The sequence below is a fragment of the Pinus tabuliformis genome, chromosome 6 (genome assembly GCF_031772625.1).
Source record: "Pinus tabuliformis cultivar Carrire ecotype Pingquan chromosome 6, CPIR1, whole genome shotgun sequence".
NCBI classification, from domain to species: domain Eukaryota; kingdom Viridiplantae; phylum Streptophyta; class Pinopsida; order Pinales; family Pinaceae; genus Pinus; species Pinus tabuliformis.
This window is the reverse complement of record NC_142292.1, coordinates 226,650,821-226,722,909: the sequence shown is the minus strand read 5'-3', so window position 1 is coordinate 226,722,909 and position 72,089 is coordinate 226,650,821.

Genomic DNA, 72,089 nt, shown 5'->3' with positions numbered 1-72,089 from the left:
TCAGGACTCGAACCTAATAAATTTAGGTCTAGAAAATAGTACACTGCATTTGCCTCATCAAATGGCTTTCCAGATTCCAGTGATAGTAAAAAACAGGCCTATTCATAGGACTGTAATTGATGAGGGAGCCTCAACGTGTATTATGTCGATATAGTGTTGGAGATCGCTTGGTTCTCCTTCACTAAATCAATCCCTGACGATTCTAAAGGCCTTTGATGGCCGTGGGTTTCATCCTTTTGGCATTCTACAGGATTTGCCTATAGGGGTTGAAGGAAAAACCGTTAATCTAGATGTGGAGGTGGTTGATGCCCCTCTAGATTACAACCTTCTCTTGGGTCGAAGTTGGTATTACGCCATGACAGCGGTCGTTTCATCGGTCTTTCGGGTTTTAAAGTTTCCACATAATGGAAAGATCATAACAATAGACCAGTTGGCTTACTTTTCATCCGACCCAGCCTCTTCTTAAAGTATTCAGCATGTCGGTAAAACGACTATCCCGTATAAGGATGTTGGAGTAGGACTAGTTAAAGATGTCGGTTTACTAGGAACTTTTCCTTTTCCTCTGATCAACGCATCGTCTTCATTTGCAACCATTCATATGATTACATCAGACACCATTGTTTATGATGATCCTTGGATCATTCCTTCTGAATCTGAGATAGACTCATTTGGTGATGTCATGCCTTTGAGTCCATATGAAATTGCGTATGAGGCTGTGCAATCGTTTACCGACCCATCTTCAACCGAAATTGACTTCATGAATGTGGTCTGTGAGGAATCACTTTTCACATCAAGCTCGGATTTAATCACGTTTTCTGAACTTGTTCACTCTGATGAGCAAATTCGTGAAATCCTATATGTAGATGATTTACCATGGGAAGATCTCCATCACAGATCTTTGTTTTTACCCGAGAATGATCGTTTTGAAAATGATTTTTCATCAATTTTTACGACTGAATATGTCAAGGAACCTCATAATCCAATGAAACATCCCGATTCAGAGTTAAATTTGGGAAACATCTCTCGAAATATTCCTATTGACATTTCGGTTAAGCCTGGAATTGCTGAGAACATTCATATAGGTGCCTCGTGTACAGATGACGAAATTCAAATATATAAGGCCCTATTTCAAGAATTCCGCAATGTGTTTGCCTGGTCCTATGAGGAAATGCCAGGAATTGATCCCGTGATTTTTGTTCATGAGATCAAGACTTACCCGGACACTAAACCTGTCCGGCAACGTTTGCGTCAGATTCACCCAAGAAAAGCTGCTGCAATTAAAGCAGAAGTTGAAAAATTACTCAAAGCAGGTTTCATTTATCCGATCCCATTAACGGATTGGGTATCGAATATTGTTCTGGTTAACAAAAAGCAAGGAACAATAAGAATATGCATCGATTATAGGGACATTAATCGAGCCTCTCTAAAACACAATTACCCAACTCCCTATATCGATCAAATCATTGATGATTGTGCCGGCAGCGAAATATTCTACTTCATGGATGGTTTTTCCGGATACAATCAAATCAATATTCTACCTGCCGATCAACCAAAAACGACTTTCATTTGTCCATGGGGGACATTTGCTTATTGCAAGTTACCTTTTGGGCTCAAGAATGCCAAAGAAACTTTTCAAAGGGCCATGTATTATGCGTTTCATGACATCAAGCACATTGTACAACCCTATCTCGATGACTTGCCTGCTCATTCATTAATCGAGCTGATCACCTTGTCCCTTTACGAGCAATCTTTATGAGGTGTAGGCATTATCGGATTCGGTTGAACCCACACAAATGTGTCTTCTGTATAGAAATGGGTCGATTGCTGGGGTTTGTAGTTTCGAAAGGCAGCATTCGCGTCGATCCCTCGAAGGTCGAAGCTATTGTCAAATTGCTTCCTCCTTCGAGTCTTCGCCAACTCCAAAGTTTGCAAGGGAAAGCAAAATTTTTACGACGATTCATTCTTAACTACGCCGAGGTTACAAAGGGTTTTACCCAGTTGTTGAAACAAAATACTCCATTCTATTGGGATGAGATAGCTCATAAATCTTTTGATGCACTCAAATACGCGTTGACCCATGCACCGTTATTGCATCCTCCCAACTACAACCAGAATTACTTCTCGTATCTCGCCGCCTCTCATTCCACCATTGGAATGGTCTTAGTTCAGGAATATGAATTCAGAACTGATCATGTGATATATTACCTTAGTCGAACTTTAAATCCAACTGAGCTAAAATACTCACATGTGGAGAAATTGGCATTGGAAGCTGTTCAAGCTGTCCAACATTTTCGTCACTACATTTTACTACGTAAAACTACAGTAATTTCAGATTGCAACACTATGATCTACATTTTGACCAAGCAATTTCTAGGGGGCAAGTACTCTAAATGGATCGTCATCCTGCAGGAGTTCGACTTGGAATTTGAAAAATCTAAGTCTAAGAAATATTTAGTTTTTGCGGAGTTAATGTGTGACTTCCCACATGCTGACACAGAAACTATGGCGGAGGAGCCCATTGCGGAGGAATCCTTGTTTCTAATCAGCACTTTAGATCTGTGGTATGGGGATATCATCGTTCATCTCCAGACCCAATCCTTTCGGCCAGAAATTTCAAGGTCAGAACGTCAGAAAATACGATTCCAGTCCCAACAATTCAGGATTATTGGAGATACTCTTTATCGCAGTGGGGCAGACTCTGTTTTTTGACGTTGCTTAACTCACGAGGAAGCTGAAAGGGTTCTAAATGACTGTCACTCTAGAGCGTGTGGTGGTCATATGTCTGGGTATGCCACAGCCCAAAATATATTGCGCACTGGCTACTTCTAGCCGTTTTTGTTTAAAGATTGTATTGCTGCGGTCCGAAAATGCCACAACTGCCAAATTTTTGATCAAAAGATGCACACTCCACCTGCTCCTCTCCACCCTATAATTGCCATTGGTCCTTTTGCCAAATGGGGTATCGATTTTATTACATGTAACCCTCACTCGGCCAGGGGGCATGCGTATATCATCCTTGTGGTAGATTATTTTACCAAGTGGGCCGAGGCGATGCCTACATTTGAGGCAGATGGCAAGACAGCTGCAATTTTCATGTTCAATCATATAATTGCTAGGTTTGGTGTCCCACAAGTGATAATCACTGATCATGGGCGTCATTTTCGAAACGTTATGATGACCGAACTTATAGGCCAGCTTGGTTTGTGTCATGATAGTTCAACTCCTTATTATCCACAAGCTAATGGTCTGGTTGAATCCATCAACAAAGTTTTAGTCATCATGATCCGACAAATCATTGGGATTCATCGGTCAAATTGGCATAACATGCTATTTTCAGCGCTTTGGGCATATCGAAATTCAGTAAAAACATCAATAGGGTTCACTCCTTTCCAACTAGTCTATGGTCTGGAAGCTGTGTTACCCATTGAATGCAAAATCCCGTCACTGCAAATCACCATCGAGTTACTTCCAGCCACTTCCGAAGAGGAAAAGTGTTTGTTATACTTGGCTCAATTAGATGAGAATCGACGTGATGCTGCATTGGCAATCGAGACTCATGAAAAATGTATGAAAGCTCAGTATGATCGAAATGTGACCCCTCGAAATTTTTCGGAAGGAGATCTAGTCTTAGTTTACAATCAAGCTAATGATAAATTAGGCGCTGGAAAATTCGTTCCTATGTGGCATGTTCCCTATGTTCTCAAGCGAAAGCTAGCAAAAGGGGCCTATGAATTGGTAGACTTTGACGGGGACTCTTTAGGTAAACCCAGAAATGGTTTTTACTTGAAGAGGTATTATGCTTAAAGAATGGGTATGGAGATTTTTTAGTTATGATAACTTTTCTTTCTAGTTGGTGTGTTTTAGTTTTAAAAGTGTGCTTAGCTTAGAGAGTGTTTTTTGTCATTATTCCTGCTTATCTTGGTTTTACTCTTGATATTGCAGATGTCGATGCCTCTCCAAACATACATTGGTTTCGCTGATGGTGCTTGTCGTAATACACGGAACATTTCTTCCGTAGCTTGGGTTATCTATTCGCCCTTTGACGAGTTAGTATCTATGCATGAGTAAGCCTCGGTCAAACAACGAACAACATTGCCGAGTATAGTGCAGTGATTGAGTTATTATTTGAATCTATTTCATTTGGGATTCGGAATTTGATAGTGAGGTTAGATTCTGAACTTGTTGTATTACAGCTTAATAGAGTGTATGCCATTAGAAATCCAGTGTTATTAAGATTATTTTTGAGAGTGCGTCTCTTGGAACGTGAATTTGATTATATTGAATATCAGCATATTCCAAGATCTTTAAATACATTAGCAGATGCAATTGCTTCTCGAATGTTAAGTAGACATTTGCAATAATCATACATGTAAATTTAAAACCATTCCATAACATGATTTACAAGATAAGCCGGTATATATATATATATATATATATATATATATATATATATATATATATATATATATATATATATGAGTGTGTCAAAAAATACATCGTCCTCGATCATAGGTTGAAAAACACCTTATGATCAGCAAAAATGATAAGTACAAAAAACAAAAATGTCATATGTGCCCACAATAGGTGATCATCCTATCACTGGTGATGATCTCGATAAGAAACCACTGCACGGGCCACCTTGCAAAGGAACCTCCTAAAAGGTCCTGGGACCCCAATCACATAGCGTTGAAGTCGACGAGGAATGTCATCTATAGTGGTCTCCGGAATATCTCATGTCAAGCGCTCGAGATGACCCTCCAACTCGGCCAAAACCTCTGTTGATTCGTCCTGTGGGGCTAGCGCAGCTGCAACTGGTTGTTTCCTCTCATAAGGCCGGAGAGCGGCTGGTCGCTATGGACCCACATCTACATTTGAAACTTTTGCTATCAGTTTTGGACGATAGAAAAATAAAAAAATTAAAATAAGGAAAATGTTGAAAATGATTTTACCTTAGTCATTCCATTGCTCTCCTGGTGGAAGAGCCATGTTTGGGTCACCACGAAAACCTACCCCAGCATAAGGGAAGTCCTGAATAGAAAAAACCTGGTTTTCCAACCATTGGAAATACTCAGGTTTGAATCGAGCAACCTCTGTCCTCTCGTCTGGGTGGCGGGCCATGACTGCGACCCATCGCATCAGTTTGGGCTCTTGAGGAAGCCCAGCTCCAACAGTAAGGTGCTGCGGGATCAACATGGGAACCCTCTCTAGACCAAAACTCACAACCAAAGCCCCATAACCAAAGGTTTTTAGTTGTCCGTTTTTGGCCCTGGTCAATTGGCCTTTCACATTGGCCAACACAGCATCGCACCAGTTGAAGATGGTGCCTCGAAAGCAATGAACTGCCATATGCATCTGGGATCCAGTGGCAATATGTAATGCGGCACTCCCGCAAAGTCTGGTGACAGTAAATGCGATCACCATGAGTTCAGGACGGGATATGGTTTTTATGTCTATCGCTTTGTCTCTAGCCTGGCTGTTGCAGAACTCTAGCCGGAGGCTATCGACAGACTGGCCACCTGGCCTAGCCCCGAATAGAGTCAAGTCTTCGCCTCTCTTAGGCAAACCAGTCAAGAAATATATGTCTGCCGGCTCGATTTTGAGCTGGTGGCCACCAATGAAAAAACACTGATCCTGTATGCTCCATCTGTCAACCAGCCACTATAAGAAATCCACCTGAGCCCTCATGCCAGGAACGGCCCAGAATTTGTACAAGCCGCATGCCTTCAAAGCATCAAGTGAAGGCTAATGATTCCATGCGACAGCATCCACATCCTCATGCTCTCGTTCACGCCAATCTAGCATGATGTACTCTCTGCATAGAGTAAAAGGATAAATTAGAATGCTAGAAATTGTTTTGTTTGGGCCGATTTTGAGAAATTTTGGGTTAAAAACTCTTGCGGCCGAGACCGCACCCTCCGAGTTAGACACAGTGCGTGGGACCGCACCTTGTCTACATGGAAGGTGCGGACCCCTGACTTTTTCCCCATTGAGAAAAAGTCGAGGTCCGCGGGCTGGCAGTGGTACATCTGCAAGCCCCCACGCGCGGGTTTTAAGCCTAAAAACCCTCCCAAAAATAAAATGAAAGCCTAAAACAAGAAATGAAACGGTCAAAAATGAAGAGTAGGATGATGTGGATTACCTGGAGGAGACGGCATTTGATTCCGACGGTTGGATTTTCCGCAATCTTCACGAGAAGTTTTTTGGACAAAAGCACTATTTTCTCACCCAAAACTCAAACGATAAAAATGAATTGACAAAGGCCCTTTTATAAGTTTTTTGAGTAAATAAATTGAAAATTTGTTTATGTTTCACTTTGGAAAGGTATTTTTGCAACATTTTTATCCATTTCAAACAAGTATGAGTAATGTTTGCATTTTTGTTCAGGATAACGGATTATTCAGGCGAAATCTATCATTTTCGATGGAAAAACATTTAGAGTCACCTTTAAGCTCTTTTCTGACTCCTAAAACATGAAAAGATTTCCGAGCTTTTCTTTTAAACTCGTTAAAATGGAACTAAAAGACGGTCCACTTACAGCTCTTTTCTGACCGTAAAAACATGAAAAGATTGCCGAATTTTTGTCGTTTCAAATTCGATATTGGTTATAAAACGACGTGTCGTTGATCGCTTTTTTACTTTTTCGGATCAGGGACACTAATTATGAAAAGTACTCCTTGGTCGTAAAAGATCAAGCGGTTCTCTCAAGTATTATTTTATACCTTTTCGGGCTTGGGAGACACAAATTTATGAAAAAGGTCAACCCTGGAGTCTTCTTAAGTTTTTCCAGACTCTCTAAAATTGAAAAACGCCGAGTTTCTCCTATACTAGACTCGTTAAAATTTCACAGTAAAGGACCTGTTCAATTACAAATAGGAACGAACCACTCCTTCTTAGGGTTCGAATTTAAACTAAGTTGGACTCATCCGAAGGATGAGCTTATAATCAAGCAAATGTTATCCTCCTCAAGCTTGTCAAAAATAAAGAGGTACTTGCCAGAAATGGTGGGGAAAAGAGAGAAAAATGAGCTTGTTTGTCATACTTTGTAACCACTCTTGAACATGACACTTTTATTCACCTGGGTTGGGAAATCCTTTTCCTAACAGTTGATCAAACCACATTGAAAGTCTTCAGCCGGTTTTTGGGTATTAACTTTGGGTCAATTGTCACCAAGCCATCTGTTGTGTCGTTATGTGTTCAAGAGGTCACTGCCAATAAGCCATTCATCTGCAAAATATCTGTCATCCATCTTGACCATCCCTGAGTCAGTCCTTGCAACTAAATTTCTTCAACTTGATCTATGATTTCGTGTTGTGGGCTTGCCTACGACGGATCGCTTTCTATCGACTTCAGCTCATTATCTAGAAAGATGATCTTGAAATCATTAGTACCTTGGGATCTGCATGCCTCAATGGCAGGTTTCTCGCCTTTGATGACAGGTTGCATCATTGACCTTCGATCAGAGGATTCCGTGACATGTTCGACATCAACACATTTATTCACATCTCATGGATTGTACTGGGTACTTTGAGAGCCATTGACATCACTGGTGGTTTCTCTCACACTTGTTAACAGTTTACATCATTCGCATGGATAGAATCGTACTGTTTCGGGAAGTAGAAATGAAGACCCTGGATCTAGTTTCCATAATCCAGGCTGTGAGGAATTTTGTATTCATTATATAATGGACTATTCATAAACAGATGGCTGCGTCCATACTGTGTCCACATGAGTCTATACTTGTGATGTTTGGCAAGATCATTCCTGTATCAGAGCAGTAGTTAGTTTCCTAAGTCAGTTTTGATCTGAGTATGGGAATGCCTACCTCAGCGATGATATGATCTCATATATATATCTTGCATTGAATGTTTTTACAGATTCCAACCGAGCTCTCCACAAGATGATCCTCGAAATGATAAAGTACTTCACTCTTCCTAAACAATAAATGAAATCCTCATCTACTACAGACTTCGCACTTTAGGGTGCAATCTGTTACACAAAAATATCATCACCATGATTATTTGCAGTCAGTATGGGTCTATCATCACTTGTACTATCCTCCTAAGCAAGTCTCAGACCTGAGCTCTTCAATTCAAGCTTTGAAAGTGAGAGAAAGACATTGAAAATCAATAAAACTCTGGTTCCGCACTTTCTCTCATTGTTACCTGCGGTCCCGCACCTTCTGTTTACAAAAACTGCGGACTTGCCTGCTCTGTCCCTAAAGGTGTGGGTGCGGACCCCTGTGAAAGTCAAAACGGTGCAAGTTTATTCCAAAAAACTCACTTTGGGTTAATTCTAGATGATTCTAGAAGGAATTTTGACGTGGATTTGCCACTCTTAGGTGGTTCATGCATCCCAAAAGAGAAGGAGCTAATCCCTTGATGAGAGGAGCTATCCCTTTGGAGGAGGGCTTTATCCCTTTGAAGGAGGACCTAGTAACTTCCCTCCATTGCACTATAAATTCAAGCATTGGGCTGGTTGCTGGGGAGGTTAGAAGCTGAACATTTTGAGGGTAAATGCTGGTGAAATTAATACTTCCTAGTTGAGCTTGAGAGGAGAGATCACATACCTTTTTGGCTTCATTGGGAAGAGAGTGAAACTTGTCAAAGTAGAGGAGACTTCTTGTTGGACCCTGGGAGGAGCTTGTACAACGTCAAGGCACAGGTTGTAAAGTTCTTCTTCTTTTGAATTAATACAATCAAACTCATTTTTCTCAACAAGTATCTCATGTTATTTGTTTCATGAACTCCTTGACTTTCATGTTAAATATGTTTTATGATATTGGCTTTTCAGGTGCTATTTAATTGGTTTGCTTGTTTGTGTTTGCATATTCGCGACAAAGGAGCTCATTTGGATCGAAGGAGTGAGGGCATCCACAAATTTGCGTTGGACCTAAGGTAGGCCCTAAAACACTTGTTTGCCTTTGTTTATAAAAGCATATTGAGAGAAAGATAGTGTCTGGTTTGTTTGCTTGTCATTAGGTCTTCTTTAGATTCTAGGAAGGTCTATTTTGTCCGCAAGATTGAATCATTCCGTGTGACAGGATTCTATCCACTTGGTAAAATAGTCTGTGGCAGTCAAGATCCACCTGTGTTGGCCAGAAGATGAAGGGTGGATTTCACCTATGAAGTCTAAACCGCATTGTTGGAATGGTCTTTCAGTTGAAATAGGTTTGAGGGGTAAAGGTAATAGCTTTCTCTTACCTTCAAAGATCTGGCATTTATGGCAAGACATTACAAATTTTTTTACATCAACAAATATGGAGGGCCAATAAAATCCAGCCCTTAGGATTTTATCAGCTGTTGATTTCCAGTATAAGTGTCCTCCACAGTCACCTGCATGAAATTCTTTGAGGACATTGTCAGTTTCATCCAATGTTAGGCAATTAAGTAAAATCCCTTCATGATTTTTCCAAAACAAAACATTGTCTATAATGCAAAACTTTGATGCCTTCATTTTCAAGAATCTCTTTTTAGTTCTGGACAACCCTGGAGGAGCTTGCAGGTTTAACAATACAAAACATATATCAGCATACCAAGGGGATTGTAAAAAGGCTTGATTGATCTGTGGAGTCGCCATCTCTTGTTCGTTGTCCAGTTCATTGATATCAAGGGCTTGGAAATTGGTTTCAATCATCAATTTGGCTAGCCCTTGTCCTTTTATCAGTTTTGTAGGCTTGATTTCAATGTCATATTCTAAGATGTTGGCTATCCACTTGCCCCTTTTGCCCTCAATTCCTTCTTGTGTTAAAATGTCCTTAACCACAACATTTGGGACATAGGCAATCACATGAGAGTATAAAATGTAAATTCTGAAATCCTTGATGGCCTTTACAAGGGCATAATCTTGCTTTTCCATGACCTGATATTTTAAGGGAGCATCTCTAAGAGCTTTTCTAAAGAAAGCAATGGGCTTCTCACACCCTTGGTCATCTTTTTGCAATAGGACAGTAGCAATTATATGCTCAGATGCAAAGGAAAAAATAATGAAATCTTTATCAAACCTGGAACTTGTGAGGACTGGTGTATTTGTCAAAGCTCTTTTGATATCCTCAAAGGCTTGTTTAGCTTCCATGGTCCACTTGACTTTAGAATCTTTCTTCAGCATATTGTTTAACAGTCTTATGAGCTCGGCCAAATTAGGAATGAATCTTCTCAAGAAGTTAATCTTCCCTAGAAAAGCTTGTAGTTCTTTGATGTTTCTTGGATGAGGCACTTGAAGGATAGCTTGAATTCTGTCCGGGTCAATCCTAATGCCATCTTTTGAAATGATGTGACCTAGGAGCTTGCCTTCCTCTAGGCCAAACAGTGATTTCTTTGGATTCAAGGATATGCCATATTTTCTGCAAATTAGAAACACTTGCCTCAAGTGTTCTAAGTGTTCTTGGTCTGATTTTGAAAAGGCAGTAAGATCATCAAGGTATATGACTAGGAAATCATGGATTTCTTTGGCAAAGGCTATGTCCATTGCTCTTTGAAAAGTGGCCCCTGCATTTTTAAGCCCAAAAGGCATTTTCACATATTTGAAGGTTCCCCAAGGCGTTGTAAAGGCAGTTTTGTCTTGATCATCCGGGTGTACTAAAATCTAATTGAATCCTGAGAATCCATCTAACAATGAGATCCTAGAGGCTCCTACTACCCTTTGTAGGATATGGTCCATTTTTGGTAAGGGGTAATGGTCTTTGAGAGAGACTTTGTTCAAATTTCTTAAGTCAACACACAGTCTTATCTCTCCCATTTTCTTCCTAGTAGGCACTAGATTTGAAATCCACTCTGAGAACCTAATTGGAGCTATGATTCCTGCCTCATACATTCATTTAACTTCCTTTTCAATTAAGGGAAGAAGGACTGGGTTCACCCTTCTAAGCTTTTGTTTAAACGGTTTTTGATTTTCTTTCAAAGGTATAGTATGTTGGATAACTGAAGTATCATAGGACTTGAGGTCCTCATAACTCCAGGCAAACACATCTTGGAATTCCTTAAACAAGTCAATGTATTTCAATTTCTGATCAGCAGGCAAGGCTTTGGAGAGTTTTACCATTTTGGGATTTTGTGTGGTTCCAATGTTACAGTCCTCAATTTCAGCATTCAGTGGTTGTATTTTTGGCTTCCTTGAAATGTCATTTGAATCGAATAAATCCTCCAAAGGGGTTAAACCTGTGGGCAGAAAATTGTCTTTTAGATCAATTACTTCAGCTTCTCCCTCAGCTATTTCATCAAAATCTGTTTGCTTCAGCTGTTGTACATTCTTGTCATTAAAAGTAGTTGGATGCAAAATCAGACTTGCTGTTTTAGCTGATATATTCTGCTCAATTCTGTCTGTCTGTTGTTGATCATCCACAGTGCTTGTATCAATGTTGATGCTGGAGAATTCTTCCTTCAAAGTTAGGAAGTTATTTATCTGTGTGTCATTTTCAAAGATCTGCCAGTTTTTGACATTATCTAGGACTGCAGGCCTATGTTTGATTTCAGCAGTGAAATTGTGGTTGGGTTCAAATGGTAGCTTGCATGTGCTGGCAAAGGTTGCCAAGCTATGTGCATGTAAATTGTGCTTTCTTGAGATTTTGGTGAGCTGAAATTCTAAGAAAGTGTTAAGTACTTCAGTGGCTGCACCTCTGTAAGCCCTCAACCTAGGATCATTTGTGACAAAATTTCCCTTCATCTGCTATATGATTAGATCTGAATCCCCTAAAATTGAGACTTTGGTTGCACCCAGGTTTTTGATGAGCTTGAGTCCTAGCAAAAGGGCTTCATACTCGGCCATATTGTTTGTGCATCTGAAGTTTAATCTATATGCATGACCTTCAGCATGGTCATTTTTCATGTTGTGTATCCAAACCCCTGCCCCTGCTCCTAATTTGTTTACTGAGCCATCAAACTCTAAGTACCATAAGATTTCTTGGTTATGACTCGCATTGAGAGTTTTGGAAATTTGTTTAGTGGGCAAATTGGGTTCCTGTGAATCATATGATGTGTCATTTTTCTTTATTGCATTAGTCATATTGACAATTTTTTGATCTGGATCAGCAGATTGTTCATTCATGCTTTCTGGTTGTGCTGTTATCAGGAGTTTGGCATCAGTTTTGGGGCACATGTCAGCATTATATAAAATGAATGAATCCATGTCGGAATGTATTGAATAGATGGGAAAGTTTTGGGGCTTTTCTTGACTACTCACCACATATTTCATCAGTGTTTCACGGTACAATCTCTTTGGCTGTCCAAAGACTGAGATAGTGGCATAGGACATGTCTAATTGCAAAGATCCTTGGAGTTTTGCACCCCATGATCTTGATAAAAGCATACCGTACTTGGGTGGAATATCAGCTACCACCACATCCATCAGAATTGTTTTGGTTGGGTATTGGACTAAGGATACACAAAGGTCTTTGATTAGTCCTAGACACCTGACCTGGCTGGAATCAAATGAGAATAAATCTTTGTAGGGTCTTGTGATGTCTAGGTCTAGTTTTTCCATCACAGATTTAGGCATTAGGTTATGGGAGGCTCCTGAATCAAACATTGCATTGTGTAACACCTTGTCATGAATGTTTAAACTGACATAAAAAGGTGGAACTCCTCCATTTGCTATCTTTCCATTAACTTCAGGACCAAAAAGTAATTCAGGTTGATCATCTAAAACATTTACAGCATCCCTATTGTCTGGTATTTGGAGGGACCTATTGATTTGCTGTCTGTATATCTCATGTTTGGCCAATTCAGAAAGAGGAATAGCTATTTTCAGCTTGCCAATTTCTGTTTCTAAATTAAAGGGTTTTTCTGTCTGCAGCTTTGTGTTGTGGACAGCAAGCTTTTCTTTTTCAGCTGGATTTTCAATGATCTTCTCTTGATTTTGAATGTTGTTTTGAAATACCTCTTTTCTAGAGATATTTTCAGGAACACTGTTTGGATTTGCTTTTGTGGGAGGACCTGTAAAAGTCTGATTTTTTGTGGGTTGTACATCTGATATATCTTCCACAGTAACTTCTCTTGGGTTAGGATCTGTTTTATCAGAGGATTCTGTGAGCGCAGCTTTATCTTTTACTTTCTTTGGCTGCTTAGTATCCTTGAGCTTGGTAGGTTCAGGCACATCTATGGTTCTACTTCTTAATTTGTATTGTTTATGAACCTCATAGACTGCTGCATCATAGCCTTCTCTAAAATCGAATGACTCTCCTGATTTGGTTTGAAATTGATTGAAATTATGGGCCTCTTGATCTTCTTGTGTTAGAAAGACTTGGTGTTCACTGTCCAAACCCATCAAGTTGATGTGAGGGTCCTCGGTTGGTTCACTAGATGTGAAGGCTTCGGCATAGTTTTCTTGAAAGGGAGGTTTGATGTTCTGGTCAGGACCAGCCCTCCCAACATTTGGATTTTGATTCTTTCTAAAGTTTGGGTTTCTTGCAGTATTTGGTTGCCCTTCCCATGATGACTTTCTTTCGATGGTTTCCACCCTATCCCCAAGTCTGTCCATGCCTTTGATGATTGCATCAAGCTTTTGTTCAAATGCTGAAGGTTCTTCCTTGAAAGTTGTTCTTCTTTCAGCTCTTGCTCGATTTCTTTTAGCAATTAGGTTTGCCTCCACACTAACAGCTATATTCTGCATATCTGCTAAGGTTGGGGGGGCTCTTTCCCTCAGTTGATATGCCATGTCAGAATCAAATCCATCAGGGAATTTGATTAAGGCTAAGTCAGGTGGAGGTCTAAGGTTTTGAGGAATAGCATTGTAAACATTGTTGAATCTTGCACAATAATCTAGGACAGTTTCTTGTGGGCCTCTTTTTATAGTGTCATACTCAGATAAAATATGCAGTGGATCTTTTTTCTTTTCCCATCTGTTGAGAAATGTATGGTAAAGAGCATCCGGATTGGCTATGGAATTTGCAGCAAGTGCTCTAAACCAAGTTCTTACTTCCCCTGTTAGACTTTGGACAAAAATTTTCATTCTCACATCATCATCGTCTATCTCATAATTCTCAAAATAGTCCTGCATTCTCTTAGTGTGTTGTAAGGTAGTATATGTACCTGTACCATCAAAATAAGTGATCTTACTTTGATAATCCTGAGGCATAGCCCCAGGATTTCCAGGTAACTGTAAAGGGGCATATCTATTTGCCATATTTATAGGGACAAATGGGACAACAGGAAGAAATGGGACAGCTGGAACTGCGGGAAATGGAGTTGAAATATGTGTAGTGGATGGAGGGGTAGGGAAAGTGCTTTGAGAGGTGGATGAGGAAGAAGGAGAAGTAGGAGCAATGTGAGGATGGACTGAAGGTTTAGCAGGGGTTGGAATATAACTTTGCTGAACTGCTTCAGGGCTAGAATCAGCAAGATCTTCTTGTTCCTCTTGTTTCCTAAGGATCTTAGGGATTAAATTAGGATTGTCAAAAACAGCTGGAGGATCTGGGTCAGGATTTGACCTGGTATAACGAGTTTTCTTCTTTGGAGCCAGCTTCCAAATTTTTTTTTGGTATTTTTCTGGGAATATTTTAGATTAGAAGGAAAATGGTCAAATTTTGGAACAGCTGTTTACAGCTTAAAACTAGAATGAAGATTGACTGAAGCAGCTTTTATTTAATCCTGTAAATGCAAAGCAAGAACAGTTTCAAAGGCTTTCTGGCTGACATTCAGGCTTCATCTGTAGTTTTAAGGAATAGACAGCAATTGAAAAAATTCGTTCTTCCCCAGTGAGTCGCCAATGATGTTATCACTCAGGTTGTTCCCTGGCTGTTGAAGAGAATACGGCCGAGGTAACCACTAACTAATCTTTTAGCTGCAGGTCCTAGCCTACCTGCAACTAGAGAGGGCTCTCTCTTTGTAATTTTAGCTTTGTTTATGGAGTATTTTAGGCTAGCTATTATGCACAAGTTTTGTTTTGAATTTGTTGGAGGGTAATTTCAGGTGGAACAGGAATGCAAGTAGAAAACAGTTTCTTCCATTGGGTAGATGGAGTCAGAGTGAATGAACTGGTGAAGTGTTGAAGTGTTCATTTGGTAAAAGGAGTTTTCCACAGAGCAGGGTAGTCAATTTAGGAGCAATTTTGATATATGAAATGGTGAAATTAAGTCAGAGAATGAAAGGCACTCAAGAATCTTTCATTATGCTGGCAGGGGGAAAGTGCATGAAGATTACTAAGGAGCAATGAAGAATTCCTAAGCAATATTCAGAATGAAAGAACTAATGCAAATAGGGGCAATTAATAATTCCTATTTATGATTAATTCTGAAGAAAACATATATAGTAACCGAGATTGAACACAGAGTACCCTTAATCAAATTCTGTGCTACTCCGCTTCTCTGCTACCAAGTTTATGGAACATATATGAAATTGCACACATAGAAAACATAAAAACACAGAGAAGAGAGACTTATTGATCCATAAAAGATGCAAGAATTCTGTAGCGCTCCCAGAGCTTCACTTCCACATTCAGATGGTTCAGCACAGTGAAATTCCAGCAACCTTTGTATTATATAGCTTTGATAACTTACAGCGCAGTTCAGAAATGAAATTACCAACCCCAAATACATGTTGTGGGGGGGTATTTATACAAAAGGAAGATACAAAATATCGTGAGGATAAGATTTCAACTCATAACTTTCTTTACCAACTATTTAAGGAGCAGTAAGTGAAGGAATAAATGCTGTAGTAAATATGAATGCTCTAGCTGTCCAATTTGTCAGAGGAGTTTTGACTTTCTGGGCTGAATGAGTCGGCTGCCTGCTGCGCATTTATTCTGTGTGTGTTGTGCTGTCGCTGGTATACTACTTGTTGTTGTCTTTGTCTTCATCATCGGTGCTCGGCTTCTTTGCATTTATTGAGGCTGTAGTGATCACTATGTTTCTACCTTGCACTGCCTTTTCTTCCCTTTTGACAGGTGGAGCACACCGTCTGTATGTGCTGATCTGTAGTATACAAAAAAAATTAATAATCAAAATCACCTGAGCAATGTCTCCATCATTCCTCTCCACCAATCCTCTGTAGGTAGCTAATGCCTTTGTATTTTGATCAACGTCTCATCAGCTTCAGTGTACCTATAAAAGTTCGGCTGGGTTTCAAAGAGATGGTTTATCTCATGTGCAATGTAGAATAGATTTTCTAATTTATCAAAGACACTCTGTCCAGATGGAGGCCCTGTTTCTTCTGATGTGCTTGAGGAAGCTGTGATTTGATTGGAAGCATAATTGTTCACCCTGTTGGCATAATGCTCATGTGACAGCAGTCTTCCAGCACTAGTTACTAGGCTAGGTAGCCCTCTGCTCTGTAATGTCGTGATCTTTATTCTGAACTCATCTACTTCTGCTTGCATCTCTTGGCACTTTCTTTCCAAGGTCTGCACAAAATTCCTTAGGGTCAACACCCTTTTTACTAATAAGATAGTATCAGTCCTATTTCTGATTCCTAATGCTACCAACTGCTCCTTGGTGTGAGTGTTCAGAAATTGGATCATCCTATTAGCTTGCTCAGGCATATTACCCAAAGATGCTCTAGCCTTTTGATTTTCAAATTGAGCTATGCCTATCAAATCCATTTGCTCATGCATGGTTTCAATGGATTTCCATTAGTCTGTAATGGATTGGCCAATCTTGGCCCACAGAATTTTCTTGATATCATCTAAAGTTCTATCAAAAGTGAGCTCTTTCTCTAGTTCTTTTATCCTTTTTTCCAGGGCTTTTACTTCCCTTTTCTTCTTAGCTACCTCCTGCTTTGACTTGTCATATTTCTCCTCAATTTTAGCTAGCGTTTCTTTGGTTTCTTTCAATTCCGCCATTTGCAATTCCAAGGCTTCTATTTCTTTCATCATATTGTCCATTCTTAAGCTGGTGCCTTGCTCTGCAGGTGCTGTAGTAGTTGCTGAAATTGGTGCTGAGATTGAAGTACCTGCTTCTGATGCTGGAGTAGGGGGAGGGACCATTGGGGTGGTCGTAGGAGGAGCAGCTGTAAATATCTGAGCTGTTTGAATTGGCTGAGAGGCCAACTCTCCCTGTCTTCCCTGTAACGATACTTCCAAGGCACTCTCTGTCTCTACCAACCTTTTATGCAAGGTCATAAGCAAAGCTACCACATCCTACTCTTCCTTTTGTTGTGCCACCTCTGCAGTTTGAGGATGCAATGTAGATGTCAGCTTGATTTGTCTTCTGAGGGCAGCTATGTCTTCATCCTTCTTTTTTATCAAAGCTTGCACACCCTTGGGATTAGTGGGATCATGTCCCAGCTCTATAATGATCTCCTCCAAGGACTTGATTTTATTGTCCTTGGCCTGTGATGGAGCTTTCTCCAATTCTAGTTGGGTAGAAGTATTGTGCAAAGAGTTTTGCAATCTATGAGCTAATAATGTTTTATCTGCCAGGGTAGAATATACCATTTCCCCAGCCTGCTTGTGCAATTCAATCTAGTTCATCGGATGGATATCTTTGGCGAACACTTCCAGATTGGTTCTAATATAGTCAGTAGTTGATTGGGGTTGTTGCATTGTAGGTCTGAAATGACTAAGAGTCATTTTGCCTTCCTGAATGTCAGAGGCTGACATAAGCCTTTGCTGATTTGTGGGTGCCATCCATAACAATTGATTGTATAGCTGGTACCTCACTGGCTCATTTCTATTCTTGATCTCAGTGAATGCCTTTTTGATGTCGGAGCCCTGTCGACTCTGTTTGCTGGTGGATGTTACCTCCACCCCTTGTTGCCTCTCTTACTCCTGCTGAAACGAGCTGGCTGATGTCTCCATGCTAGGGGGAACTTGCTGTTCTGTTTGCCCTTTTGGCATTTCCTCTTCTGAAAAATGATTCAACCTCTGTCTCCTTTCCCCTTGCTGCTCGGTGGATGTCCCTGGAGGGGTTTCTTCTTGTCTATCCCTTTTCTTTTCCCTTTCCTCATTAAGAGGTGTCTGTAACACTGGGATTTCTGTCACCTTTGCTTGAGTAGAAGGGTCTTGCCCTTGAATTTGTTCATCAGTAGAAGTAGGCTGATCTGCCATCGTTTCTTGCTGTTCCAAATTTTCTACTTGCTCTTCTGAATGCTGCACCCCTTTACCTTTATCTATTGTTGCTGGTGGGGCACTTACTTGGGCAGGTTTCTGGGAGGCTGTGGCAGATGAGGTGCCTTCTCCAAGGTGCCGAGGGGCCGTAAAAAACACTTTTCCAAAAGATTGCAAGTCAACTGCTTTTTCAAGATCTTTGATTGCTTTTTCTACGATCTCTTCCTCAGAAAATTCTTCAACTAGAGTGCCCTCTACCCATTCTTGTTGATTAGCATGTTGTTCAGTTTGAGGGATATTGAAGTGTTCATATGTTGCAAGCCTATACTTGATCCTTCTAAGGCTTATAAAGTGATTTGGGTCATATGGTGCCCAATAAAAGCTTGTTTTTAGTAATAGAAAATTTTTCAACATTTTGTCTGCCTCCACCCAGGCTTCTTCTCTCTTATTGAAAATAAATGGGCCCAATTGATGCCTAATCTTGAGCTGTGCCTTTTTGCTTCTGCCATAGAAATGAATCATATCTGCATTACCAAATTGCCAGAAGTATTCCAAGGAAAAGAGTCTCATGGGGACATATTTGGGCAGTCTGTAAGGGGCCAATTCATAGCCATAAATTCTGATTACTGTGTGGTTTTGGTAAAAATACCAGTCACCAATGTTGTAGCTTTTGGAAAGTTGCAGGCTCTTTTACATCTCATCAGTGAGTCTAGGAGGAGGAGTGCTCATCAGTAAGGAGGAAGCTGGGTGTATAAATAGGTCAATAAACTCACAGTAGGTATATGAAGAATAATAAACATGGTGGCAGACTAATGACAAAAATATTACAGACCTTGTTGTAGGGAAAAGTATCCGACTCGGATGACCCTATCCCACTCTAAGGGTGACAGTTCCTTAGCAACAACTGTAAGACAAACTACTTAAGGTTTACTTCTTTATGAAAGCAAAAGAGAATGGAGAAAGCACTAACCGTTGCCTTGCGCTTAATGTCGAATCCAAACTCTTCTCTTTGGCCGCTTGCTCCTAGCTCTTTGTTCTTCTACTCGCCCAGCTACGATGAGATCCTGCAAAATAACAAAGAAGGAAACTACAAGAGGCATGCAATCATAACTGGTTCATGGATTAGTGTAAACCAAACATGCAATCATCACAATATATAATTGAAACAAGAGCACATAGAAGAACCTCAATAGCTTTTATTAATGAAGAAATAAAGGTTCTGAGAGTATTACAACCATTGAAGGCTCCAACCCAGCAACACCTCCCAGCAGAAAGAATTGCTCTTCTTCACCTCTCTCAAACAATCACCCAATAACTCAGTAGTGAAACCAATAGCATATCATTACTTTGCACAAAATTCCAGCCTCCTGAGCTCATAGGAGAGAGCTCAATATATAGATGAATTGAGAAAGGATGAGTCAGCTTGCAACTGATGTGTAGCTGCCTTGTGTCCTCTCTCTCTTCAGTTAATCTTTAGTTGATCTTCAGTTCTTGAGTCCACTTGGAGAACTTTTCTTCCACTTGGAGAAACAGAGTCTCTGACTCATCACAAGGTGAAATACCTGATCCAAGTGTCATTTTTGGAAGATTCCAAAGCAATGACTCACTGTGCCACTTGTCCCTTCTCACTCAGCGCAGGTGGCCTTTGTCCCACTTGCTTTGCAACGCAGGTACACCATGGAGCAACTGAGTTTCAGCGCAGAAACCTAGTGGAGCACTTGCTTTGATTTCAGGATTGCTTGTTTTTGAGTGTTTTCAGGTGGAGAACTGATCTGAGAGCTGTTGGTTTGCTGACCTTGTTCCTCTAGGGGTAGGAACATCATGTTTAGGGAACTTTGGATCCCTTGGATTATTGACAATTCATGCTTGTTGCTGTAAGGCACAAAATTGTCTATAACAGATGCCCCCTAAAGTATGAGGTCGTTTATCGGGTGAAATGCTTTATTAAGAGGATCTGAAGTTCATTCAATCTGTTGAGAAGTGTCCTGTAATAAGATACAATACAATACATTATTTTTCATACATTTTTCATGATCTAGATGAGGCGGGCATTCCCATGCTCAGCTTTATAAATACGTTTTGGTACATAGAACAGACAATCGTCTGATTGTAGACTGATAATTCTCTGCTGAAATTATCATCCTTTGAGAAGGACGATCATCTGCTGTAATGGTGTACATATCAAATGTCTTTATGTCCTGAATATATATCGCAGCCCAGATGGATGAAACTAGATCCGGGGTCTTCAATCTCTTCCGATCTTCACTCGATGTACAAGTCGATCCATGTGAGAATTTTTTGAAGTCGAACATGGAAAGACATCGCTTGATTACCGGTCAATGATGTAAACCGTTAACAAGCGTAAGAGGAGTCACCGATAAGGATGATGACCCTCAAGGTACGGCAGTACAATCCACATGGTGGGAATAAAGGACTTGGCGTCGACCACCATGCAAAATCTTCTGGTCGAAGGTCATTGATGTATACCTGTCGCCGAAAGTGAGAAACTTGCCATTGAGGCATGCAAGCTTCAAAGTACTGAGGGGGGTGTTCCTAGATCAACTCCTTGGATAATGAGCTGAGGTCGACAAGGAGCGATCCGTCAAAGGAGGGCCTTAATGAATCCCACATCAGTGACATGGAATGGAGCTAGTGATTGTGATGAGGTGAAAACAAACTGTGATGTATGATTCAGGGTGGCGGTCATGAAGTGGATGAAGGATAATGTATGGCAGTGGGTGGAACATGGTTGACTCTTTACAGAACCACATCTCTTGAACATATAACAACACTGATGTGATGGATTGGTAGCATTACCCCAATTGTGGATGGTGTGGCGAAGACCATGGTTATGAGACTGGTGAATGAAACAACCCAACCCGATGTGATACGGAGGACAAAGTGTCATGTTCAAGAGCGACTTGCTACCATTAATGCTGTGAGGTTCTCCCAATTTTTCCCCAGTCATTGCTGACCAGTACCTCTTTATTTTTGTCAAGCTTGAGGAGGATAACATATGCTTGTTCTATAACCTGCCCTTCGGGCAAGCCCATCACTATGTTTTAACGAGCCTAGCGATAGGGAAACTCGTTCTCGTCTAAAGACAAGTTTGTCGCTATTTAATCATTTTAACGAGTCTAACGACAAAGAAAACTCGGTCCTTTTCATTTTTAGAGAGTCTGAAAAGGTACGAAAAGTTAACTCCAAAATTCCTTTTTCGTCTTCTAATCCCTTAAGTCCGAAAAAGTATAAAACAATACAAAAGGGATGAATTTTCGATTTCTTTAACGAGCCGAACAAAACAAGCGCTCGATCCTTTTGTGTAATAATCCCTCAGGTCCAAAAAAATTAAAATCTAGAGGAGGGATAGCTCTTCTTGTCCTTTAACGAGCTGGAAGGCCAAAACTCGGCAAACTTTTCATATTTTACGAGTCAGTGAAAAGAGCTCAAAGAAGACTCGTCTTTTGAGGAACGAGTGATGAACAGGGATAGCAGCAGATTCCAGGTACAGGTTGGAATTCTCCAATCACGGCAGTGTCACAAGGATGGCTAAGTGAAATCACTCTTCGCATCTATTCCTCAAAAAGGGTAAACAAACATATGGAGGTGAACGATTGGCCAAATGAACGGATGGAGGTGATGGCATATAAACACGACCAAGGGCTTTTAATATGGCTTTCAAAGGTTACATTTCTCGAGGTTGTTTACCGGTTCATTTTTTCTGGATGAGCTTGAACTGTAGGGAAAGATTGCTCACAACTTGTGTTTATTTTTTAACGAGCATGAACTCTGTACAAAACTGCTCGATTCTTGCGTTTATTTTTTAACGAGCATGAACATTGCTAAAACTGCTCGATTATACCAGTCTTAATACAAGGAATGCTTTAGGTGAGGTAATCTTATTTAAGGAGCGATACCTCACTAATTACTCCAATTTGGCAGGTTTTAACTTTTGCCCTTCATCCTTTCTTTATGCAAGTTGGAAACGGCTAATCCTACGAGTTTAATGGGTTAGACCTACATGTTTAAAGGGAGGACCTAAAAATTTACAAAAAATAAATAGTCGTCCCGTGCTTGCACTCCAAAAGGTTTGCATGCCCCCAGGTATAAAGTATAATTTCAAGGCTCTTCTTCTCCTCTGTCCCACCTTTGTTTTTCTACTTGTCGTCTTGCTATATTTTTAACGATACTTGTCTTCTCGTTATTTTTCGGTGCCGATGGTACTTGTCTTCCCATCAGTTCACTTTTTGATTTTTGCAAGATCGCAACAGATAAAACATTGGTGTTACGGGTGAGAGGTCCTCTTACTTATTATCCGAAAAATGGTTTTGTTTGCTGCCGCAAACTAAACTCTCTTTTCGGCGATGTCTATCATTAGGTTGCTAAGGATGGTGGCTACTTGTTGCGGCAATCTCCTCTCTTTCTTTGAAGACTGCCCCTACTTCTCTTTTAAAACATATTGTTTTAATGGGTGAGGCTTGACATTCAAAGATGGTGCCTTCTTGCTGCCACAAATAGATCCCTCCTTAGGAGAGCCCACTTCTTTAGACAAAGGGAGCGATTCTTCCGCTTCAACATAACTTTGACAAAAGAATTTTATCCTAGAACAACCCTCTCTTCCTTTTTGGACGGGGTACGGACTAGCCCATTCTTCTGCGGAAATTAACTTTATACCTAAGGTTTTCTCTGCCCGAGGCAGGCCAGGGTGCATGCCCCCTGGGTCGCCATTCTTTTCTTCTCGAATTACTAGCATTCATCGGGAAGTAGAACCGGGGGCGGTGGCATTCCTTGAGTGAATAAACCATTAAGGGATGGTATTTGACTATTTGCAATGCGTGATCCTGGAAATGAAAGTTGGTCTACGAGCTTGACCATTCTTCCTTCGTGCGGAAAACACATGACTCTAAAGAGCGAGGACACTATTGCCTCCATGCAATATATATAGTCTCGTCCAAGGAGTAAGTTATATGCCAAGGGTCCCTGGACGACCATGATGTTCATATGAACTGTCTTCCCTTTCAATGTAACTGGAACATTGGGGAGAATCCCTAACGGGTGACTGGTTCCTTTATCAAAACCTGATAGATTTCTCATCTCAGGTAAAAGCGCTGGGCAACCCAGTGCTTTCCAAGCAACAGAGGAAAGGATACTCACAGATGCCCCTTCATCAATGATAGTTCCAGCCATCACCATTCTGTAGATTTGGACTATGATTCTGAATGGGATACTGGCTGGTAACCGGGGTCTGCCTAGTTGATTCCAATCAAAGGATACAACTAGGTTGCTTGGTGGTGGGACCGAATATACGGCCGGATACGACCTTGACGATGTTCCTTCCTGCGATAAAGGAATGGGCGCATTGCCCTGATGCTCATCAGAGTCTGTGTTGATGAAAAGAATATGGACGGTGTCATCCTTATCCTCTTCAGTGAGGGTGTCATTTGAAGATGGGTCTTCAATGACGGGGTCATTGGAGAATGAAACCTCCGAAGGAAGAACGGGGTCGACTGCCGTTTCGACCTTTAGACTTTCGTCTGTTCTAGATTCAGTAGGTTCATTTTCAATGACCGACACTTCAGCTGACCACTTGAGCGGGTCAGCTGGATTTTCAACTACCGAGGGATTAGGCGCGAGTTTTTGGTATCTAGGAGGAAGTCGTAACGGTGAAACCGGACGATCTTCCAAAACTCTCTTTGCCTCATCTAAGAATGGACATTTGTGGATGGCGTGATCGCCTTCACACAATATACAGGGCGATCTTTGTCTCCCTCTTCGTCCTTCACTCTCGCTAGTTGACGGACTGCAATCAACATGACTACCAGAGGTTGATGCTACCGGATTGTGCAACCTTGGGGACCAGTCCCTTAGTATCTGGGGAATACAGGGACAATCACGATGGAAGTGGGCCCCTTTGCAAATGACACATGGCGATTTAGGCCCGGTTGGTGCAGTGTGTGGGTTTTTGTCAGCTGTCTTTTGCTTGCCCCCAGTCGCCTTCGCCATAGGCCCCTTCTGCTTCTTTTCTCTCTTCTTCTTTTCCTTCTTCTCCATGGGAGGCTGGCTTTTGCCGGCTCTTCCTTGTGAAGATGAAGGATCAGAGGAAGAATTGTAAGAAGTGGAAGGCTGGTGGGTAGCTCTAGACTGTTTTGACTGTTGATTCGACTGCTCAGGATTAGTGGCGATCTGGACTACATTAGTTGAAAAGAGCCATACAGGTAGGCGAATTGTCAATCCTGGAAGTGACAATGTTGCCATATGAGGCGCACCAACATCTCCCCAAGAGGAGAAGGGATTTGGACTTCCACCAAGGTTGTTTCCTTGGTTGGTGGGCTCCATACTTTTCAACTGAAAGATCAACGTGGGAATAACAGGTGATTATGTTCCGCTTAAAATAAATTTTATTAACGACACTTTTAGACACAAACTTGCTTTTTCATGTTTTAAGAGTCGAGAAAAAGCTAAAGATGACTCTAGTCGCCTTCGATGTTTTAACGAGCCCAAAGTGACAAATGCTCGGATGGACTTTTTCAGTTATAGAGTTTGAAAAAAACCAAAAGAAACTTCTCTGGAGATCTAGGCAGAGGGTGTGCCAAACTTTTCGCGAAACCACAGAATACGTTTTACGGTACGGGTGGTCGATCTTCGTGAATGCTGTGTTCACTACATCACGATCAGTAGGGCGGCCGACACGGCTTCCTATGGATAAAGGATAATTGACTATAGGGGTCTCCCAATATATACGCGACGGTACGTGGGAGCACAAGTCCGTATTAGTGCCACCGACTCTCAGGAGGAATCACCCACCTTCGTAGAGATCGACAGTCACTATGTTTAACGACGCCGGAACACGTCTCTACCTAGACCTCTATGTGTTTGCGTTATGTTACAAAGCGTTGTTATGTAAATTGGATTTATTTTAATGTTGATCTTGCTTATCAGTTTGCCTTTAAGGATCACCACGAGATGTATATAACAAATTCCTAAATGCAGTCTAAGATGAGAAGCAAACTTTTCAATCTTTCAACTTTGAAAACCTTAACTACTGAGGGAAAAGAAAGGCAAATCTTTTCACACAGATCATAGAGCACACACTAAAATGCAAATCTTTCCTAAATCGTCAAGCACACAGTCAAATGCAAAATGCACAATGCATGTATTTTCTTTTCCCTTTCTTAATGTGGATGGATTACAAAAAGAAAGTGGTTATATAACTTTGATTTCGATTTAAAGCGAAAGTAAACAAGTTTGTCCAAAATCAAAAGACACCTTAAGATTCACTTGCTTAATCACTGGAAATACATGAAATCAAACCATAATGACGAAAGTAAAATGACTAATCAGCTATGGACAGCAAACAAGCTAACTCTTTAGACCAGCAAAATGCCTAACACAGGTTCAGATCTAAGAGGCCAAAAGCAAGACTAGTTTACTCTTCGTTATGGGAAATTGTAAATGAGTAAGAAATACAAAAGAACAAGTACAATTTCGTTATATAACAGAGGCAGAATGATGGCAAGTAATGTTGGTTTCAGAACAGGTGCAAGACTGGTAACTGGCAGCCAAATCTATAGTGAAAACAGGCAAGAGAAAAGGAGGAAACCCCAACAGCACTAGGCAAAATTGGGCCAACGCAGGTGCTGCACAGCCAGTTTGGCTCTCAGTGCAGGTAGCCCCTTCGGGACCTGCGTTGCAAAGCAGGTAGCCTGTGTACTACCTGCTTTGGAAAACGAAAGTTGCGTTTTCACAGTTTCCGGGTCATAATTTTCTCAAAAATGCACAGTTTTTGCTCAAATCAGAAGCAATCAGTCAAGCACACTCAAAGGGATGATTAGGAAGGTGCAAAGCTATCACTAAGAGCTTACAAGGAACCTTGTAGATCAGCTCTTCAAATCATGAATTTGCTCAGAAAATGAGCAAGAGTAGCTGCCCTCTACTTCGCTTTTGATATAGTCAAAAGCTTTTCGATTTGGTACTCTTTTGTTCAGGAAATGAATAGCAAAATACTACAAACACAATCAAACGGATACGGTCCCCAGTGGAGTCGCCAGTTTGTTGTAGGGAAAATTATCCGACTCGGATGACCCTATCCCACTCTAAGGGTGACAGTTCCTTAGCAACAACTGTAAGACAAACTACTTAAGGTTTACTTCTTTATGAAAGCAAAAGAGAATGGAGAAAGCACTAACCGTTGCCTTGCACTTAATGTCGAATCCAAACTCTTCTCTTTGGCCGCTTGCTCCTAGCTCTTTGTTCTTCTGCTCTCCCAGCTATGATGAGATCCTGCAAAATAACAAAGAAGGAAACTACAAGAGGCATGCAATCATAACTGGTTCATGGATTAGTGTAAACCAAACATGCAATCATCACAATATATAATTGAAACAAGAGCACATAGAAGAACCTCAATAGCTTTTATTAATGAAGAAATAAAGGTTCTGAGAGTATTACAACCATTGAAGGCTCCAACCCAGCAACACCTCCCAGCAGAAAGAATTGCTCTTCTTCACCTCTCTCAAACAATCACCCAATAACTCAGTAGTGAAACCAACAACATATCATTACTTTGCACAAAATTCCAGCCTCCTGAGCTCATAGGAGAGAGCTCAATATATAGATGAATTGAGAAAGAATGAGTCAGCTTGCAACTGATGTGTAGCTGCCTTGTGTCCTCTCTCTCTTCAGTTAATCTTTAGTTGATCTTCAGTTCTTGAGTCCACTTGGAGAACTTTGCTTCCACTTGGAGAAACAGAGTCTCTAACTCATCACAAGGCGAAATACCTGATCCAAGTGTCATTTTTGGAAGATTCCAAAGCAATGACTCACTGTGCCACTTGTCCCTTCTCGCTCAGTGTAGGTGGCCTTTGTCCCACTTGCTTTGCAACGCAGGTACACCATGGAGCAACTGAGTTTCAGCGCAGAAACCTAGTGGAGCACCTGCTTTGATTTCAGGATTGCTTGTTTTTGAGTGTTTTCAGGTGGAGAACTGATCTGAGAGCTCTTGGTTTGCTGACCTTGTTCCTCTAGGGGTAGGAACATCATGTTTAGGGAACTTTGGATCCCTTGGATTATTGACAATTCATGCTTGTTGCTGTAAGGCACAAAATTGTCTATAACAGACCTTCGCTCCCCCTTGGCATCTAATTTTCAGAGGAAAACTAGGAAACTATCAGGTTGATAGTACAGCAGCAAATGATATATATAGGAGGTATGTTTGAACACCCTTTCTCTCTCCAGGTTTATGAATTGCTCATGAATCTTATCAGCTATGAAAGTGGCATAATCATACTGGACAACAGGGGGCTGTCGTGGAGCAAACATGGACAACATTACCAAAATTGTCTCATCAACATACTCACTAGTCTTGAATCCTAAGACGCAGGATATAATGTCTACCAGCATTCTCCCTATTTTATTAAACCATACATGCAGATAAGGAGGAGGCTGCCGGGGCTGAAAATCTGGTTGCATGAACAACTGGGCAATTTTTTTGATCTCTGAGCTAGGCAGCTTGGCACCTTGGTCAAGCAGAAGTTTCATGGAGAGAGGAACCAGAGGCTTTGTTGGCTCAAAGTTTAGCATCCTGTTTATGGCTTGAGGGGTGATGTGAAATAAAACAGTCCCAGATGGAGCCAAAACTGCTCTTTGAGTGGGCTCATAATTCTCACAGCATTGATGGATAAGGTCAGGGAATACATTAACTTGTGGGAGGTAATAGATTGGAAAATTGGACTCCCAGATACCAAGGATATCAGCATTGCTTCTGTATCTTTTCCTTATCTCACAAAAGGTTTCAATGTGATATTTGTTAGTCAGTTCCACTGTTTCCTTCATTTGATAATCCCTGTCAGCAAGGGGCAGCATTCCAGGTTCTTATGTGGTGCATTCAAGGGGGCAATATTTAATGCTGTGGGAGTGGCCATTTGAAGCTTTATTTGTGTTTAGCCTTGGAACCAGGATTAATGTAGAAACAAACTAATGGAAGAGCTGTTGAAGATTTGCAAAAGAGATGCAGATTGAGTTTAAATGGGGCAATGGTCTTCACTGTCTGTAATTATGATATAGAGGCAATTCAGAGATTTTAGACAGGCCTTTCTTTTCTTTGATGAATTCACAGGGATTTAAAGACTGTGGGCAAACTGCAGAGGGAAAAGGGGATTATTTTAGCCCAATGAAGTTTTTTGCAGTGGAATGTAGCAAAGGGGACAATGCATGGGTAATACGAAAATTCTGCCGGCAACACTCAGTTAGAAATGATTTTCTGATGGTGAATTTTGCAAATGGTCGTGGGTTTGTAGGATTTCTTTTGAACAGGGGGTTACTCAGTAAATTTTGGGCAGAATTCAGGTGTTGCAGAGTCTTAAATTTGGCAATTTGCAAGTATTCAAACAAGTGAACTGAAGAAAATGGCAAGAACAGGGGTAAACAGGCGAAATTCGGCAAATACCTGGTTTTAATGGCGCCGAGGGCAACTGAGCTGGTGCAATGGAGAACAATGGCGGCGAATTTGCAGGCGTCAACGACTCGTATGATCGAATTTTCTCTTGGGCAGACAAACAACGTAAAATAGCATGCACAAAGCTTCCAAATTGTCCAATGAAAATGACTTAAAACGGTCGAAACACGTGTTTTTATGAAAATTTTGGAATATTTGACGCTTTTGGTGCTTTTCAGCATGACGTCATCGGCGGGTCCCGGGTACGGCCAGGTGACGTGGAAGTTGACTGGGGCGACGACGTAGCACAGGACATGGTGGCAGGATGGGGATGCAAACAGATGAGGTGGTGATGACACGGAGCAACGTCGGGTTGATGCGGAGGTGACGTCACGGGGACGTGGCACCAAGACAGAATGCGGTAAATGGTTTTATCGGACCGCCTTTTGTATGGGGGTGGTATGTGTCAGAGGAGGCCCGACGCAATTGTGGAGTACTAAAAAGGTATGTTTTTGATGATCATTTCAATGGCTTTTTGGTAGGACTTGTGAATCTTTTTACATCATGAACGTGGAAAATAATAAAGAATTATAACAAAACATGTGGAATTAGTATGCAAGACTTAACCGCTGATAGTTGTCATTCTCCTGTGCAGGAAAGGGTAAAAATGAGGAGCTGCTGTTCCAAAGAAAAAGACAAGAACAGGGTAATTGTTGTCCCTTTGACGAAGGACCAAGTGCAAACGAGGCTAAGCAGGTTGAAGCAAACAGGTCCGGAAAAGGAGGAGAAGGCACCAGCTCGGCGGAGGAGAACAGAAGTGATTAAGGATTAATAGTTTGGTGAATCCCTCAGGATCTTCGATCCTGAGGGATCGCTACTTTATTTATCTTATTGCTTAGACATCTCCACCGTCACCCTTATATAAAGGGATGGCACTATTAGCTTTGGGGGGATGATGCTTTTATGTAACTTTCTGTTAAAGACTGAACTTTGATCATCGAGTCTCGTTGAACTTGGCTCATTGTACTTTCTGTTTTATGCATTAATATAAACTTGGTGATTATCTTACCTCTACGTCTGGATTAACTTAAAGGGGTGTACCCTTGAGGCTAAGGGCCCGGCCCCAGGGGACACTTGCTTCTGTATCACTACGATTTGATTTCTGCGTGGTTTGCTTATCGTCATTAGTTGGTAATCTGATATGCTTTATAAGTTACATCATATGCTCTGTTAAGATTCATTCATTAAGGTTTTTACAGAAAATAACTGTTATATTGACTCTGCATTATATCACCAATACCTTCAGAGTTGATTGAATATTATTAGACTTAATTGAACATTGTTATTATTTTGTTACGGAGCTCTTATGCTGTATATTCGTGTTGTGGAATTTATCTGAAAGATGTGTTCTTTATGATTCAGGAGTAATGTTGTTCCATTTTGAAACGCAGTTGTAATTCCTGTTGATGACGATTGGTGCTAAATCAGATTACTTTTCAAGTGTGTTGTGTGTGTATGATTTCCAAATGCTGTTCCATAGCTTATTAGTGCTGTTCCATTAGCGCGTGCTGCTTGATTTGCTTGGAGAATGAAAGATTGATGTTTGATTACAATGAGTGCATTTGAGTTGATAGGATAAAGCTTGATTACTGCTCGCGAGGTTTAGTTATTCAATTGCTGTTCCATTTCAGTTTTGTTGTTCCATTTTAAGCATTGTTGTTCCATTATAGATTTGTTGTTCAATTTCTTATTTGCTGTTCCATTTTTACCTGCTGTTTCATTTACTCACATTTGTTATATTGGTGTGAGAGACGATCTATGGCTGTAGTGAGCCTCGACATTTAGTGCCTCACTCCCAGACCCATGGTCCATGCTCTAATTTCCTTTCCATTAGTTTCCAAAGGGATGGGCTATTACTGTCGAACCCTTGACTGATAAAGTTGCTAGCTTTAAGAGTGTGTGATTTAGTCATTTGAAGTAACTTAGTTATGGACAAGCATCCATTTACTCTTGTATTTTTGCAGAACACTGTACTACTAAGCATTACTCTAACAAATAGCCTCAGATTGAGTCACTCTTTGAAATAACCAAACGCTCCCGGATTGACATATTAATGTGAGGTAATTAGAGGTGAAAGAGACCCTTTTTATAGCTCTACAGCAATGAAAACAGGACACACATCTTTTGTACGATGGCAAAACCACTGTGCTATCAAACGCTAACTCTCGTACATCGGGGGTGCTCCGAAATCAACCTGGACCGTCGGATCTGGGAGGGCGGATCGGAGGGCCGACGGAGCACGAAGCTAGCAGAAGGTTAATGTACGGGGACCCGCTGCATATTATATTGATTTATTTATGTGGCGGGGGTTCAAACCTTTGGAAAGTGGGTTATATGCATTATATGGTTTCATACATGGTTATTAATTTAACCAAAGATTAAATTAATTCCAAAATATAAAAGCGCGGAGGGTAGTGCGGTAAGGTTTATGGAGGGTTTAGGCAAGGTTAAATAATTTAACCAAATGTTAAATTACTCCCAGGTGTTTGGACGTGGAAGGGCTAATACCAAGGCCCCAAATGGACTAGATATTTCCCAAGACTGCATTATATGGCTATAGTGCCATGGGGTGGGATATGTAATATTTTTTGGAATTTTATATAGTTTTTTGTAGCAATAGGGATGGGAAAGTAGTTAGGGAGCTGTATAATAGAATTAGAAGTTAATATGAGTTTGTTAGGTTAAAGAGTAGGGGAGAGGCTAACTTTATGAACTGAAACCTAGACATAGGAAGTGAATGGAATGTAAAGGAGTGATTTTACACAAGAAATATGGCTTCTTTTCATTGAGAGAGCCAAAAATTGACTTGATATTTTACAAGACTGAGGTGAAAGTAGGACTTGTTGGGCAGATCCCAAGGTCCTTGAGGGGATGTTAGTGAGTGATTTATGGGGGGTTGAAAGGGGAATTAGACATGCTTCCAAAGTTCTGCCACCAAACAATTGCTTTGACACTTCTATCATTAATGAGACAAGTTTTGTTTAACCATACAAAAAGAGATCAAAACCCTGCTTCTGCAACCTCAAACTACCTACCCAGCCTAATACACCTAACATTTTTTCTTCCTCTTGGATGGGTGCATTTGAACTAGCAAACCCTGATTGTCCTCTTTTCTTTTGACTGTCCTCCTATCTAAATCTAACCTTATTTCTTCCAAGGGCCCAGATTAAGCAATTGGGCTCCTTCATTTCTCTGCCAAGCTTGAACTGTTTGGACAGATATTCATTCTCTAGTCTAGAACAAGCAATTTAAAACATGGCATGGTCCAGATTGAACTGTTGGGCCATCCATCATGCAAGTAGTGGCATTTTGGCTGGCCACTTTCCTGGTCATTCTTTGGGGTTCATTTCTATCATTTTTCTGACAAATTTACTCTTTTTACCCTTTAATAATTCTTCTAGGGCATACCCTCTTTACATATTTTAATTTTCTTCTAATTCTCTTACAAAATATGGAACCTTTGCAGCATGAAAAGATGAACATATTTGGCACTTCCCAGGTCAATCATGAAAAATGAAACCTATTGGTATAGGAACCTAACACGGGCTACATCATCTTGATCAAAAAGTTCGTTTAGGGGTGTCAAGCCTTTAGGAATGACATTATTCTTCAGCTGCAATATGTCCATTTGATTGATTTGTACTTCTTCTGTACCATTACCTTCGTTCTCATCGTTTTCCACATTGATTAAGGTTTCTTTGAACTTACCTTTGTTAAGCAGAAAATCCTTAATCTCCTCATCATCTTGGAACACTTGCCAATGTCGCTGATTGTCTGGAATGCTTGGATGGTGCTTGACATGGATTTCAAATTTATTGCTGGAGTTCATGGGGATCTTCAAGCTGCTCGTTGCCTTGGAAAGAGCATCAGCAATACTATTTTGTATTCGTGGCACACATGTCAAGGTGTATTCGGAAAATAGCTTCAAGATGTCCAAAACTGCATTACGATAGGCCCACATTCTAGGATGTTTTGCTTGATACTCACCTCTGACCTGTTTTATCACCAACTCAGAGTCTCCATATACTAAAATCCTCTTTGCATTTAGCTTTCTAAGAATCTTTAGGCCTGCAATTAGAGCTTCATATTTAGCTTCATTATTGGAACATTTGAAGGCTAGCTTGTAGGAGCAAACCCTCACGCTACTAGGCACTTTGTTTGTGGCGGAGAAAGGACTGCATACCAAAATACCAATACCAGCTCCATCATTCCCTACTGCTCCATCAAAATCCATGGTCCATAAGCCTTCTTCTTCCTCATGCAAGTGCTGAAATTTTTTTTGCTGTCCATTGTTTGTTTGTTGTCCATCGCTTTCAACTGATTGCCCAATCTTTTGTTGCTTTTCTCGTCTTTCTTTCTTCAAAATCTCTCTAAAATTTTCTGTTATCTTTGGAATGTCGTCTGCTTCTACTATCTGACTATCTATTTCATTTAAACTATCTGAAAACAAAACAAAAGACTCTAAATCTGTATGTACATAGTTTATAGGATGATTTATCAGTTTCTCCTTGCTTGTGATCATATATTTCATATTTTGTTCCCTGTATAACTTCCTCATTTGTCCAAACACAGGGATTGTTGCATAGGAGAAATCCAGCTGTAATGTCCCCTTCAATTTTGCTACCCAAGACCTGGAAAGGAGCATGCCAAACCTTGGAGGAATGTCTGCTACCACTACATCCATCAAAACATTTTTCATAGGAAGCTGATCCAAACTCACAACTAATTCTTTGATGAGCCCTATGCACCTTACTCTGCTGGAGTCGAATGAATAGAGATCATGATATTGGCGGGTGATGTCCAGACCAAGCTTATCCATGATAGACTTGGGCATGAGATTGTGAGAGGCTCCGGAATCGAACATGGCATTGTGTAGCACAAAGTCATGCAACCGTAAACTGATATAAAAGGGTGGCACCTCGCTCTCAGGAGACTCACCATTTTTCGCTGGCCCAAAAATCATTTCAGGCTGATCATCTTCCACATTTACCATGTCAAACATTGGGTCTAAATTCAACATTTTAGAAATCTGTCTTCTATAGCTGTTGTTCTTCATGATTTCAGTCAAAGGGATGGATACCTTTAGCTTAGAAATCTCATTCTGTAGGCTGAAAGCGGGAGTTCTTTCTAACTCTTTGACTAGGATCTCTTTCCTTTCCTTGTCTTTTGAGGTGGCTGGTTGCTGTGATTGTTCTGCTGATTTCAATTTGTTGCTCTCCGGAACAACCGCCTCCTTTCCCTTTCTTTGTGTAGCTGATAGATCTTTCTTTGTTGTTTCATCCTCCTTCTTTTTCTAAATTTTTTTAGCTGGTACATCTTTGTTTCGAAGGGAATATCGCTGTTGTTGTGTGGACAAAGCATTCATATACCCCATTTGATATTCTTCCAACTCTTCTTCCAACATGGTTTCGTTAGCTAGAATAAAATTAGTGTCTTGGTGTGTAGCTGAATTTACTGCACATTCTTCCTCTTCGTTGATGTAAATAGGCAGCTCATCTAGAGTAAAGAGATGGTTTTCTTCGCCTATTACATTCCCTTCCTTACATGATTTCGGTCCATGTACAAAATTCTGCTACAAAGGTGTTTGTACCGGCCGTTGTGCTGTCTGCTCTTGAGTCCACTGATCTCTTTGTCTTATCCTATATTGTGGCTGCTGTTTGCCACGGAAGTTAGGATTCCTAACTTGTGGATCTGGCTTGTCAAGTTTTACCCTTTCAAGCATCTGTTCTACCTTCTTGAGTAGCTGATCCATTGAAGAAGATTCTTCTTTCATCGTAGTTTTCTTCTCTACTTTCGCTCTTGCTCTTTTGGATAGCAGGTTAGCCTCAACGCTGACCACGATTTTTTGCATGTCTTCCATTGTAGCCGGTTCTCTCTCTCTCAATTGGTATGCCATGTCAGCATCAAAACCATCTAGAAACTTCATCATTGCTAGTCCCATAGGTGGCTTTGGATGGTCTGGGATGTCGTTGTAGATTGCATTAAATCTAACACAATAATCTTGGACCGACTCCCCAGCATTCCGTTTGATTTGCTCGTATTCGGCCAAAATTTGAAGGGGATTCTTTTTTACTTCCCACCTATTCAAAACTTGTCTTTGTAGCTCAGCCAAGGTGGTGATGCTTGCAGTCGTCAAACCTCTGAACCATTTCCTCACATCACCTACAAATGTTTGTACAAAGAGCCTCATTGCCACGTTCTCCGCATCGATCTCATGAAGTTCATAGAAATTTGCCATTTTATCCACATGTTGTTGAGCTGTAATACTGTTAGGAGTGCCATCAAAAAATAGGATTTTACTTCGATAGTCATTTGGCATGTCATCTAGGACTTGGGGTAGAACAAGGGGTGCGAAACGGGCAGCCATCATTCTCGGTGGATTTGGCCTTGGAGGTGTTGGAGGAGTGTGCACAGTTTGCAAGGGGCTTGCACTTGGAGTTTGGGGCTGTGTGGCAATGTAGTTATCGATTAATCTATTAGCTCTTTTCGTCTCAAGGTCTACAAGAAATTGCGAATCGGGGACGGTGTAATCAACAGCCTTTTCGGATTTAGATTCAAACAATGATATCTCAAACCGTTCGTCAAACTCAAGCTCCTCAAGATACTCAAAAATGTCGGGACATGAATGGGATTTGAACACGGGGGTTATGGTGATTTCTTGATGAAGGAGTCTTGGGATCAAATTTGGATTTTCGTAAATGTGAGGAGGGTCCGGGTCCGGATTCGCTCTGGTGTATCATCTTGAACCCAACGTGCTATTGAGAGGAATTACGGGACACAACCAGCTTACTCAGCCTTTCCAATCCTAAGCTCATCATCCAGGAGCCTAGAATTCTTATGAAACAAGAGGATTTGATTATCAACTTAGTGTCCCCAGTGGAGTCGCCATTATGTTAGCACCTAAATCTGCCTTAGGCTGAAGGAAGGAAAAAGTTAGGGTAACCACAAACCACGCTCAGTCTGGTAGCTAGCCCTACTAGAGCAGGAGAGGGCTCTCTCCGAGTCACACTCAGCGAATGAATAGGAAAAATGGTCTGAGATGACTTACAATGCGATGTTTACCTTAGGCTAGTAAGTGAAAAGGGATTTTGGAAAATATTTTTTGAAAGTGACTGAGCTTCTGGGATGTATATGGGACTGGCGCTTAGCAAAGAACAGAGAATTGAGAATGAAGGCACAGATTATTCTGTGAGGTAAGGTAGGCGGGAAGCACAACAATTTCAACTTAAGGTGACATGGAACGAAAAGATTACTGAAGATAGTGAAAAGGGCATGGTCGCATGAATCCTTTTCAACAGAAGAATAACACTGCACCTGAAATTTTCCCACAGGAAGAGCAATATAAATTGAATTCTACCTAATCTCACTCAGAAAATTTCACTGAAATGGAACAAGAAATGAATTATGAAACATAGAAAGATACATATGGAACAAAAGAACACATTTTCTACACTCACAACCACAAGAATCTCATGAAACAGAGCTGCTGCCTTTCATTAATTCTTTGTCAAAAAATACATAGTGCAGAAACATAGTTTCTTTCCCACAGTCTCCCAGAAGTTACAAGCCAGCCAACCCTTTGAGAATAACTTGCATACAATATATAGAAAGTGTAGAGAAGAGATGGAATGCCCAGGGGTTGGGAAGTTACTCAAATCATTTCTAAAAGGAGATGGAGAGCCAACCATCCGCTACAGGTGTAGCGCTCTCAAGGATGACATTTGGCTGTGGTGACCCTTTGCATTCTTTTGCCACTTGGATAGATGCCCACCTAGAGAGAAAAGTCTTTAAAAGCCACCCTTGGTGCCAAAAAACCGAAGAGTAGATGACCGGGCCCACTTGGAGAAGTCGCGACCCAAAATTTCGCGAAACGGGAGCAATTTGGCAGTTTTTTCCCCTGTGCGCCGCGCCAAATTCCCTGTGCGTCGTGCCACTTTGGAGCCTGTTTTGGGGTCCTTTCAGGTGTCCAAAGTGTTCCCAAGTGGGCTTGTTGGAAATCCTGTCCTGTCTACTTTCCAACCCAACTAGAATTTCTGAATTTGAAGCTCATTTGCCACTCCAAAAATTCATTCTCCCAAGACTGCTTTCTGTGTGTCCAAAAAGTGGCAGAGAGGCCATTTTTGGGTGTTTTTTGACCTTTAGGAGACCCAAAACTTGTCAAAATTTCTTGCTCGGACACCAGTAGATGTATTTTTTGATTTTGAATCAAAATATGCAAGCCATTCCTCGATTGGAGTGTTAGAATCTTACGTCGCGCCAGTGGCGCGACGCATAGGGAGAAATTTCCTGTTTTGTGCCCAGAAATTTTGCCTGTGACCAAAATTTGCCCAAATTTTTTGAAATTTGGGCTGGAGGTTCCCTATGAAGTGCTTTGTTGTGCCAAGGAAGCTTCAACCAAGATTCGAAGCTGATCTTGCTCCTTTGCCTCCTTTGCCCTTTTTGCCTCTTTTCTCGCTTTGCTCAATTTTGCCTTTAGGCTTCTAATTCTTACCTTGGAACTCATCTTGCGGGCCTAGTAGTGATAAGTCATGCACCTCTGCATTTCTTTCTCCCTGTTTGCTTTTTCCAACAGCCTCTCCAAATGCATGTTGACCCTTTCAAGGTTGGACTCCCGGTCTTCATTGATTTCTTGCTCCAAAGAGGTGAGCGGAACCCTTCTTCTTTGAGCAGCTTGGTGCCGCTCACGGATGTTCTGTAGCTCCATAATTGTCTGTTGGTCTTCAAGCTATTTATTTCTCCGCTCCAGATAGTTCCTGTTCCACTTAGCCCTTTCTAAATCAATGGTCGAGTCTTCAATCTCTGATTGCTGCTCCTTCATGATCTCTATAAGCTCCTCATTGGTGGGTTCTGCATCTGTCTCATCATCCTGGAGGAGAACAAACTTAGTCTCTTGCTCACCTGATGGCCCTTCCTCCTGCACTAAATCCTTGCCCTTACCCTGCTCCTGTGGTGTTGATGGCGGAAACAAGGCCCCTTCCACCCCAGGTGGAGATAACACTCGCTTTGCTGCTGCAAACAACGGTCTGGTGCCTTTCGGATAGCCTCTCTAATATGTGATGAAGACTTGCATGGTGGCAGTCTCATGACTCTCAAACTGATGTGAAGGACTCCCCCTCTCAGGCTCAAACTGATGTGAAGGACCTCCCACCTCATGTTCTGCCTCTGATATCACCGATGGAGCGCTAACGAAATCACGGGAGATGAAGTCCTCCCAAGTAATACCCTGCAATCCCAACTGATGGTCCACTAAAATCCGGATGAGAGCACAATGATAGACACTATTTAGCTGCTATCGTGGGCTCTTGCGCTGCATGAAGTTTTTCATCTTCTCAATGTTGTTGCAGATGAAAAATGGGAGGCTCATCATCTGCACCCTGGTGAAGTGCATGAGCAAGCGGATGTGATAGGCATAAAGGCGAGAAAACCTCCCCTCGCAACTGAAATACTTCATGATCAATCTCATGAGTGGGGCATACTCCTCCCTCAAAAATTTGAATGGAAAAACTCTAGTGAGCTAGCTCAAGCAACTATTCTTGATGTAAGGCTCATAGTGATGCCTCTCCACCTTCTTCTTCTTATGCCACTGCTCCCCAAAATTTGGTATCCCTGTTGCCACTGATATAGCCTCCGGTGTCAAGGTGAATGTGACCCTAGCCAGGACAGATTGGCCTCCCTGTAGTTGAAGTGCCAAAAGGCAGGCCAACCCATGATGGACCTTGACATTTTCCACCCTTTGGAAAAATTCATAACATGCCAAGTGCTGGAAACAAGACATGGCAAGTGGGCATGGCTGTAGCTCTATGAGGGTGTTGGGCTCATCTCTGAGATGTCTACCACTCTGGATGTCTCCTATGGGCCCTCTCTCCTAAAGATGTATCACTGTGTGTATCCCCATCATAATCTGATGAATTTTCTGATGCCATCACTGCTGCTTGTACTCTGAGTTTAATGCTGCCCTTTGAATCCAATGACACTGATGGATGTTCTAAAAATATGTCACCAAGGGGACAATAAAACAGGGGAGTGTTAGGAGGGGAATGATGAAAAGGGGAATAGGGGTTTAAAGGAGAAATTTATCTTGGATTTGGGAGTGTTTGGGGTATGGTTTTGATGGGGTAGGGTTTGGGATTTTTTGGGCTATAGGGATAAAAGGGATGAATGGATATGATTACAATGTAGCTAGGGTAACTATTAGGAAAAATTTCTCCATAAGAATTTAGCTGATAGAGATAGGATAGGAGCATATTTAGCAATCATGTTACTGTAGCAAACCCTAGCTCTTTTCCCTTCTTTGTGTCATTTTTGTGTTTGCTTAATAAAAATTTGCCTTTGATTTCATAGTCACCAAAACATATTTTTCTTTGAGTTTAAGGATCAATGTTGAAAGGATCTATGGCCACCTCTGCAAATTTGAGAGCCATTTATGAAAATTTGGGAGATTCGGTGCTTTTTTAGGCTCACAGGCCTGTGCGTTGCGCGCCGGGTATGCGCCGCGCCAGTGCAGTGTTAACACTGTGGCCAGGCCCCCAGTGCGCTGCGCGCCCTGAGTGTGCCGCGCCACCTTGTGTGTGTGCCACGCGCTTTCAAACGACATTCATTTGTTTGGAAAAATAGGGGAGAGGGTTTTAGGGTGATTTAGGGCGATTTCTTTAGGAGACAAGGTGGAATGGAGGTGACTATGACGAGGAGTGAGGGGACAAGGGGAGGGGAAACAAAACCTTGGTGGTGTCTTCGAATTTACAAACCCCGTTTATCATTTTTTTTTGGTGATTATTTGCATGAATGGCCAATATGCTTTGGATCTTCACTCGACGTCTTAGAAACACTGCTATTGACCAAATTGACAGAGAAGAGGTTTCATTTGGGCCTACCTCTTGTTCTGGACATGTTTTCCAAGGACCACATTGATGATTTCCTAGACCCAACAATAAAAATGACTCTGTCCTGTATTATGGCCAGACCTTGACTATCATGAAATTTCAGTGATTATGTACAAAGGCCTGAACCAGCAGGGGCCAGAGATGAGGGAAAATGAGTAGCATGACTATCTCCGTCAGATCATGGCATGTCCCTAGCGAAATACAGCTGAGTGGATGGAGCGGGACACCTAAATTTGAAATGCACAAAGAGCTTTGATCTCTGACGGAGGGTTGACCAGACCGCCTCTAACACCACCCACACCTTATAAGCGATGCAGTGAAAACCAAAACTGCCTCCCGTATAATGACAAAATGGCCACTATTCATTTTGTGCCATAATTCAAATAGAAGACTATTTTTCCGTTTAAACGCAAAAATCACCATTTTGGTCTATTTTTCCTGTTTTACATAGTGAAGCCTCCATAAGCCATTGCGAGAAATAAAACCATCATTTTTACCTTCCAATATGCTATAGACTCCTTCCAATATCCTTTCAAGCTCAGTAAAGCCATCGTCGACCTTCTCTGTCACCCCTTTTTTTCTTAACAGTTTCTATGTTTTGCAGGTAAAGACTCTTGTTCAAGGCTTACAAAGAAAAATCCTACATAAATTTTGAAGACAAATATGAAGATCATATTAAAACATCTTTACCATGTGACATAAAATCTAAAAGGATTTACTGTTGAAAAACACAGTAAAAACCTGAAATGCACAGTAAAAGTAAAAGAACACAGTGAAGGCTACTAAGTAGGGTCAAAGGATATTCACAGAGTTTAAAGAGTATCAGATGAAAGATCAAATGAAGGAATCAGCCAAGTGTAAAGGATACAAACAATCAAGCAGCTTAAAGGGAAAAATATCAGACAACAAAGCAACCACAACCTGAATAAGAGGGACAACAAGAAGTAGTTCAATAGCTGCCCCTATCTTCTTGAATGAAGATATTTCCATTCCTAGAGTAAATCTTAATCAGTTTTAGGGATTTTCTTAGTTTCATTATTGAATAAATAACTCTCTTATCAAGTTATTATGGGTTCAAATTTTAAGATTTATTGTTCATTGCTTGGTAAGTCTTGATTGTTCATTCTGCTTTGAACTTGGAAGCCACCTTTGAAGGAAGCTTTTCTACACACTTGATGTACTCAGTCTTTCTGGAACCTTAATACAAAGTAGAGGATTCTAAATTTGGTTTTACAGAGTTTGTGTTATCCTTTAAGTTTTTCCAGTTATCAATCATTATGTTTTTCTTCATATGCTTATGACTTATAGAGATATCTAGGTAGGAATAATTGTGTCTTAATTTATTCCTATAAGCTCCTGAATTGATCATCTATTAAGAGATTGGATTAATGAACTATCTGTTTAGCTAATCCCCTCTAATCAACAAATCATCAACATCTTATTTAAGCTTAAGTATACTACCTTGAACCTTTGGAACACAGTTTAGAAGGTTTTCCTACTTATGACTATTATTTTTTACAATATGGAAACTGTGATAATCATATTATTTTCTGTCTTCTTCTCACCATTATGTTGATCTATATCACTGCGTAAAGCTTTATAGTAGCCCTTTGCTGAGATATTAATATAACCCAAAGGATTAATTACTTCAATTCTACATCTGTCTTCATTCATTGGTTTTCCAAAGCTAAAACCAAAAAGCCCAAAACAATTATTTTAGATGCGCTGGCATTAGTAGCTGACCTACTACTATCTCAGAGGTACAACATCAGACTGGCGCCATTGCCGGGGATTCGAATTTCTTTTAAGTTTCCCTTGGGACAACAATATTCATTCATTCTTTTCCTTTAAAGGTGATTAAAGGTTTAGAAACGTTAAAATCATTCACCTAGGCAACTCCACACTCCCAAGATGGCACCTTTTAAACATACCAGATCTCATTCAGAGGCTGACATAGTTAGTCCTCTATCAGATCCTGAAAGGCTTTTGAGAAAAGCTAGTTCTACAAGGGGACATCAACTATCTTCTTCTTCCTCTTCAGTCCTACAGTCTAAAGAATTAGAATCATTTGACCCCCATAGTAATATCCCATCTGATCTTGATTACTCCCATTTATCACCTAGGATTGCTGAACTTCTAAATAGAAGAGTTGATTTTAAGTTAGCCTACCTTATTCATTCAGTATAATCTCATCTCATCTAATACCCACATTACCACTAGGATAACCTAAAACTAAATCTGAGTAGGGTGTTGATCTACCAGAATATAAACCCACAGATTTCATATCCCCTACCACCTATCCATTTCCTTCCATTTTTGACTAACTTTAAGCTTCTTCTTCTAAATAATCTGAGGAGACCTTCTCTATATATACCAATCCTCTCTTTGAAACAAAATAAGGTATTCCTTTCCAGGTCCCAAAGTTAGTTCTTAAGACTCCTTTGAAGTCTTTCAGGAGATCTCCTCCTCCTACACCTCCACTAGTTCACCAACCCCTAAATCACCATCTTCTTCCTCTACTTCTTCTTCATCCTCTATATCCACACAAACACCACATACTCCACCTAGACAACCCAATACACCTCAAGCACCTCATACACCACCTGCTGTCATGGCTTTCCGACCTATTGTACAGGCTACATATGCTGCCTTAGTCTTACTTAATAACCTTGATGCATTCCCAGCTGGATACTTAAAATACCTTGCCAAGTACAATGGAGAAACTAGTCCCTCAGCTGAGGACCATCTTCAAGCTTTCCTAGACTTTGCAGACAACATGAATATTGAACAAGAAAACATTTATATGAGATTGTTTGTACAGTCACTTGAAGGAAATGTGAGGATTTGGTTTAGGCAGTTACCAGCAACTTCCATTAGAAATTGGGAAGAGCTTACAACCATATTTAAAAATCAATGGTGTATGAAAAAGGATCCTCTTTACTTCCTTACAGAATTTCAAGAGCTTAAAAGGAACTTTGGTGAACCAGTATTAGATTTTATCAAAAGATTCAATAAACTCTATCGTAAAATGCCTGTTGATTGTAAGCCCCCTGTAGCAACAACTAAGTCTAGATTTTCTAAAGCTTTTGATGATGAATTTGTTGTTATGCTACGAGAGAGAACTTCAAGAACTCTTGAAGATATGCAAACAAATGATATAGAAGTAGAAGCAAATAGGGCAGCCTCAACTTCTTTAAAACTTAAGGAAGAAAAGGCCCAAAGAAAACTCAAATCTATTCACGAAGCCTCTAGTTCCTCTAAGACTAAATCAGAGGACTTAAAAAAAGATGAAATAACATATATTATTAGAAACCTATCAAATAGGATTTCAAATATTGAGACCCAACCTAGGATAATACAACAAACAGTTACTAGACCTCAAAACCAAAAGCAAGGTCAGTATAAAAGAAATCCACCACTACAAATTCTTCAGAGACCTAGAAATGATCAACAGGTTCCTACTCCTATACTAATAGATGACCAAAAAATTGATGAGAATACTATGAAAATTACTGAAGATATTAATAGTATGGATTCTTCTTCCAATCAAATAGCCATCATTCCTCTCTCACAACAAAATCAGGTTCAAGAAGATCAGGAATCTTCACAAGTCTCTAAATATCATGCTTTCTCTGAATTTTTAATTGCAGAATTAAATAAGAGGTATGATCTTAGGCCTAGGCCTAGTCTTGGGATACCTCCAAAGGAAACTCCAATAATTTAATCACGTACCAAAACTATTGAAGCTCAAACAACTCTTATTCAGCCCTTAGATTAGTCAATTGATACTACCCAAGCCGGTAAAAACATTTTGACTACATTTAATGTTGAAAAAGAATTAGAGAGGGTTAAGATCCCAATTCCACTATTAGAACTTTCTAAAAACCCCGGTTACAAGAGCCAAGTCACAAAATGGATATAAAATACCTCGGTTGATGCTAAAGGTGATGTCATAAGTCTACAAGATGAAAAAATAGTGGTAGTTTTTGGCCCTAGTTCAGACATGATAGATGAGATAGTGCCTCCTTTCTATGTAACTCTTAAAACAAATGATTCCATGTTGTATAATTTTATGCTTGATTCAGGAGCATCACACAACCTTATGCCAAAATATATCATGGACCATTTGAAACTCAACATAACTAGATCCTACCATGATTTCTACACCTTTGATTCTAAAAAGGTGCTATGTTTAGGATTGATCAAGGATCTAGTGGTTACCCTTACCCAAATTCCAGTGAAAAGTGTAGTACTTGATATTGTTGTCATAGATATCCCTCCCAAGTTTGGAATGCTCCTTTCTAGGTCTTGTTGTGTCAAATTAGGGGGAACTCTACAGATGGATATGTCATATGCTACTATTCCTATTTATGGAGGACAACAATTAAGATTAGATAGAGAGGTAAGATTTATACATACTATTTGTAAGACTGACCAGTCAAGGAACCATCCAATTTATGCAATAGATCAAGACATTGGTTGTTTTCAACTCACTTCAAACCAACATAAAGCTCAAGTCAAAATTGAAGAAGTAGTTGAAAGTCCTGAACCAAACCAAACTGATATTTGGAAACTGTTCTTTGATGGCTCTTACATTAAATATGGGGCAGGAGTTGGGGTAGTTTTAATTTCACCTGAAAAAGAAAATATAACCCAATCATGTAAATTAGACTTTGAAGTTACAAATAATGTGGTTGAATATGAAGCTTTCCTTTTAAGATTGCAATTAGCCAAAAACTTAAAAGTTCAAAACTTAAGCATTTTTACTGATTCAAAGCTTATTGTTAAGCAAGTAAAAAATGTTTACCAGACCAAGCACCCTAGACTTAGGTCCTACCGAAATGAAGTATGGGGTTCAGTTGAAAACCTCTTTGATGCTTTTAATTCGACTCATATTCCCAGAGATCAGAATATTCATGTAGATGCCTTAGCTGTCTCTACTACCTCTTTTAAAATTCCTGATGATACTGATGTACTCTATTAGATACAAGTCAAATATAGGCCATCTATCCCAGATAATCTGAAAAATTGGCAAATATTTGAAGATTATGAACATTTGAAATCATTTCTGCAGGTAATAAATGACTTTTCATTTCTACAAATTGATGAAGATAGAACTGAAATAAGTGAAAATGTAGATGGAAATGATACTTCAAATTTTAAAACCCAAATTGCTAATCATGACGTTATTCAATTATCTAATAATTTTATTCCAAAAGGACTCATTCCTTTAGAAAAACTGTTTGATCAAAATGATGTCCTCCGAAACCCTCAATCCATTTCTTCAAAAGATGACATAGAAGAGATTAACATTGGAACTCATGAAGATATCAAAAACATCAAAATATGTCCATCTCTAAACCCTGATATCAAAGCTCAATATCTTAAGTTACTACAAAATTAGAAGGATGTTTTTGCTTGGACTTATGTTGATCTAAAAACCTATGATACTTCATTAATACAACATAAGATTCCTTTAAAGCTAGAAGCAAAACCTTATCAACAGAAGCTTAGAAGGATAAATCCAGCCCTTCTACTAATTGTAGAAAGGGATATTAAGAAAATGGTAGATGCTCAGATCATCCTCCCTCTTAGATATTCTAATTGGGTTGCAAATCTAGTTCCTGTTAGAAAGAAAAATGGAGAAATAAGACTCTATGTGGATTTTAGAAATTTGAACAAGGCATCATTAAAAGATAATTATCCTTTGCCAAAATGGATCAGTTACTTCAAATGGTTTTAGGAGCACCAAGACTTTCTATGCTTGATGGTTTTTCAGGTTACAATCAGGTGAATGTTGATACAACAAACAGAGAGAAGACAACCTTTACTACATCCTCTGATACATTCATGTATGCTAGGATGCCATTTGGATTAACGAAAATTGGAGCAACATTTCAGAGAGATATGGACATAGATTTTATGGGTCAGGTAAATAAATTTGTGGTTATTTATCTTGATGACATAACTGTTTTTTCTAAATCTGATCAGAAACATCTAAAGCACTTGATGAAGGTTTTTGACAGGTGTAGAAAATTTGGAATATCATTGAACCGTAAAAAGTCCTTGTTTGCTGTCAAAGAAGGAAAACTGTTGGGCCATACAATTTCGAAGGAAGGAGCAGTAATTGACCCCAAATGAGTATCTTCCATTGAAGCAATGACCTTACCTACATACAAGAAGGAGATTCAAGCTTTTCTAGGCAAGACTATTTTTTTAAGGAGGTTTACTCCAAATTATGCAGAGATTGTAAAAGATATAACTGACATGCTCCTAAAGGACCATGAAGTCAAATGGACTCCCTCTTCTAGGCATGCGTTTGAACAAATAAAAAGGGCTATCTATGAAGCTCCCACCTTATCCAGCCCTGATTATAATAAGCCATTTATTATTTTCTCTTTTTCCTCTGAAACAACCCTTGTTGTCGTTCTATTACAGAAAAATAAAGATTCCCATGACCAACCCATAGCCTTTTTCAGCAAGGTTATGAGAGATACTAAGCTTAAGTATGACATCATTAAGAAGCAAGCCTATGCCATTATTCGAGCCCTGGAATCATTCAGGATGTATGTGTTACATTCACCTATTACTGGTTATGTCCCTAATAGTGCTGTGAAATTTTTTCTAACCCAACCAGACACTGATGGGAAAAGAGGTAGATGGATCACTCAAATTCTGGAATTTGATCTAACTATCAAGACTACCAAGTTAGTAAAAGGTCAAGGATTAGCCAAGCTTCTAGTTGAATCTAACTGCAAAGTTATTGGAATCAATTCTGTTTTAGAAATACAAGGGAAGAATCCACAAGAACCTTCCCTTCATCCTAAAGGGGAGAATCCACAAGAACCTCTACCTTTAGAGTAGATCATTCCTACACACATTGATGAAAAAATTTTGTTGTCAAATTGGTATCAAGATATTGTAAATTTCTTGATCCAATTTGAGTGTCCAGCATCATTCTCCAAAACCCAGTGTAAAACCCTTAAGTTAAAATCAGTCAAGTACTGCATTATAAATGCAAATTTATACTAGAAATATCCACTGAATATTTTGTTATTATGTTTAACAGAATCATAAACTGAAGGAATCATTGATCAGTTTCATACAGGATTTTGTGGGGGAAATTATGCTTGAAGAGCAACATCATACAAGATTTTGAGTGGAGGCTTTTACTGGCCCACATTGTTCTTACAAGTAGGGGCAAAGGTCAGAGGTTGTGTTCCTTGTCAAATGTTTGCTGTTAAACAAAAATTAGCAACTCTTCCACTCATTCCATCAATAGTTTCAACACCTTTCTCTCAATGGGGATTAGATTTTATTGGAGAGATTCACCCCACTTCAAGTAATCAGCATAGATGGATCCTCACTGCAACAGGCTACTTTAATAAATGGGTAGAAGCAATTCTAGTCAGAAATGCTGCTGATGTAGTAGTAATTAAGTTTATTGAAGAAAATATCTTATCTAGATTTGGTTACCCAACTCAAATTGTCACTAATAATGCAACAAAATTTTCTAGTGTTATAATGATCGACTTTTGCCAGAAATATCAGATTATATTACATCATTCAACTCCATACTACCCTCAAGGTAATGGCCTTGCAGAGTCATCCAACAAAAGCCTAGTAAAGGTAATAAAAGAGACTCTAGCTGATCATAAGAAGAGCTGGGATTGACATTTGATTTATGTAGTATGGGCAAACAAAATTACTCGAAAGAGATCAACTGGAAAATCTCCATTTCAATTAGTCTATGGGAAAGATGCAATCTTCCCTACCAATTTGGCCTTCCCTGTTTTAAAATTCCTGTAGGATTCAACATATGAACTTGATGATTTTTCAAGAAAGATAAATCAGATTATTGAACTTAATGAAAACACAGATGAAGTTCAACTCAAATTGAAGAAATATCAGAATAAGATGAAGGCCATGTTTGACAGAAGAGCCAAGGAAATGAACTTTAAGGAAGGTGATCTAGTTCTAAGATGGGATGCCAGGAGAGAAGAGAAAGGGAAGCATGACAAATTTGACAATCTATGGTTTGGAACTTTAGCAATTGCTGAAGTGAAGGGTAATAACACTTTTGTGTTGTAGAATCTTAAGGGGCTATATTCCACTTATCCTATAAGTGGAAGGTTTCCGAAGCATTACATTAAGTACTAAGAAGTTGAAATAGCTTTCATTGTAAATACTCCAGTTTTCTTTTACTTTTCAAGATGACAGTGTGATTTTCTTACAACGAGGACTCCATAGCCCGAGGAGAAGGCACATGGATCTGTAGGTTCTCTACATTCTACAAGAGAAAGCAGTCCCCAGTTGGATCCAATGTTGTAGCATTTTTTGGTTTTGATAAGATAGAATATTTGAAAATATGTTAAGTTAAGATATGGACATAACAATAGTGAATAAAATGTTTTAAAAAAATATATTGATGATGATGTTCATTTCAAAGAAAATGTTAGCTTACATGTCCTAAAAAATAAAGACAAAAAGAAAATGTTAGGTTAGAAAGAAGAGAAAACAAATAAACTCTGAAAGTGAGCAAGTCTAAATGCCACTACTATTGTTTTTGCAAAATAATGGTTGTGTGCAGCTTGTCATAAATTCCACAACCCATGACAGTCAAATACTTTAATTTTGACTGCTTCATGCTTTAAATTTGATGTTATAGTTAGAGAATAAATATTTGGCCAAACTATTTAATCTTGGGAGATCAGTAGTTAGGTAGAGAATAATAAGGTGCTCATCAGTTTAATCTGAGCCCTTGGATGTTATAAGGTTAGAATTAGATAGTTTTCTTTTGTAAAATAAAAATAAAAAAAGGAAAAGGGCTTGCTAGCTTAAATGCACCCATTAAGTGAAGAAAAAATGATAGGATAAGAAAAGGGTAAGTAGAAGAAAGGTTGCAGAAATTTGATTATTGATTGGACAAAATGTACATTTATCATGTTTCTATGTACATGAGGCAATTACATAAAGCAAATGAAGGTCTACAAGATAAATTAATTAACTTCCCATTCATCCCCATTCATCCCTATATTCACTAATTTCCCCTTCCCACCTTCATACATTCATATTCATTCATTTTCCATAAAAACCCCTTTTCCTAAGGTTAAAATCCTTTTTACCTAGGAAAAGTGAAAACCCCATGTAAAATCCCCTTTTACCCAAAAAACCCACAAAAGTTGTTTAGCCTAAGTATTGATGTATATATGTGAAAAGCGAATAACCCGTGAAAAACATAATACTTAGTGTATTTCCCCTTTTCTGCTCATATTTCATATTAAAACTGACCTATAGTATTAAACCCCTAAAAGTCCCTTTTCCCATATATTATTAATTCCTCTTATAAAATACCCTGAAACCATAAGTTTTATAATAAAACTATTTATTTAATAAAACATCGCATCGGCGTATCGCAAGCCTTTCAACGTGCATGCATTCAAACCGCAATTGGGATATGTGATGTTCGATGGACCCAACCCAAATATATTTCATATTTCATACCATACCACATCTGCCTCCATCGCAAGTCCCGGCTAATAGCAATACCCTCTGCCATTGCGATCTCTGATATGCAATGGGAACCTGAACCCGACGCAGTATTATCCATGGTTTATTTCCTACATCACATCTAGTGCCTATCGCATTCCTTTGTGATGGGCCTTTCCTTTGCTAAACTCTGATTGTGATATGCGATGAACCTGGACCCGATGACATTTATCCACCAAAATTTATATTATTTTTTGGGTTGTGTTATATTCTTTCCACAACTAGCCCACGTAGTTAACCGGGGGGTTAGAGGGGGGGCGGAGCCCCCCTTCGTTGCACCGATTGTGTAGCGGGAGGGGGAGGGGGAGTCACAGGGGGTTTGAGGTGTACCCGTAACCCCACTTTATGGGGTTCAGGGCATCGCCCTAGAAAATTTTGGTTTTCGGCCCTATGTTAGGATGGGCGGACCCACCTATGGTTTTTGTGAATGATTTTTGCACATGTTTTTGGACGCGATGGTTTTCGGTCCATGGTATTGGACACAATGGTTTTCGGTCCATGGTATTGGATGCTTTGGCATGTATAAATATGTATTATAACATTGAGAGGAAAATAATGAAAAATTAAGCTAGTAGTCCCGGTTTTGGGATCCAGGGGAAATCTCTGTGTATATGTGTTTTATGTGTTATGCTCTAGCATTGTTTATTTTCTGTGTTTTAGAATCCATATGTAGGTAATTTCTGTAAGGGGTTAAAACCTACATTTGGTATCAGAGCAATTTTGGCTTCAAGGGGACGCCTTTGTTGCTAAGGGGTTTCGCTCGGGCCTGTGGAAGACCCTGTTTAGTGGGAGATCTATGAGGTCGATTCCAGTGGTGAAAGAAGATGGCGAGTTGTGGAAAGATAGAGATCGAGAAATTTAATGGTCAAAGTTTTGAGTTGTGGAAACTCAAGATGGAGGATCTGTTGGTGGATAAGGATCAGTGGATCATGGTAGATCCGGGTGCTAAACCAACGGGAGTATCCGATGAAGAATGGAAGAAGTTGGATTGGAAGGCAAAGAGCACAATACGATTGTGTGTCTCAGATTCAGTATTGCTGAATGTATCAAGGTAAGCTACGACGAAGGCTTTGTGGGACAAGTTAGGGACTTTGTACTAATCTAAGTCTCTGGTGAATAAACTGTTCCTGTGGAAAAAGCTGTATAACCTAAGGATGAAAGATGGAGACTCAATGACAGAGCATCTGAACGGATTTAATACTGTGGTAAGTTAGTTAGCATCCATTGATATTAAAATTTCAGATGAAGATAAGTGCTTTAGTTTGTTGTGTTCTCTACCAGATTCGTGGGATAGTCTGGTTATTGCAATAGGTAGCAATGCAACTGCCTTACAATTTGATGAAATAGTCTCATCCTTGCTAACAAAGGAGATGAGACGGAAAAATATGGAGAGCCAGAATGGTGATGCCTTGTCTGTATGAGGACGGTCCTAGAACACAAACAAAAATAAGTCATCGAGTGGGAGATCCAAATCTAGAGGGAGATCTAAATCTCCAGGAAATCTTGTAAAGGTGGCGTGCTGGAAATGCGGAAAGGAAGCGCACTACAAAAGGGACTGTAAATCTAAAGCTCTTGATAAAGGAAAGGGATCTGATGATGCTCCTTCTACAGAGGCGAAAACCACCTTAGATGAAGGTGGCAATGTGTACTTGGCTTCTTCAAGTGCACATGTAGATCATGAGCCATGGTTGATTGACTCAGGTGCATCCTTTCACTTCACTCCCCATAGAGAGTGGTTCTTTGAGTATGAGAAATACGATGGTGGTGATGTCTTCTTAGGGTATGATAGGAAGGCTAGAATCATTGGTCGCGGAAAAGTAAAGTTGAAGTTGCAAGGTGGAAGGGTTAGAACACTTCTTGGTGTTCTGCATATTCCTACATTGGCCAGAAATCTGATTTCTATAAGCAAGCTGGATGATACGGGTGTAAAAACAGTGTTCGAGAAGGATACCTACAAAATTGTTTAGGGAGCACTGGTATTGATGCAGGGAGTTCGAATTGGAACTCTATACAAGCTGCAAGGTAGCACTGTTATTGATGGGTGCAACAATTTTGTGGTTCCTGAAAGTGGTGAAGAAAACCTAGTGGTCTCTGGAGAGAAGACCATGTTGTGGCATCAAAGGCTTGGACATATTAGAGAGAAGGGCCTTTGAATACTTCATGGTAAAGGTATGTAGAAGGTATGAGTAATAGCTCTCTGGATTTTGATTTCTATGAAAATTGTGTATATGGGAAGCAGAATCGAGTGAGTTTCCCCTCTGGTAGTAAGAGGGTGAAACAGATATTAGAACTTGTGCATAGTGTTGTGTTTGGACCTGTGAAGGTTCCATCACTAGGCAAGTCTGTGTACTATGTATCATTTATAGATGACTTCTGAAGGAATACATGGATATATTTCCTTAAGAAGAAATATGAAGCCTTCTACAGGTTTAAAGAATTTAAGGCTCTTGTGGAAAATCAGACAAAGAAGAAGATAAAGGTGCTGAGAACAAATAATGGTGGAGAGTTTTACAACAAGGAATTTGAAGAATTCTTTAGGAAGTGTGGTATAGCACAATATAAGACTACTCCATATACAACTCAGAAAAATGGAGCTGCAGAAATAATGAATAAGACGTTGATGGAAAGGGCAAGAAGCATGCTCAATGGTGCTGGGTTAGGATAGGAATTTTGGGCAGAGGCGGTGGATACTACATGTTACCTGGTCAACAAGTCACCTTCATTAGTGTTGGAGGCTAAGACTCCACAAGAGGTACGGACTGGTAAGAAACCCTCTCTTTCACATCTGAGGGTATTTGGATGTGATGCATATGTACATGTTCCAAAGGAGAAACAAACCAAGTTGGATAGTAAATTTGAAAAGTGCATCTTTATTGGATATAAGGATGGTTTAAAGGGTTATAAGCTTTGGAACCCAGTCACACGGAAGTTTTTGTACAGCCGAGATGTGGTGTTCAAAGAGGTAAAAGAAGTTATTAAACATGAAGTCCAACCAAAGGAACCTGAGAAGATAGAGTTTGAGCTTAAGGAGGAAGAATCAGACTCTACAACAGAGGAGGAATCAGAAGATGAAGAGCCACAAACTTCGGGTGTGAGAAGATCAGTTCGAGAAAGAAGGTAGCCAGAAAGGTATAGCCCATCTGATTTCTGTTCAAATTTTGGTTTATCTATTACTGACGATGATTCTAGAACTGTGAAGGAAGTGGTAGATTCAGAGGATGGAAAACTCTGAAAAGAGGCCATGGTTGATGAAATGGCATCTTTGCACAAAAATGAGGCTTGGGATTTGGTGGAGTTTCCAGCTAGAAGGAAACCCATTGGCATTAAATGGGCTTTCAAGATGAAGACAAATGCAGAAGGAAAGGTGGAGAAATACAAAGCTCGGTTGGTAGCAAAAGGTTATTCCCAGGTGCTGAGAATTAATTTTGGTGATATTTTTTCTCCTGTTACCAAGGTAACTTCTATTAGATTACTTTTATTTGTTGATGTTTCTTTTGATTTTGAGGTAGAACAGATGGATGTGAAGACAACATTTCTTCATGGGGATCTGGAAGAGGAAATATACATGAAACAACCTAAAGGCTTTGCGGTGAAGGGTAAGAAAGAACTAGTATGCAAGTTAAAGAAGTCTCTATATGGGTTAAAACAGTCACCAAGGATGTGGTATCATAAATTTGATACATTTATGTGGGGACTTGGCTTCACCAAAATAAAAGTAGATCACTGTGTGTATTTTAAATTAATTGGTGACCGTGTTATTTATCTAGTCTTGTATGTGGATGATATGTTGCTCGTTGGAAATGACAAAGAAATTATCTAGGATTTGAAGACCCAATTGTCCTCCAAATTCGACATGAAAGATCTTAGTGCTGCAAACTATATTTTGGGCATGGAAATTAAGAGAGATTGGGCAAAGAGGAAGCTCTGATTAAATCATAGGAAGTATGTCGAGACAATACTGCAGAGGTTTAATGCAGGATAGTAAACCGGTGAAGGTTCCTATTCTTGTAGGTGTGAGGTTATTTGTTGAACAGTGTTCCAAGACACAAGAAGAGGAAGAGGACATGTCCCGTGTTCCATATGCAAGTGAAGTTGGTAGCCTAATGTATGCAATGGTCTATATTAAACCAAACATTGCACATGTAGTGGGAGTATTGAGCAGGTTTATGTCAAAACCAGGGAAGGAGCATTGGACAACAGTGAAGTGGGTTTTCAGGTATTTGCGTGGCACTAGTGATTATGGTTTGTGCTACCAAGGAAGATCAGGATTGGATAGAATGTTGGATATTCATTGCTTTGTTGATGTAGACTGGGCAAGAGATCTGGATCAGAGAAGATCTACAAGTGGGTATGTGTTTAACCTATTTGGAGGTGCAGTCAGTTGGATGAGTAAGAAGCAATCTATAGTGGAACTATCAACTATAGAGGCAGAATACATGGCAACCACTCATGCAAGTGAGGAAGCAGTTTGGTTGTAGAGATTATGTTCAAGTATGGGGTTAATACAAGGAGATATAAGGATAAACTGTGACAGCCAAAGTGCAATTTTCTTGGCAAAGAACCCCGCATATCATTCAAAGACAAAGCACATTGATGTTTAGTATCACTTTGTGAGGGATATGATAGAAGACAAAAAGGTGTTGCTGGTAAAGGTGGACACTTTGAAGAATACTACAGATGCATTGACAAAATCTATGAGCTCTGAGAAGTTCTCTTGGTGTAGAGAGACAATGGGCGTTTCAGGGCTGGAAAAATGACTAAGCTCTCTTTAGGCAATACAATTCCCTCATATATAGTGAGGGGTTGCCTTCTAGGGAAAAAAACCCTAAATTAAACATAACTTCTAAGGTCAGATCATCCACCTAATGAACAACCTAGATTGACTAGAAATTACTAGACTTTTACAAGGCAGTTTTACATCTATTTTTAGCTTTGGGGGCACTGGCCCCGAACCCCCGTCGCGGGACCACTGGCCCCCAGACCCCCCAACCGGGGGGAATTTACCCCCCCGAACCCCTGCAGGGGGGACAAGTCCCCCCCGCACCCCCACATGTGGAGGGGTGTAAAATCTTCCTGGAGTATACATCCGGCTGAAACTTTTGAATACAGAAGATAATCAGGTTCCACACCCAATAATCTCTCACTTGGAGACTGATTATAGAAACTTCACCACTGCTTCATTTGCTAGAAAATGACTCCACTTTGGACCTGGCTATTTCTCATCTTCTTTATCATTCTTTAAGACCAATTGAAACTAAGCAGGTTCTCAGTTTCTCTCTGGTTACAACTTTTGTTAGCATATTTGCAGGATTCTGGCTAGTGTGTATCTTTTCCAACTTCAACTGTCCATCTTCCAATGCTGACTGTATGAAGTGGTACTTAAGCTGTATATGTTTAGTCTTGGAATGAAATCTAGAGTTCTTTGTAAGATGTATGGCACTCTGGCTATCACTGTATAACCTGCTCAACTCTTGCTTTTTACCCAATTCATCCAGAAACCTTTGTAACCAAATCATTTCTTTACTAGCCTCTGTAGCAACAACATATTCTGCTTCTGTTGTTGAGAGTACAACAACACTTTGTAGTTTTGAGACCCAACTGACAACTGTTCCACCTACAGTAAACACATATCCTGTAGTGCTCCTCCTGTTATCTCTGTCACCTGCCATATCTGTATCAACATATCCCTGTAGAGCAATATTCGAACCACCAAAGCATAATGCTTGATTTGTGGTACCTCTCAAATACCTGAGAATCCACTTCACTACCATCCAATGTTCTTTTCCTAGATTTTTCATGTACTTGCTGACAACTCCCACTGCATGTGCAATATCAAGCCTTGCGCAGACCATTGCATACATTAAACTTCCAACTGATGATGCATATGGAACTTTAGACATATGAGCCATTTCTTCCTGAATCTTGGGACACGCCTCCTTACTTAATTTGAAATGGCTAGCCAAAGGTATACTAACTAGTTTTGCATTCTGCATATTAAACCTTTTCAACACCTTTTCTATGTACTCACTTTGAGACAATGTTAATTTGCGATTCTTCCTCTCTCTAGTTATTCTCATACCAAGGATTTGTTTTGCAACACCCAAATCCTTCACTGCAAATGATTTTGCCAATTTCCTTTTGAGCACATTTATTTCCTGCATGTTAGAACCTGCAAAAAGCATGTCATCTACATACAATAACAATATAATATAGCTACCATCATTTTTCCTTTTGAGATAAACACAATGATCAGAGTGACATCTAGTATTACCTTGTTCAGACATAAACCTGTCAAATTTTAGATACCACTGCCTTGGAGCCTATTTTAACCCATACAAGCTCTTGTTCAACCTGCACACTAGTTTCTCCTTCCCTTTTACCTCATATTGTTGTGGCTACTTCATATATATCTCTTCCTCCAAATCCCCATGGAGAAAAGTTGTCTTTACATCTAACTGCTCAAGATGAAAATCTTCAGCTGCTACTAGACTTAAAATAGTTCTGATTGAAGTCATTTAATAGCAGGAGAAAATATTTCATCAAAATCAATACCTTTATTCTGTGCAAACCCCTTCACCATAAGTCTAGCTTTGTACCTATGTTTTCCTCCATCTTCTTCCTTCAACCTGTAAACCCATTTATTTTGCAATGTTGTTTTACCTGCAGGAAAGCTAACTAAGTCCCAAGTCTGGTTATGTGCTAAGGAGTCCATCTCTTATTTCATGGCTTGATCCCACTTCTTCCTGGTTTCTACCTGCACTGCTTCTTCATAACATTCTAGTTCACGAGAATCAATCAACAATACATAATATAATGAAGGAGACTATCGTTCAGGGGCTCTACTTATCCTGGTAGATCTTCTAACACCACTTTCAAGTGTTTGAAGTGCTTTTTGCTATTGTGGTTGTTTTTCTCGCTATTGATCATTATGATTTTCAGGCACCATCACTTTTCCTGTGATATCGTCAAGCACTGTGTATTCTCTGTTTTCTTTTTCTTATTTCTTTTCCTGCAACTGATTCTTATACAAGACCTTTTCATTGAATATTACATCTCTGCTCCTAATGATTTTGTGATTTTCATAATCATATAAGCAATAACCAAAATCATTAACACCATATCCAATAAAGGTACATTTCTTTGATTTTGCCTCAAGCTTTGTTCTATTTTTTTTATTAATGTGGACAAAGGCTTCACAACCAAAATTCTTTAAAATGAGTAGTTTACCTTTTTACCTGTCTATGCCTCCTCTGGAATACCACCATCCAAGGAACTTGAAGGCCCTCTGTTTACTAGATAAATAGCAGTATCTACAGCATCTACCCAAAATTGTAAAGGAAATCCTACATGCAATCTCATGCACCTTGCACGCTCCATGATTGTCTTGTTCATCCTTTCTGACACACCATTTCCTTGTGGTGTTCCTGGAGCTGTCTTCTCTCTGCAAATTCCATTCTCTGAACAGTACCTATCAAACTCTTTGCTGCAATATTCACCTCCATTATCTGATATGAGACACTTCAACCTTTTCCCTATCTCATTTTCAACCAAGGCTTTCCATTTCTTGAAATTATCAAATACATCAGATTTATTTCGAATACAATAAATCCTGGTTTTTCTGGTTGCATCATCAATAAAAGTAACATAATAATGAGAGCCACCAAGAGATGATACTTGAGCAGGTCCCCATACATCTGTATGCACAAGCTCTAATTTTTCGCTCTTCTTTTCTTTCCCAACTCTAAGGAATCCGACTCTCTTCTATTTTCCATAAACACATTTCTCACAGAATTTTAACTCAACATGCTTCAAACCTGGCAACAAATTTCTTGAGTGAAGAATCTGCATCCCCTTCTCACTCATGTTCCTGAGCCTATGATGCCACAATGCCGTATCTTCTCCTGTAGAGGTTAAAGCATTAACAAAATTAGAAGTACCATTGCATAAATACAATGTACCAACCTTTTCTCCTTTCGCTATTACTAGGGATCCTTTAGTGACCTTCTAGGTTTTATCTGTGAAAGTAGTTACGCAACCTTCACCTCCCAACTGCCCTGTTGAAATTAGATTTTTCTTCATATCTAGAACATGCCTTAACTTCTTCACTAGCCACTGATTTGCATTTTGCTGTTTTATGAAAACTGTACCCATTCCAACGATTTTACAGGGTTTATTAGATTTTACCGTCTGATCATTAGGCGAATGATCTGACAGTAGAAGTTATGTTTAGTTTAGGGTTTTTTTTTTCCCTAGAAGGCAACCCCTCACTATATATGAGGGAATTGTATTGCGTCTATGTAGATCTGTATTCTAAGTGAGGAAGAGAGAGGAGATTGAGAGCGAAGAGGGTGTTACAGTGGATTTGTTGTAGGTTGTATCTCTTCAGTTTGCTGGATAATATAATAAAAGAAGGACTGGCTATTTGTCTGTGGATGTAGCCAAACTGGGTGAACCACGCATATCTGTGTCTCTGTTGTTTTATGTGTTTTCTGTGTTTATATTTCTGCAATATTTTATGTGTTCCATTGCTCTGTAATATATAATTTTCTAACAACTGGTATCAGAGCCGAAGGTTTATTTGGCTGATAAACTCGCAGGAGAGAAGGGTTCTTGGTTCGAGTGGGAGCAATGGAGGAAGATGGTAGGTTTAGGGTCAAAAATTCAATGGCAAAAACTACCAATTGTGAAAGATGCAGATGGAAGATGATATATATCAGAGAGATCTATACCTACCATTGAGCAGAAATACAAAGAAGCTGATGAATATGATAGACATAGAATGGGATATTCTCGACAGAAAGGCACTTGGAACAATACAACTATGCCTAGTGACGTCGGTAGCATTTAAAGTTTCAAAGGAAATGACAACACAGGCTTTAATGTCAGCATTGGCCAAACTATATGAAAAACCCTCAGCCTCAAATAAGGTATTTCTTATGAAACATTTATTTAATATTAAGGTGTCAGAAGGTGGATCTATTGCAGACCATTTAAATGATTTTAATACAGTTACAAGTCAGTTAAGTTCTGTAGGGGTAAATTTTGATGATGAAGCTAGTGCTCTGTTATTTCTGTGCTCATTTCCAGAAAGTTGGAATGGCTTAGTTATGGCCATTAGTAACTCTGTCTCTAGATCTAGTACTTTAAAGTTTGATGATGTTGTCGGTGCAATCCTTAGCAAGGAAATGCGACATAGAAGCTCCAATGAGACATCAGGTAATGCTTTGAGTGCAGAGTCTAAGGGAAGAAAAATGGAAAGAGGAAAGAGCCCAGGATATCACAGTAAGTCAAGAAAAGGCAGATCCAAGTCCAGATCAGGGATAGTGTGTTGGAAATGTGGGAAGAAAGGACACCTGAAGAAAGACTGCAAATCTTGGAAGGGAAAAGAAGGAGACGTGCAACAAGAAAACAATCATGAAGCAAATGTAACAGGTGATGTGTTGCAAGATGCTTTGATTCTTTCATTAGAAAATATTATTGATGCCTGGGTGGTAGATTCAGGGGCCTAATTCCATGCCACACCTGATAAGAAACATTTTCATGATTATGTTCAAGGATATTTTGGACAAGTTCGATTGGGTGATGATAAACCCTGTAAAATCATTGGAATGGGTACAGTTTTCATAAAATAGAAAAATGGAAATCAGTGGCTATTGAAGGAGGTAAGGCATGTTCCAGATCTGAAGAAAAATTTGATTTCAATAGGGCAGTTGGGAGGTGAAAGTTGCGTAACTACTTTCACAGTTAAAACCTGGAAGGTCACTAAAGGATCCTTGGTAGTAGTGAAAGGAGGAAAGGTTGGTACATTGTATTTATGCAATGGTATTTCTAATTCTATTAATGCTTTAACCTCTACAGGAGAAGATATGACATTGTGGCATCATAGGCATAGGAACATGAGTGAGAAGGGGATGCAAATTCTTCACTCAAGAAATTTGATGCCAAGTTTGAAGCATGTTGATTTAAAATTCTGTGAGAATTATGTTTATGGAAAATAGAAGAGAGTCAGATTCCTTAGAGTTGGGAAAGAAAAGAAGAGCGAAAAATTAGAGCTTTTGCATACAGATGTATGGGGACCTGCTCAGGTATCATCTCGCGGTGGCTCTCATTATTATGTTACTTTTACTGATGATGCAACCAGAAAAACCTGGATTTATTGTATTCAAAATAAATCTGATGTATTTGATATTTTCAAGAAATGGAAAGCCTTGGTTGAAAATGAGACAGGGAAAAGGTTGAAGTGTCTCAGATCAAATAATGGAGGTGAATATTGTAGCAAAGAGTTTGATAGGTACTATTCAGAGAATGGAATTCACAGAGAGAAGACAGTTCCAGGAACACCACAAGAAAGTGGTGTGTCAGAAAGGATGAACAAGAAAATCATGGAGCGTGCAAGGTGCATGATATTTCATGCAGGATTGTCTTTAAAATTTTGGGAAGATGCTGTAGATACTGTTGTTTATCTAATAAACAGAGGGCCTTCAAGTTCCTTGGATGGTGGTATTCTAGAGGAGGCATGGACAGGTAAAAAGGTAAACTAGTCATTTTTAAAGACTTTTGGTTGTGAAGCCTTTGTCCACATTAACAAAGAAAATAGAACAAAGATTGTGGAAAAATCAAAGAAATGTACCTTTATTTAATGTGGTGTTAATGATTTTGGCTATTAATTATATGATTATGAAAATCACAAAATCATTAGGAGTAGAGATGTAATATTCAATGAAAAGGTCTTGTATAAGAGAAAAGAAACAAGAAAAATAAAATAGAGAATACACAGTGCTTGACGATATCAGAGGAAAAGTGATGGTGTCTGAAAATCATAATGATCAACGGCCAGAACAACAACCACAAAAGCAACTAGCACTTCAAACACCTAAAAGTGGTGTTATAAGATCTACCAAGATAAGTAGAACCCCTGAACGATACTCTCCTTCATTATATTATGTATTGTTGACTGATTCTGGTGAACCAGAATGTTAGGAAGAAGCAGTGCAGGTAGAAACTAGGAAGAAGTGGGAGCAAGCCATGAAAGAAGAGATGGACTCCTTAGCACATAACCGGACTTGGGACTTAGTCACATTGCCTGCAGGTAAAACAACATTGCAGAATAAATGGGTTTACAAGTTGAAGGAAGAAGATGGAGGAAAACAGAGGTACAAAGCTAGACTTGTGGTGAAGGGGTTTGCACAGAAGAAATGTATTGATTTTGATGAAATATTTTCTCCTATTGCTAAAATGACTTCAATCAAAACTATTTTAAGTCTATTAGTAGCTGAAGATTTGCATCTTGAACAGTTAGATGTAAAGACAACCTTTCTCCATGGGGATTTGGAGGAAGAGATATATATGCAGCAGCCACAAGGATATGAGGTAAAAGGGAAGGAGAAACTAGTGTATAGGTTGAAGAAGAGCTTGTATGGCTTAAAACAGGCTCCAAGGCAATGGTATCTAAAATTTGATAGGTTTATGTCTGAACAAGGTTATACTAGATGTCACTCTGATCATTGTTTTTATCTCAAAAGGCAAAATGATGGCAGCTATATTATATTGTTATTGTATGTAGATGACATGCTTGTTGCAGGTTCTAACATGTAGGAAATAAATGTGCTCAAAAGGAAATTGGCAAACTCATTTGCAATGAAGGATTTGGGTGCTACAAAACAAATCCTTGGTATGAGGATAACTAGAGACAGGAAGAATCGCAAATTAACATTGTCTCAAAGTGAGTACATAGAAAAGGTGTTCAAAAGGTTTAATATGTAGAATGAAAAACCAGTTAGTATACCTTTGGCTAGCCATTTCAAATTAAGTAAGGAGGCGTGTCCCAAGATTCAGGAAGAAATGGCTCATATGTCTAAAGTTCCATATGCATCAGCAGTTGGAAGTTTAATGTATGCAATGGTCTGTGCAAGGCTTGATATTGCACATGCAGTGGGAGTTGTCAGCAGATACATGAACAATCCAGGAAAAGAAAATTGGATGGTAGTGAAGTGGATTCTCAGGTATTTGAGAGGTACCACAAATCAATCATTATGCTTTGGTGGTTCAAACATTTCTCTACAGGGATATGTTGATGCAGATATGGCAGGTGACAGAGATAATAGGAGGACCACTACACGATATGTATTTACTGTAGGTGGAACAACTATCAGTTGGGTTTCAAAAATCCAAAGTGTTGTTGCACTTTCAACAATAGAAGCAGAGTTCGTTACTGCTATAGAGGCTAGTAAAGAAATGATTTGGTTACAAAGGTTTCTGGATGAATTGGGTAAGAAGTAGGAATTGGGCAAGTTATATAGTGACAGCCAAAGTGCCATACATCTTGCAAAGAATTTTGTATTTCATTCCAAGACTAAACATATATAGCTCAAGTACCATTTCATACGATCAACATTGGAAGATGGATAGTTGAAGCTAGAAAAGATACATGCTAGCCAGAATCCTGCAGATATGTTAACAAAAGTTGTAACCAGGGAGAAACTAATAATTTGCTTAGTTTCAATTGGTCTTCAAGTATGATGAAGAAGATGAGAAACATCCAGGTCCAAAGTGGAGCCATTGTCTAGCAAATGAAGCAGTGGTGGAGTTGCTATAATTAGTCTCCAAGTGGGAGATTGTTGGGTGTGGAGCCTGATTATCTTCTGTATTCAAAGGTTTCAACTGGATGTATACCCCAGGAAGACTGTACACCCCTCCACGCGGGGGGGGGGGGGTGCGGGGAGGACAAGGTTTGCAGGGGTAAATCCCCCCCCCCCTCGGTTGGGGGGTCCGGGGGCCAGCGGTCCCCGGGTGGGGGTTCAGGGGCAGTGCCCCCGAAGCCAAAAATAGATGTAAAATTGCCTTGTAAAAGTCTAGTAATTTCTAATCAATCTGGGCCATTCATTAGGCGAACGATCAGACAATAGAAGTTATGTTTAGTTTAGGGTTTTTTTTTTTTTGCCCTAGAAGGCAACCCCTCACTATATATGAGGGAATTGTATTGCTTCTATGTAGATCTATATTCTAAGTGAATAAGAGAGAGGAGATTGAGAGCGAAGAGGGTGTTACAGTGGATTTGTTGTAGGTTGTATCTCTTAAGTTTGCTAGATAATATAATAAAAGAAGGACTGGTTGTTTTTCCGTGGATGTAGCCCAAACTGGGTGAACCACGTATACCTGTGTCTCTCTTGTTTTATGTGTTTTCTGTCTTTATATTTTTGCAATATTTTATGTGTTCCATTGCTCTGTAATATATAATTTTCTAACAACAGCCACTAATGTAAGCAAGGAAGCAGTTTGGTTGCAGAGATTGTGTTCAAGTAAGGGGTTAATACAGGGAGCTATAAGGATAGACTGTGACAGCCAAAGTGCAATTTTCTTGGCAAAGAACCCTGCATATCATTCAAAGACAAAGCACATTGATGTTCAGTATCACTTTGTGAGGGATATGATAGAAGAAAAAAAGGTGTTGCTGGTAAAGGTGGACACTTTGAAGAATACTGCAGATGCATTGACAAAATCTATGAGCTCTGAGAAGTTCTATTGGTGTAGAGAGACAATGGGTGTTTCAGGGCTGGAAAAATGACTAAGCTCTCTTGTGGCCCCCTATGGAAAGAAAAGAACAAGTGGGAGAATGTTGGGTTGTGTTATATTCTTTCCACAACTAGCCCACATAGTTAACCGAGGGGTTAGAGGGGGGGCGGAGCCCCCCTTCGTTGCACCGATTGTGTAGCGAGGGGGGTCACAGGGGGTTTGAGGCGTACCCGTAAGCTCACTTTATGGGGTCTGGGGCAACGCCCTAGAAAATTTTGGTTTTGGACCCTATGTTAGGATGGGCGGACCCACCTATGGTTTTTGTGCATGATTTTCGCACATGTTTTTGGATGTGATGGTTTTCGGTCCATGGTATTGGATGCTTCGGCATGTATAAATATGTACTATAACATTGAAAGGAAAATAATGAAAAATCAAGCTAGTAGTCCTGGTTTTGGGATCTAGGGGAAATCTCTGTGTATATGTGTTTTATGTGTTATGCTCTCGCATTGTTTATTTTCTATGTTTTAGAGTTCGTATGTAGGTAATTTCTGTACAAGGTTAAAACCTACATTATTTCAAGTCCGCCATACCATGTTTTGCAAAGAATTTCTTTGTTAAAATGTTTTTATGATTTTAAGGAAGAGTCTACCTAAACCTCCATTTAACCACTAATCTTAGTCTTAAACCCATAATAAAGCACCATACCGCCATAAATAATCATTAGGCCCCTCCGTACTTTTCTTTCACTCCATCACTATTCGATCAAATGCATTCAAATCCAATGACCCTCAGCGATTTTGGGTTGGCTCTCTATACGGGCATTACCCACCGAAAAAGCAGTATTTCACTGACCTCCCCTTGCTATGTGTCAGGCTCTGGGCTATATTGGGTAACCCTTCCCAAAACCGCCCGTGCCTTATAAGTGGTGCGATGAAAGCCAAAAATGCCTCCCGCATAACGACAAAATAACCACTATTCATTTTGCACCATAATTCAAATAGAACACTGTTTTTCCATTTAAACGCAAAAATCACCATTTTGCTCCATTTTGCCAGTTTTACACAATGAAGCCTCCATAAGCCACTTCGACCAATAAAACCATCATTTTTACCTTCCAATACACTTTGGACTCCTTCCAATATCCTTTCAAGCTTAGTAAAGCCATTGACGACCTTCTCTGTCACCCTTGTTTTTCTTAATAGTTTTTGTGTTTTGCAGGTAAAGAATCTTATTCCAGGCTTACAAAGAAAAACCATGCATACATTTTGAAGAAAAATATGAAGATCATATTAAAACATCTCTACCATGTGACATAAAATCTAAAAGTATTTATTGTTGAAAAACACAGTAAAAACCTGAAATGCACAATAAAAGTAAAAGAACACAGTGAAGGCTACTAAGCAGGGTCAAAGGATATTCACATAGTATAAAGAGTATCAGATGAAAGATCAAATGAAGGAATCAACCAAGCATAAAGGATACAAACAATAAAGAAGCTTAAAGGGAAAAATATCATACAACAAATCTAGCACAACATGAATAAGAGGGACAGCAAGAAGTAGTTCAATAGCTGCCCCTATCTTCTTGCATGAAGATCTTTCCATTCCTAGAATAAATCTTAATCAGTTTTATGGATTTTCTTAGTTTCATTATTGTATAAATAACTCTCTTCTCGAGTTATTATGGGTTCGAAGTTTAAGATTTATTTTTCATTGCTTGTTAAGTCTTGATTGTTCATTCTACTTTGAACCTGGAAGCCACCTCTGAAGGAAGCTTTTCTAGACACTTGATGTACTCAGTCTTTCTGGAACCTTAATACAAAGCAGAGGATTATGAATTTGGTTTTACACAGTTTGTGTTATCCTGTAAGTTTTTCTAGTTATCAATCATTATGTTTCTCTTCATATGCTTATGACTTATAGAGATATCTAGGTAGGAATAATTGTGTCTCAATTTATTCCTATAAGCTCCTAAAGTGATCATCTATTAAGAGAATGGATTAATGAACTGTTTATTTAGCTAATCCTTTCTAATCAATAAATCATCAGCATCTTATGTAAGCTTAAGTATACTGCCTTGAACCTTTGGAACGTAGTTTTGAAGGTTTTCCTACTTATGATTGTTCTGTTTTATAGTTTGGAAACTGTGATAATCATATTATTTTCTGTCTTCTTCTCACCACTATTTTGATCTATATCACTATGTAAAGCTTTATAGCAGCCCTTTGCTGAGATATTAATATAACCCAAAGGATTAATTACTTCAATTCTACATATGTCTTCATTCATTGGTCTTCCAAAACTAAAACCAAAAACTCCAAAACAATTATTTTAGATGCTTTGGCATTGGTAACTGTCCTACTACTATCTTAGAGGTACAACAAAAGGTATCTACAACCCCCTAGCTCTTATACTAGCCAATATGTTTACTAGTATGTAGGTTCCAGCCTACAGAAAATTACACTCTTACACTAAGAACCACGTTTCATGATTTTTCAGACTAGACACTCCTAGATCACAACACCACAAGCCGAAGGATACTTTTCATCAAATTTTCACACTGGACCCATCAAAGCCTTTTAAACTTAAACTGCATCAACCAATATTCAGTTAATATAAACAATCATATCACTAACACCAGAACACTGTGCTAAACCCAGAACCCTGCATCATCATCCAGAACTAGCTGTAACCTCAAAAATCATGCATTAGAGTGTATATGCTACTTGGTTGAACCCAAACTGCGTGTATACGCTACTTCCTTTAACCCAACCTCCGTATATCTCTAAAGATACTGAATCATAAACTTCTAAACCATAGACTGTACCAATCAGTGACATTCTGAAGATCTATTGTCATATTACAGAGTTCAAAAACAGATAGCAACAAGGATCACCCTTCCTTCTCAATCAATCAATCAGGCTCAATTTCCTTATACAACAGTTCTACGTTCAGATTTAAGAAGACTTCATTGACAGATAGCAGTAAAACAACATAATTTGATCAGATAGATTAGTCAAATCTGAACAAAAGCTTTTCTTTTTGTATATGCTACTTGAAAGAGTCGAATCTACATGTACACGCGCTTTGGCTGAGACAAACCTACATACAGATCTGCAAATTTTGACTCAGAACTTTGCTGCAATTCCAGACTTCAGACAAACCCAGATCATGATAGATAACAAATAGAATAGGCATAAAACATCAGATTTGGTCTCAAACAATATCAAATCATTCAAGAATAAGTCATTTCAAGTTTCATGATTCTTGATCCAATATTGAACTCAAGGTGCCCATGAATATTTTAGATCCAGTCCCAAACATAACCCTGCAACATAATATATATACTTTAGATAGAAGTATTCCTTAGAATCGCATTTCTTGCACTCCTTGGCCTAGTGATCTTTTCCTCCTTATATACTCTTAGGCCTTTCTCAATACCTTGGACCAAAAACTTGGTTTTCCAACATGTACGCGCTTTTCCTCCTGTGAAAGTGCGTGTATATGTTATACACTACTTTTGTTTTGTTAAACCACGTGTATACGCACTTTGGACAAAGTGAACCAGTGTATACCTATCTTTCTTCATCCTTTGGAGTCTGATCTGTAATCCTCTGTTGTTGACATGTTGCACTGTGAACTTTCATCTGAGTGAGTTTCCATCAAAGACAAAACCTGTATCATAATGCCAACAATCCCCCTTTGGACTTGATGGCAACAACAACACCAAGACACTCTTCCCCTTTAACATCAAGGGCAAAGAGTGAACCAAGATATTCTCTCCCCTATGTTTTTCATGCTCCCTCTGAGTACATGTTGAATTCTCTGATCGGGCTCCTCTTTGTACATGCTGAGATGCACTGAAATCGTCCATGCTCCCCCTGAGCACAAGTAGAGTCTGCAAAAATATTCTCCAAAAGAATAATGTGACTCTATAACTCAACTACATGAGTATGACCTATCACCAATGACACATACATACATCCATCTCATGCAAAGTGGGGATACAAATTACGTCATTTTTCCAATAGGACTCATTCAAATGTATGAGAAGAAATATCACACCCTAGACTTTTACGTGACTTAAGCAACAAAAGGTATAAATATCTGAAGCTATAGCTAGACTCAGCAACCATAATGCCAACAATGTAGAATGCGAGTGAAGGCTAATGCTGCCCCTGAACCTGTGCTACCTGTGCATTGTTAACAAGTCAATGATCAAGGCATCTTTGTTAGTTAGATAAAAATTAATGAACAAAGCATATCAATAGATTGTAATCATCAATATCAAATAGAGCACCCATATCAGATCCTACCCCACTATTTTTCTTGACTAAAAAACATATATGCTTCTTGACCCATAGAAACCCGCGTGTTTACGTGAATATACTTCAAGAAAAACATGTATAATAACCTTTCTCTGAAAAATGGATTAAATCAGTAGGATGATGCAACAACTACTCCCAACTTTTGTCTGAGATATTCAAATGTTTCTCTGGGGAGTGGTTTAGTGAATATATCAGCAACCTGTTCTTTGGAGGGAACATACTCCAGTTTGACCTTTGCTCAAGCACTTGTTCACGTAGAAAATGGTATTTGATGGGTATGTGCTTGGGCTTGGAGTGCATCACTGGATTCTTTGAAACACTGATGGCACTTGTATTATCACATAGAATGGAGATGGGTGGAGTACATGTGATCTGAATGTCTTGTAAGGTTTGAATCATCCAAAGTAGTTTTGTGCAGTAAGATGCAACAACCACATATTCTGATTCAGCTGTGGATAAAGCAATTGAACTTTGTTTCTTGCTAAACCAAGACAATAACCTGGAACCCATATAGAATGCACCACCACTAGTGATTTTTCTATCATCAACACTTCCTGCCCAATCTACATCTGTATATGCATGAAGAGTAAGATCTGCATCTCTTGGATACCATAAACCAAAGTCCTAAGTTCCTTGAAGATATTTGAAAATTCTTTTGACTGCCTGAAGTTGTGATTCCTTTGGATTTGCTTGGAATCTTCCAACTATTCCTACTGCATGCATGATGTCAGGTCGGGTACCTGTTAGATAAAGCAGACTACCAATCATGGATCTGTAAGTTGTTTGATGTACTGCTGTTCATTCATCATTTGAGCTAAGACTACATCCTGTTAACATTGGGGTACATACGGGTTTGGAATCTTCCATTCCATACCTTTTCAAGAGATGTTTGAGATATTTAGTTTGTGAAAGATAAATACCATCTTTATTTTGTTGAACTTGTAGACTAAAATAATAGGTAAGTTCACCAAGCAAGGACATTTCAAATTCTTGTTGCATTACTGAAGCAAAATTATGACTCATGGATTCTTCATTGCTACCAAAAATGATATCATCAACATAAACAATAATAATTAGAAATTTATCAGTTTCAATCTTTGTATATAGATTGCTATCTGCTGAACCTTTTGTAAAACCTTGTTGGTGTCGATATTTTTCAAGGCAGTAATACCAGGCCCTTGGATCCTGTTTCGAACCATACAGCACATTTTTGAGTTTGCATACAAGTTTTGCATAATTTCCAAGAATGAATCCTTCTGGCTCTTCAATATAAACTTCTTCTAAATCTCCATTCAGGAAGGCTAATTTTACATCCATTTGGTATACTTTGAATTTCTGAAAGCTAGAAAGAGAAAGAAACATCTTTATGGCTTCAAGTCTGGCAACATGTGCAAATGTTTCTTCAAAATCTATACCTTCTTGTTGAGCATACCCTTTACAAATAAGTCTGGCCTTGTTTCTAATGACTTCTCCATTTTCATTCAGCTTATTTTTGAATATCCATTTAGTTCCTATAATATTTTTATCATGAGGTCTAGGAACTAATTTCCAAGTATCATTTTTTTCAATTTGCTCAAGTTCTTCATCCATGGCCTTGACCCAACATTCATCTTTGCATGCTTCTTTTACATTTTGAGGTTCGGCGGACGATAGTAATTCTATATAGCTTGAGGTCCCTGTAATAGTTCTTCTTGTTTGTACACCTGCCTCTTTTTCCCCTAAAATTTGAGTTTCTAGATGATTTTTCTGAACATACCTAGAAGGAGTATTTTATTCTACCATTATCTCTTATTCTGGTGCTTCAATGGTATCTTCTTAAATATGATTTTGATTTGATGTGGGAAAATAATCCCCATCTTCTTCATTGTCATAATCTTCTGTTGATTTTAGCTGTTTTGGATATTTGCATGCTTCATCAACTACAACATCATTGCTTTCAACAATTTTTCCAAGTATTTTATTATAACATTTATATCCTTTACTTCTGGAAGAATAACCAAGAAGAATACCTTCATCTTCTCTAGGTTCAAACTTACCAAATTTTTCATTAGTCCTTTTGATATAACATTTTCTTCCAAAAACTTTAAAGTATTTTACAGTAGGAGTCTTACGATACCAAAGTTCATGTGGAGTTTGAGTGTTGTTTACCTGAACATTTTCTTGGTTGAGAATAGTTACGGCAACGAATGCAGCTTCACCCCAGAATGTTGTAGGAGTTCCAGATTCATCTAGCATAGCTCGAGCCATTTGTTGAACTGTTTTGTTCATTCTTTCTACCACACCATTTTGCTGAGGAGTCCTTGTGGTGGAGAATTTCCTTTTTATTCCATGTTGTTCACAAAAGTCAAAGAATTCATCCAAGGTAAATTCCCCTCCTCGATCAAATCTGAGGCATTTGATTTTTCAATCTGATTCATTTTCAACCAAAGCTTTGAAGGCTTGGAATTTTTTAAAAGCTTCATCTTTATTATTTATAAGACCTATCCAACACATTCTGGAAAAATCATCAATGAACAAAATAAAGTATTCTTCTCCACGAGGTGACTTTTTCCTTGATGGTCCACATAAATCAGTATGGACAAGTTCAAGACGCTTACTAGATTACCCTTCTTTTTCCATGAAGCGAACTCTGGTTTGATTTCTTATTTGACATGGTTTGCATAATTTATTTTCTAGGATGCTGATATCTCGAAGATCATGAAAAACCTTGAATTTGCATGCTTTTCTTATTTGAGAAAGCTTAGATGTCCCAATCTTCTATGCCATAGCCAGTTTTCATCATTTTTGCTTAGATAACACTGTCGTTGTCCTCCCTTGAGTATGTATAAGTTGTTCGGAGTTCTTGTACCTTTGATCACAGTCTCTCCTGTATCAATCTCACGAACAACACATCCGTTTGATTGAAACACCACTTCATTTCCTTGATCACACATTTGACTGAAACTCAACAGGTTATGCTTTAAAATGTTTACATACATAACGTTTCCAACTTTAACCTTTTCTTTCAATAAAATAGAGCCTTTACCTTTTATGATAGCAAGAGTGTCATTTCCAAATGAGACATTCTTTTCCTTTTCTAAGGCATTATATGAGTGAAGTTTTTCTTTGTCACCTGTCATGTGTTTTGAGCATCCACTGTCAATGTACCACTGATTTTCTTGTCCTTCTGCATACAAGGCTATACCACATCTTTTTGTTTGAGATTATTTCCTTCTCCATATCTTGGTATTTAATGGAGTTTTCTCCTTTTGAGATGTTTGCCGAAATTTTCTCCTACATTCAGATTCTTCATGACCAAAGTTGTTACAGATTGAGAATTCTATTTCATTTTCAAGAAGAGAAAAGTTATTATAGGAACTTTTCTTGATCCCTATTACATTCCTTTGATTTCATGCTTCTCTAGTCATGATGGTTTTGTAAGCAACACATTGAGCAGCTTTGTGTCCAAAATTATTACATGAAAAACATTGCCCATTAAAGAAGTTCTTGCAACTATCGAGTCTAATGACCTGGTGATTGTAGTTTCTATTCATATTTTGAGTATGATTTATTCGAGGTTGGTTGTGGATTCTATTCATCCTTGGAGTAAATTGAGTCTGATTTACCTGGTGATCTAATTTATGCCTTTACTGACGATTGTCATACTGTTCACTGGTCTTCGCTGCATCAAGATAGATTTTGGTGGAGGTTGACAGCTTTTGTGATTGAGATGCTTCTTCAGTATATCCAAGACCTGTCTTTATCAGAGAAGAATGCTGAACTTTGATAATTTCATTTAAAGTTTTTGATTCTTTAGCAAATCTAAGATTGAGAGATTTCATTTTCTCAAGATCCTTTCTTAGACCCAAAATTTCACATTCTAGTTTTTCATTGTGTTTTTCCTTTTCACCAAGTTGGTATGTTAAGGTATCTATGATCATATTATTTTCTTCTAAACAGATTTTGAGTTTAGATATTTCTTCATGAAGGTCTCCCACTTCTAAAGCATCCCAAAAATTATCATCGTCATAAGCCATGAGAAGTATGTAATCTTGTCCAGTTTCATCTTCATCACTATTAGATAAACCATCACTATCTTCATGAGTATAGTAACTCCTTTTATTCACAACTTGTTTTCTATTCCCTTTTGCATATTCCTTTCCTTTTTCAAATTTATCTTTATGAGGAAATCTGGCAGCATAATGACTGACTCTACCACAAGAAAAGCATTTGAAGGGTAACTTACCTCTAAACCTTCCAGAACCCCGTTGAAGATTTTTGACAAAGTTTACCTCATATCCTTCTTCTGAAATATTTCCTGATTGATTGTGTTCTCCTTTTCCTTTTGCTGAAGATTTGAATGCGGATTCTCTCATATCTGATGGTCCTCCTTTTCTCATCTCAAAGGCAGTTAAGATTCTGTGAAGCTGCGTCATAGTGATATTCTGCAGATCCTATTTTTCTTCTATGGCAGACACTTTGGATTCAAATTTAGCAGACAAGGATCTCAAAACTTTCTCAACTAAGGTAACTTCCTTAATTTCTTCACCCAGATTTTTCATACAATTGACAACCTCATCTATACGTAGGAAGTAACTAGCTATAATTTCATCACTATGCATCTTAAGAGTTTCATACTGGATTTTGAGAGTTTGAAGCTTAGCACGTTTTACCTAGGAGTCTCCTTCGTGGCTCAGAATGATTTTGTCCCATATTTATTTGGTTGATTTGAGCTGCATGACTTTGACAAACTCTGATTGTGACAAACTTCCCAATAACATATTGGCAGCTTTGGCATTGGTTTCATATTGCTTTTTACCTATCGTATCTGTAGGAATTGTTGTTGGAAATGTATATCCTCCTTCCACAATTTCCCAGACATTTGTTCCAAGCGATTGTAGATAAGTTATGGTTCTTATTTTCCAATAAACAAAGTTTCTCCCATCGAATATTGCTGGTCTGATGGATCCCTTGCTTTCTTGATTATTCATGTTGATGGATCTCCCTTCAAGTGATCAAGCTTCTTCTAAAGGACCTGCTCTGATACCAATTGTTGGAAATAATACTGAGAGGGGGGGTGAATCAGTATTATCATACTAATAATTTTATTTCCCAAAAATATTTATATACACTACTTTAGTGAAGTGAACTAGCATGTACACACGACTATGCTTAAACGAACCAATGTATGTGAAGAGAACTTGTGATTTAGACAGTTTATCATGTGTTGAGCTTAAACCAATATATCAGATATTTATTAGATAGTGCAGTAAAAGAAAAATAAAGCATCACACATAAGAAACACACATGAACACTAAGATTTAAGGTGGAAACCCAATGTGGGTAAAAACTATTGGACACCTAATCCTCAATG